This window comes from Heloderma suspectum, chromosome 1 (genome assembly GCF_057233095.1).
Source record: "Heloderma suspectum isolate Gila_16-S chromosome 1, 16-S_ref, whole genome shotgun sequence".
NCBI classification, from domain to species: Eukaryota; Metazoa; Chordata; class Lepidosauria; order Squamata; family Helodermatidae; genus Heloderma; species Heloderma suspectum.
The window spans coordinates 136,181,335-136,239,924 of NC_139458.1; the positions used below are offsets into that span (position 1 = coordinate 136,181,335).

General features: G+C 46.8%; 1 protein-coding gene and 1 pseudogene across 2 annotated transcripts; both read right to left on the reverse strand.

The window, feature by feature from the left end:
- Nucleotides 1-15,044: 15,044 nt before the first annotated feature.
- Nucleotides 15,045-16,001, reverse strand: LOC146357968 (olfactory receptor 9G4-like; annotated as a pseudogene).
- An 8,244-nt stretch (nucleotides 16,002-24,245) lies between these two features.
- LOC146357969 (membrane-spanning 4-domains subfamily A member 15-like) lies at nucleotides 24,246-49,700 on the reverse strand. 2 transcript variants are annotated; one of them, XM_084859517.1, is made up of 7 exons: nucleotides 49,435-49,686; nucleotides 41,717-41,964; nucleotides 38,330-38,452; nucleotides 35,195-35,251; nucleotides 32,070-32,195; nucleotides 28,449-28,565; nucleotides 24,246-25,724 (listed from the first exon to the last, which is right to left on the reverse strand). In XM_084859517.1, exons 2-7 carry the CDS (start codon nucleotides 41,951-41,953, stop codon nucleotides 25,620-25,622), a joined length of 765 nt encoding a protein of 254 aa, XP_084715643.1. In that variant the 5' UTR covers nucleotides 41,954-41,964; nucleotides 49,435-49,686; the 3' UTR covers nucleotides 24,246-25,619. The 2 variants fall into 2 exon arrangements, with proteins under 2 accessions (XP_084715643.1, XP_084715652.1); XM_084859526.1 differs by lacking the exon at nucleotides 32,070-32,195 and having other exon boundaries at nucleotides 49,435-49,700.
- Between the last annotated feature and the right edge of the window lie 8,890 nt (nucleotides 49,701-58,590).

Consider the following 58,590-nt stretch of genomic DNA (forward strand, 5'->3'; position numbering starts at 1 on the left):
CAGGATCTCTTCTCCATCATCCAAGAGTGCAGGACCCGGAATAATGGGCTCAAGTTACAGGAAGCCAGATTCCGGCTGAACATCAGGAGAAACTTCCTGACTGTTAGAGCAATACGACAATGGAGCCAATTACCTGGGGAGGTGGTGGGCTCTCCCACACTGGAGGCCTTCAAGATGAGGCTGGACAGCCATCCGTCAGGGATGCTCTGACTTGGATTCCTGCATTGAGCAGGGGGTTGGACTCGATGGCCTTGTAGGCCCCTTCCAACCCTACTGTTCTATGATCCTATGATTCTATGGAGGGCACCGGGCTGGGGGAAGGCTGCTCTATGCTGTTCCCATTTTCCTGACATGAATCTGAAATTGGGGCGTGTGTGTGAAACTATGCCAGCTGGTGCTGACATAGCTTATTTTACTGCCATTGGGAGCAATGGGAGGGAAAAGTTCAAAAAGGGGGGGGGAAGCTTTAAAAAGGTCACAGAGGGAAATGCCCCTTCCTCACATCCTCTGCTACGAGCCTGGCAGGGCACAGGAAAGGGTTCCTCTGCCATGGATTCTCTGCCCCAACCTTCACTGGATTGTTCTGCCCACGTGGGCAACATCCTAAATATTTACAAATGACTATGTGTAACTGATCTGCCAGGGTGAGATGAGTACGTTCTTCTCATCTCATCGGAACTACCTTGTTTCCCAAACTTGAAGGGGTGTATCTGAGATGCACCAGCTCGAGAGAGAATGCAAGGGCTTCAAGCACAGACCCCACTCAGGGATAGATCTGCAGATCTTTCCCAAGGGCTTTGGGAATTAATGTATGGGGAGCGCACCCTGAAACCTCTCTCAAGCCAGACAACACAAATACAGCATTAAGGAATAGATATTTGTTGCTCAAACAGTCTAAGAGCATAACAAGCTTTGGCTAAGATGAGGCAGATTACAAACATCCATCAAGTGATAATCACTACAAGTATACTGAAAATGGTAGCGAACATGCTGTTAACACAGCAGAACCTAGGTTCCTCTCAGTCTAACAGTCAATATCAAAGTTTCATATTTACCTAAATGGAAGGCAAGGTGGGCGAAGCCAGCCTTAGCACGTATGGCAGGTTTCTCATTCTTCCAGGAGCTCTCTCCCAAACAAATCAAACCCTGGTGTTTTATACTCCCGATGAAGTCAATGATCTGCCATTTCTCACCATCACCAGTACAATGATTTCTCGTGGTAAAGGGCGCAACGTAGGGCACTCTATTTCATCACAAGAGATCCCGGGGCGCCTCCTGGATCAAGCACAGCTGCATTGCCACCCATAAAGTATTGCCCAGTAAAGCAACTGCTGACCATAGAATTATGCCTATATAATATTTATGCTGAGAAGACAGAAGTGATAAAAAAAGCAAAGATCAGCAGTAACAAACATATGTATTTGAAGAGTGATGAAAACTGATTTACAGCAAATTCCCCTAACTGGATACAATTCGCAGATTCTTCTTTAAAAAGCTCCTGTGGCGAATTAAAGACCAAGGCTGAAGTCCTATGCACACTCACCTGGGAGTAAGTCCCTCTGTATTTGGAGGAACATCTGAGGAGACATGCGTGGGGCTGCACCTTAAGACAGGAGCATCAATGGCCAATGTCTCAAATGAGCGGAGAATCCGGTTCCTGTTCTAAAAGAAGTCGGCAGATTATGATTCCGTTCTAATGGAAACGTCTGAGGGCAAGCGCGGCAGCCTCTTTGGTCATGCGATTATGCCATTGTACGCCAACCTCCTCCAGTGTGGGTCTAATGATTCCAGACGGCATGATCTCAGTGCCCCTTCACACACGAGGCCACGTAAATCCCTGTAAGCCACCGTATGTACAATAGTCAAGAGCTGCAGCCAATCCGGTTTACCCAGCGGAGGCCGGTGGCTCCGATTTCGGCAGGGCCATGGATCCTTTCTGGGTTTTAGTCAAAACCAGCCAGAACTCTAAAGGAGCCATCCCTTGGCTGCTTCTGGCTGCTTCTGACTAAAGCCCAGAATGGATACACGGCCCTGCCAAAATCGGAGCCACCAGCCTCCGCTGGGCCTACGTGTAAACTGCACCTGTATAACGTACACATTGGCAAATGTGTTGCTCATGGCATTCAGATCTTTGATTTTTACATGTGTCAGCAAAGTAATGTTATTGCTGTGCCTCAAGTATGTCATGTGAGAAGCGGCCCTCCGAAACATGAGTTAAGAAGAAATGATGGGTGACCTTAGTTGCACAAATGCACTAAGGGGCAGGACATCGTGATGTGCAGTACTGAACTCTGAAAAAGCAGTTTGAACAGAGCCATTATAAGTTCTTGCACTCAAGCAAACAAGCAAATGATCTGTACCCATTTTTTAAAAAGTGAGATCGATGTGGGAGCTCACAGCTGCTCCGAAGAGCTAACTGCGTTGGGCTCATTTTGAGATAGGGTTGTTTAAATGGTAAACCTTGGTTCTGAATTATGAAAGAAGACAATACCGTGGGAGTCTGTGTGATGGCTTTTTCCAAACCTCAGATCAGGAGGGTTTTTGCTCTCTTTCATTTGCAGCTGATTCCCTGGCAATCCTGGATGGCAGCTACAGGAAAACTTCGTACCTTAGACTTTGTATACATGGTGATGATACTGTGGAGGAGCTGACTCGCTGTTTGGTGTATTGTTCTCTTCATAAAAGAGCCAAATTCATATATCATCTGTTCTATGGAAAGGACTCCTGGTCCAACCAAGAGCAAAAAATCAATTGTGACAGAAAGATGGCAGTGGCAAGGATGCATCAAAATATTTTAATCATCCCCGTGGCAGACTGGATTACTTTGGGGATTTAACTTGTTTCTGCAGTTTTAAAAATTTAATTATGACCTATTCACCAGCTGTTATGATGATTGTGAAATTCACTGGCGCTGGAATATTTTTGTTCTTGGAAAATATGGCACTCCAGAGGAGACATGAACACCATTTGTTGTTGTTGTCGTCGTTGCAGATTAGTTGGTCATCCAACAGCAGCTTCTGTTAGGGGAAGGATGGGAAAGGGTGTGTGTTAAGGGAGGGCTTTACTACACTGAGGTGGCAATCCTGTTTACTTACTTAGTGGTAACCCCATTGAATACAGTGGGATTTGCTTCTGAGTAAATGCAGCTAGGAACATAGGATTGTGCTGTAGGAGAAGTGCCTTATATCAAAAGTGTCCGGTCAAAGTGTGTATGGACTTCTCTGCCATTGGGTTCAGATGGAGGATGTAAGGCACCATCTACTGGAAGTCATTTCCGAGAACGAGAGTTACTCCAAAGCTGCACTCCATGCATTTCACAAAATCCCAGAAATGGCAGCTGCCATCCTTGGTGCCTGCCTTGAGGCAGGAGACCTTAGCACTACTGCATTCCTGAGATTTATTTGGCCTGCGTGCTCTTCTAAGTCTACAGCTTACCTGCATAATGCATTCAGACACCTAACTGTACTTGTAGCTAGGAAGGTGCCCCATCCCTAAAATCTCCCTCCCATCCCTAAAACCTTCTGATCTCCAGAACAGAGAATGTTTGAAAAGAGAATGCTCCTCTTTGTCAATCAGCTAATAAAACATACATGATATAATATATCGCATATGAGTCATAATATAGACAACAGGAGAATTGAAACCCTTGTCCACATAGTAGGACCATCTGGGCATTTCTCAAATCCTCATCATGGTTTTCTCTCGCGCTGTGTCTGCGGGCTGGGTTGCTGATGTGTGTGGCTTGGCCAATTCCTAGGATGAGAAGCTTAAGATGACAAAGCAGTAGTATTATAGATCCATGGAGACATCTCCATAGCCTTTGCCCAGACCAACCAGTCTTACCTGTAAGAATCCTAGTCATGTTTTCCTGCTGTTTGGACGAGTCTATAAGGTGGCTTATACTGGAAGTTGTTGTTTTTTCTGAGTGAAGGTGACCACAATTCTCCTTCAAGGGTCTCTAGAATCAAGATGCCTGAATCAGTTCCCTGTGCAAGCAATTAGAATGATTCCTCCCTCTTGCTGATTTGAGGTGTGAATATTAATATTGGGCTGCAGACCTTTCTCTCTCCTTCTCTGCAGGGTATTTCACATTTGAGAGGAAGAAAACATCACCATCCCTTGGGCTGTGAGTTCTGCAGGTAAACAATCACCTCCCCCCCCCTCCTTCCATCTTGAGGGCACCTAAAAGCCCAGTTGTCATCATCCCTGGTCATGTCTGTAAAGAACTGGAAGGATAGGTTTAAAAATAATCAATAGGGATGTACGAAAGTGACTTACCTGTTCACAGGTTATGTTTAAGGGGGGGGGGAGGTGTTCCGTCCCTCCCCCCAGAATCCTCGCTGGGGGGGGAGGCGCTCTGTTCCTCCCCCCGGAATACTCGAAGGCCAGCTGTGCTCTGCGGCAGCTCCGCGGAGCGGCTAGCCGGACCCAGCCAGGCCAGAGCCGTCTGCAGCTGGATTTCCAGCCGCGGAGGGCTCTGGGTAAAAAAAACCAAACAAAAACAAAAACCGCATACGCAAATGGCCGCCGCTATGGCCGCCGCCATTTGTGTTCCTTCTTTTTGGCCGTCTTAATCTACGTAAATATTTACATAGACTATGACGGTGAAAATAAAGGGGAACGCAAATAGCATAGCGGGCGCTATTTGCGTCCCTTTTTCATTCACCGTTTTAGCCTGCGTAAATATTTACGTAGGCTAAAATGGCAAATCAAAAGGGGACGCAAATAGCGCCCGCTACGCTATTTGTGTTCCCCTTTATTTTCGCTGTCATAGTCTACATAAATATTTACGTAGATTAAGACAGTAAAAAGAAGGAACGCAAATGGCGGCTGTAGCCACCGCCATTTGCGTACACGTTTTTTTTTTAAACCCACCCAACCATGATAGGCTACGTAAAGATTTACGTAGCCTATCACATGGTAGTTTTTTTTTTAAACCTAGCCATGATAGGCTACGTAAATCTTTACGTAGCCTATCACGTCTTTTTTTTTTTTACACAAGCCTGGAAATGGTGGCGGCGGCGGCTGGTCAGAAGACCAGTCGCCGCAGGCGCCACCACAGCTGCCGCTGCAGCCGCCGCAGCCGCCACAGCCCGGAAGATCCGCCACAGGTAAATCTCGTCCCAGGGGGGATCCGCGGGGGGGCGGGGGGGGCGGCAGGCCGTTCCGCCACGGAGTTCGGGGGGCTGAATGCACTGGCATTCGGCCTCACCGAGATCCGTGGTGGAATTCTCTGACATCCCTATTTCTGAAATGGAACATGAAGTGGAAAGTGTATATGCGGTGTGACACTAATTATGGCTGCCAAATTGATGTGCTTTTCCTATGGACTTTCTGTAACCTTTGTATTTTGCCCTGACCTGTGTAGCATTTATGTTTGATGCATAATGGCATTTAATGTTTCTTCTATTTTCTTATAATCCTGAAGCATGTTCTGTCAGAAATTACTTCTGTTTAACAGTTTATTCATTTTGGCTCTTGATTATTTAGGGCACAGTCCTATGCTCCCTTGGAGGGTATCACAGGGGCCCTATAATGCAGACTTTCCTCTCTGTGGGTGGAAAGGGAGGTCCACAGTCAAAGTAGAAGGTCTGCCTCTGGAGGCCATCTTGTTCTGGCAGCAGATAACAGGGGCATATAAGGGGAGGGCCCCTTCATGGATCACTGCCTTGTTGTGGCGAAGGGGCTTGCGTAACTCACTGAAGCCATAAGCTATGCCGTGCAGGGCCACCCAAGACGGACAGGTCATGGCGGAGAGTTCTGACAAAATGTGGTCCACTGGAGAAGGAAATGGCAACCCACTCCAGTATTCTTGCCAAGAAAACCCCATGGAACATATCACAAGGCTAAAAGATATGATGCCAAAAGATGAGCCCCTCAGGTTGGAAGGTGACCAATATACTACTGGGGAAGAGCAGAGGGAATTTCCAAGTAGCGCCAGAAAGAGTGAAGCGGCTGGGCCAAAGCCGAAAGGTCACTCAGCTGTGTCTGTGTCTGTGGTGAAAAGTAAGTCCGATGCTGTAAAGAACAATATTGTTTAGGAACCTGGAATGTAAGATCAATGAATCAAGGTAAGCTGGAGGTGGTCAAACATGAGATGGCAAGATTGAACATCGACATCTTGGGAATCAGCGAACTAAAATGGACAGGCATGGGCAAATTTAATTCAGGTGACCATTATATCTACTACTGTGGGCAAGAATCCCTTAGAAGAAATGGAGTAGCACTCATAGTCAACAAAAGGGTGGGAAAAGCAGTACTGGGGTACAATCTCAAAAACGACAGAATGATTTCAGTACGAATCCAAGGCAAACCATTTAACATCACAGTAATTCAAGTCTATGCCCCAACCACTGATGCCGAAGAAGCTGAGGTTGATCGGTGCTATGAAGACCTACAACACCTTCTAGAACTAACACCCCAAAAAGATGTCCTCTTCATCCTTGGGGATTGGAATGCTAAAGTAGGAAGTCAAGAAATCACCGGGATAACAGGCAAGCATGGCCTTGGAGTACAAAATGAAGCAGGACAAAGGCTAATAGAGTTTTGCCAAGAGAACACGCTGATCATAGCAAACACTCTTTTCCAAAAGCACAAGAGGAGACTCTACACATGGCCATCACCAGATGGTCAATATCGAAATCAGATTGATTATGTCCTTTGCAGCCAAAGATGGAGAAGCTCTATACAGTCAGTAAAAACAAGACCTAGAGCTGACTGTGGTTCAGATCATGAGCTTCTTGTTGCAAAATTTCGGCTGAAATTGAAGAACGTAGAGAAAACCACTAAACCATTCAGGTATGACCTAAATCATATCCCTTATGAATATACAATGGAGGTGAGGAATAGATTTAAGGGATTAGACCTGATAGACAGTGTGCCTGAGGAACTATGGACAGAGGTCCGTAACGTTGTTCAGGAGGCAGCAACTCAATCCATCCCAAAGAAAAAGAAAAGCAAGAAGGCCAAGTGGCTGTCTGATGAGGCTTTACAAGCAGCTGAGGAAAGAAGGGAAGCGAAAAGCAAGGGAGAAAGGGGAAGATATATCCAACTGAATGCAGAGTTCCAGAGAATAGCAAGGAGAGACAAGAAGGCCTTCTTAAATGAACAATGCAAAGAAATCGAGGAAAACAATAGAATGGGAAAGACTAGAGATCTCTTCAAGAAAATCGGAGATCTCAAGGGAATGTTTTGTGCAAGGACGGGCATGATAAAGGACAAAGAAGGCAGGGACCTAACAGAAGCAGATGAGATTAAGAAGAGGTGGCAAGAATACACAGAAGAACTATACAGGAAAGATCTGAATGTCCCTGATAGCCATGATAGTGCAGTCACTGAACTTGAGCCAGACATCCTCGAGAGTGAAGTCAAGTGGGCCTTAGGAAGCATTACTAACAACAAAGCTAGCGGAGATGACAGTATTCCAGCCGAGCTATTTAAAATCCTAAAAGATGATGCTGTTAAAGTGCTGCACTCAATATGCCAACAAATCTGGAACACTCAGCAGTGGCCACAAGACTGGAAAAGGTCAGTTTACATTCCAATTCCAAAGAAGGGCAGTGCCAAAGAGTGTTCAAACTACTGTACAATTGCGCTCATTTCACATGCCAGCAAGGTGATGCTCAAAATCCTACAAGCTAGGCTTCAGCAGTATGTGAACCAAGAACTACCGGAAGTACAAGCTGGGTTTCGAAGAGGCAGAGGAACTAGGAATCAAATCGCCAACATTCGCTGGATCATGGAGAAAGCAAGAGAATTCCAGAAAAACGTCTATTTCTGCTTCATTGACTACGCTAAAGCCTTTGATAGTGTGGATCACAACAAACTGTGGCAAATTCTGAAAGAGATGGGAGTACCCGACCACCTTACCTGTCTCCTGAGAAACCTGTACGAGGGTCAAGAAGCAACAGTAAGAACCAGACATGGAACAACTGACTGGTTCAAAATTGGGAAAGGAGTACGACAAGGCTGTATATTGTCACCCTGCTTATTTAATTTATATGCAGGGTACATCATGAGAAACGCCGGGTTGGATGAATCACAGGTCGGAATTAAGATTGCCGGGAGAATTATCAGCAACCTCAGATACACAGATGATACCACCCTAATGGCAGAAAGCGAAGAGGATCTCAAGAGCCTCTTGTTGAGGGTGAAAGTGGAGAGTGCAAAAGCTGGTTTGAAACTCAGCATTAAAAAAATGAAGATCATGTCATCTGGCCCCATCACTTCCTGGCATATAGAAGGGGAAGAAATGGAAGCAGTGACAGATGTTATTTTCTTGGGCTCCAAGATCACTGCAGACGGTGACTGTAGCCATGAAATTAAAAGACGCTTGCTCCTTGGGAGGAAAGCTATGGCAAACCTAGACAGCATAGTAAGAAGCAGAGACATCACCTTGCCAAAAAAGGTCCGTCTAATCAAAGCTATGGTTTTCCCAGTAGCAACATATGGCTGTGAGAGCTGGACTATAAGGAAGGCTGAGTGCCGAAGAATGGATGCTTTCGAACTGTGGTGCTGGAGAAGACTCTTACGAGTCTCCTGGACTGCAAGGAGGTCCAATCAGTCAATCCTAAAGGAAATGAACGCTGAGTGCTCATTGGAAGGACAGATACTGAAGCTGAAGCTCAAATATTGTTGCCACCTAATGTGAAGAGAAAACTCCCTGGAAAAGACCCTGATGCTGGGAAAGATTGAAGGCAAAAGGAGAAGGGGATGGCAGAGGATGAGATGGCTAGATAGCATCACTGATGCAATGAATATGAACTTGAGCACACTCTGGGAGAGAGCGCAGGACAGGAAAGCCTGGTGTGCTATGGTCCATGGGGTCACCAAGAGTTGGACACGACTGAATTACTGAACAACAAATAAGGGGAGGGATAACACGCTGAGAGAGGCCTTGGATTTGCAGATCTCTACCATCCCCCCAGGATGCCTCCAAAACTGGGGAAAAAATCTATGCAAGCCCCACACCCCTGCCACTTTTGCCTTGTTTGGCATGAGTCCGGTAGAGCATGGCTGTGGCGGTTCCTCCACCATGGACTCTGAGGATCTGATCTCGGTAGGACTGCACTGTCTGATGTTCTTGCATCCACCAAAGGCCTCCTCTCTCTTGGAAATGGGTTAGATAAACAAGACAATTGGAAAGCCACTTGAGTTAAAAAAAGAAAAGTGTGCACAGAGGCTTTATATAAAATCTACTTTATGTAAAATAATTGTTATTAGAATTTTTTTTTTAGAAAATTAACAGAATAAAAAGTTAATTTTCTGCTGAAGCCTAGCTCATACTGCTGAAGCCTAGCTTGTAGGATTTTGAGCATTACTTTGCTGGCATGTGAAATGAGCGCAAGTGTATGGTAGTTTTGAACACTCTTTGGCATTGCCCTTCTTTGGAATTGGAATGTAAACTGACCTTTTCCGGTCTTGTGGCCACTGTTGAGTGTTCCAGATTTGTTGGCATATTGAGTTAGGGATGGCCGAGAATTTCTCTCCGAAACTTTGGGGGGCCGAGTGCCAACGCATTCGGCCCCCCGAAATTGGTGGGGAAATTCTCCGACGCCCCCCCCGGGATGGGACTTACCGTGGCCGAATGTCCCTCTCGGCGGCGGGTCCCGGCGGCGTTTCGTCGGGGGTGGGGGCGGTGGCCGGTCTCCCGACCGGCTGCCGCCGCTGCCATTGCAAAAAAAAAAAAGTAATGTAAAAACAAAACAAAACACCTCTGTGATAGGCTACGTAACAATTTACGTAGCCTATTACGGCTAGATTTCCAAAGTCAGCTGTGATAGGGTATGTAAATCGTCACGTAGCCTATCATGGGTGACTTTGGGAAAAAAAAAGCACGTACGCAAATGGCGGCGGCCCATGGGCGCCGCCATTTGCGTTCCTTATTTTGGCACGTCTAGTCTACGTAAAAATTTACATAGACTACAGCGAAAATAAGGGGAACGCAAATAGCGTAGTGGATGCTATTTGCGTTGCCCTTATTTTTGCCGTAGTCTACGTAAATCTTTACGTAGACTAGATGTGTCAAAATAAGGAACGCAAATGGCGGCGCCCATGGGCCGCCGCCATTTGCGTACGCGCTTTTTTTTCCCCCCAAAGTCACCCGTGATAGGCTACGTGACGATTTACGTAGCCTATCATGGCTGACTTTGGAAATCTAGCCGTGATAGGCTACATAAATCGTTACGTAGCCTATCACGGGTGTGTGTGTGTGTTTTACTTTTTTTTTCGCGGCCGGGTAGACGGGGCGCTTCTACCCGGCCTGAATTTCACCCGTGAGGGATGGGGCACCTCCCCCCCCACCTGAACTTCGGGGGGAGAACCGAAGCGCCTCCCCCCCACCGTGAAGCAAGCTTCGAGAACAGGTAAGGGACTTTCGTCCATCCCTACGATTTTCTTGAAGAGATCTCTAGTCTTTCCCATTCTGTTGTTTTCTTCGATTTCTTTGCATTGTTCATTTAAGAAGGCCTTCTTGTCTCTCCTTGGTATTCTCTGGAAATCTGCATTCAGTTGGATATATCTTCCCCTTTCTCCCTTGCTTTTCGCTTCCCTTCTTTCCTCAGCTACTTGTAAAGCCTCATCAGACAGCCACTTGGCTTTCTTGCTTTTCTTTTTCTTTGGGATGGATTGAGTTGCTGCCTCCTGAACAATGTTACGGACCTCTGTCCATAGTTCCTCAGGCACACTGTCTATCAGGTCTAATCCCTTAAATCTATTCCTCACCTTCACTGTATATCCATAAGGGATATGATTTAGGTCATAGCTGAATGGTTTAGTGGTTTTCCCTACGTTCTTCAATTTAAGCCGAAATTTTGCAATAAGAAGCTCATGATCTGAGCCACAGTCAGCTCCAGGTCTTGTTTTTACTGACTGTATAGAGCTTCTCCATCTTTGGCTGCAAAGGATATAATCAATCTGATTTTGATATTGACCATCTGGTGATGCCCATGTGTAGAGTTGCCTGTTGTGCTGTTGAAAAAGAGTGTTTGCTATGATCAGCATGTAATCATATATATACCAATACTGATTTCTGTCTTTTTGTGCTCATAGAGCCAAAACATGCCCTTCCCACATACAAGAGAGTAGTATTAGAGTCAGGGTAACCTTGAGGGTTGTAGATATTCAAAAAAATATTTAGGGAAAAAACCCACAATGGAGAAAAACAAGCAAACCCAAACAGCACCATAATAACTCAGTTTCATGGAAAGCTGAGTGAGGGCCAAACTAAACATTCTTCTAATCTGGAAAATGTTTTTTTTTTTAATAAAGGGGGGGGTAAATAAAGTAAAAAATGCCTCCTCTCCTTGTTTTTACCCCCCCCCCAGGTGGTGGTGGTGGGATCTCTGGATAAAAACAGGTGGGGGAAGTGTAAATCCCCCCCCCCCGCAGTGCTACAGTCCCACTCCAAATCAGGGCCCGTGTGCTTACTCTGAAGTAAAGAAACCAAATCATGCATGATTGGAAGAACGTTTAGTTTGGCCCTCAGAGGGGAAAAATGAAGCTCTGACAATTGAGTGGGAGGGGGGAAGAGAATGGAGTGACTGGAACAGGAGGACAGAGACACCCAGCTATCTATAAGGGATGGTTACCAGTTGTTTTCCAGGCCAAATTCAACATGTTGGTTTTGACCTTTAAAACCCTATATGGTTCTGGCTAGAGATGGCAGAGAATTCCGCCACAGATCTCTGGGAGGCTGAATGCCAGTGCATTTGGCCCCCTGAAATCTGTGGTGGAACGGCCTGCCACCCCCTGCCGCCCCCACGGATCCCCCCGGGACGAGACTTACCTGGGGCGGATCTTCTGGGCGGCAGTGGCTCCGGCAGCGGCTGCGGCTGTGGCGGCTGGTCTTCCGACCGGCTGCCACCGCCACCATTTGCAGTTTTTTTGTTGTTTTTTTACCCAGACGTTTTAGGCTATATAGAAACTGCCGCCATTTGCGTACGCGGGTTGTTGTTTTTTTTTACCCAGAGCCCTCTGCGGCCGGAAATCTGGCTGTGGACGGCTCTGGCCTGGCTGGGCCTGGCCGGCTACTCCGCGGAGCTGCCGCGGAGCACAGCTGGCCAGGGAGGATTCCGGGGGGGAGGAATGGAGCGCCTCCCCCCCCGGCCAGGATTCCGGGGGGAGGGACGGAACACCTCCCCCCCATCAGCATAATCCGCGAAAGGTAAGTGATTTTCGTACATCTAGTTCTTAAGGAGTGCCTCCAGCAACACCGGATAGGCCGCTCAACAAGATCAGCCTTGGATGGCCTTCTCTCTGTCCCTTCAGCCAGGACAGCTAGACTGGTGGGGACGAGGAAGAGAGCCTTCTCTGTGGTGGCCCCCACTCTGTGGAACTCCCTCCCTAGGGAACTCCGCCATGCCCCCTCTTTAATGAGCTTCCGCCGCGCATTAAAAACGTGGTTATTCATGCAGGCATTTGGGATGGGTTAGGGTATTTTAGAAAATGTTTTTCCTGTGGAATTTTATTGTTCTAAACGGTTTTATTATATACTTTGTACATTGTCCAGAGTGGCTGGGTGACCAGCCAGATGGGTGATTAATACATTTAATAAAATAAATAGAATGAGCCAACTTATTTTGGATAGGTCTCTTCCTGGTTCATGGTGAGAAGCTATTTTTAAATGTCCCCAGATATGGACAAGAGAGCTGCCCACAGACATCAGTGGAGCTGGAGTTGGAACAAATGTGTCCACCACCACCACCAGCACTCTACCAACTCCCCCTCCAACAGTTAGAAACAAAGAGAAGAGTGTCTGCTCTCATTTAGAGCTTTTCTATGTGAGGCTGTTAATCCAGAATCTACTCTTGGTTTTGTTGCAGAATTGAGATCCAAGCTCTCCACAAAGAGCTTTTCCTTCCCTGCTTTTCCACTACATAACCTGTAGGTGGTGCTGTGCTATAGCGGAATAGCACAAATACACCAGTAGAAACAGACGTTTCAGAAATAATACCCCATTTTTCCCGTTCTAAAAAAATCCTGGGAAAGTGCTCTGAAAAAAGACTTTTGACTTCCAAAAGCCTTTTGACAAAGTCCCTCACCAAAGACTCCTGAGCAAACCTAGCAGTCATGGAAAAAGAGGACAGGGCCTCTTATGGAGAGTAAGAACAGAACTTTAACTACTTAAAGAACAGAAAACGGAGAGTAGGAATAAATGGCGAATTCTCCCAATGGAGGGCAATAAATAGTATGGTCCCACCGGGATCTGTACTGGGACCAACGCTTATCAAGCTGTTCATAAATGATCTGGAATTAGGAGTGAGCAGTGAAGTGGCCAAGTTTGCGGATGACACCAAATTATTTAGGGTGGTGAAAACAAAAAGGGATTGTGAAGAGCTCCAACAGGATCTCTCCAAACTGGGAGAATGGGCATCTAAATGGCAACTGAGGTTCAATGTAAGCAATTGTAAGCAAACTCCCCAGATCAAATCTCCCCTCTGCGTAAACTCATGAGGTAGCTTTAGGCACACCATCGTGCCTCAACCTTGCCTCTGCTATACTGGGGAAAGGATGATATTGGCCTGCCCTACTGGAGTATTGTAAGGAATACCAAGATAATGTAAACGAAATTCTTTGAAACCTCAAGCCAAAGTTACATGTTACACGCAAATGAAAATCTGCTTCCATTGGGGGGTGATCTGGAGCAGAGAGGTGGTAAGAAGAGTATTACAATGAAATGCACATATGTACTTCGGGCCCATGAAGTGCTTCAGAAAAGCTCAATCATTCGTGATCCTGACCAACGTCACAGACACAGGCTTCTTCATCATTAACATTACACACCACGTGGGTCTACGCATCAAATTCATGGCTTAGCGAATGAATGCACTCACCAAACAGAGCAGGGACCCTCTTTCAACATTGACATAGGAGACTGGAGAGACGTTTTGGATAGGCACATATTAGGGCCCTCACCCTATTGAAGTATTCTGTACCGATACACTGTGCATGATATGCTGACAAACACTCATCCATTTTAACAGAGTACAAGTCTTTAATAGAGTACAGTCAAAACCATAAATAATATAAAACTTTTCAAAGTTTAAAACTACAGTACAAGACCAAAGAAAAAAAGCAGCAGCAGCGTAAAGACCTAAAAGTACAACAACGGATTTAAAACAATGAAACGGAAGAACTAAAATGTCTGAGAAAAGATAAAGGTCTTCACCTGGAGTTGAAAAGCTCCCCGGTGAGCTTCGCTGGGGAGGGCATCCCACAAATGGGGTGCCACAACAGAAAAGACCCTCTCCTTAGTAGCCATTTGCCTCACTCCAGTTGATGTGGGCACCCAGAGGAAGGCCTCTGAAGATGATGTTAGGGTCCGGGCAGGTATATATGGTAAAATAGTCAGAAGGCATTGTGCAGCTATTCCATCTTTTCTTTTTAACGGATTGTCCAGAGCAAGAAAAAGGATGGAAGAAGCAATGGGAAAACACAGGCGGATTATGGGTGAAAGATGTCATTGTCTGGACCCCCTGTAAAATTCCGTGAATGAGGCAAGAGAATGGGGTGATAAAAGCCTTGTTTGGAAGCAGCCTTGGAGCTTTCCTACATGAGGCATTGATTGTGCCCTCATGATTCCTCACACATGGTACTTTGCGGGTGCTTTACATGACATCCTCCTCCCCCAGGGCCTCTCCTGTTCTTTGCAACCATTTTAGCATCTGGACCGCCCCCCCCCCACCCTTAATGAGGAATGCCTGGTATATCTGTCAATGGTGGCATGAAACTCTTGTGTATTTTCACCATTCCACTATACCACAATGCCACCTAGTGATTGTGTAATGGAACATATAGAAAGGCAGAGAAAGAAAAGCCCTGGAAAAAATTGTGTAAAGCAGCCAATCTTAATCCCCCAAATAATCCGGAAGCAGAAGCCTCGGTAAAGTGGTGGGTTAAAAGCCTCACATAAAAAGGCCATTGGTTTCCCAGGACTCTCTACCATCTCTTGTGCTGGAATAATAATGGAGGACACTCGAGGTCACGCTACATTGCCATATCTGTAATCTGTAGCAAGTGGACAAGGACAACAACATCACTGCCATTCATTTGGGTGCTATGAATCTCCCCAGGACTTTCTTGAAGGCTGACTTCACGTCTTTGTTGCGTAGGCTGTAAATCACAGGGTTGACCAGGGAGTTGACAACCGTGTAGAACAAAGCATTTGCCTTGTCCCAGTTTAGAGTGTACTGGGAGCTGGGTTGGGAATACATGAAGAGAATGGAGCCATAGAACAGGGAGACAGAGGTGAGGTGGGCGGAGCAAGTGGAGAAGGCCTTGTGGCGCCCTGCCGCTGAGCGGATTCACACGATGGCTGCCACGATGCCTGTGTAGGAGCCAAGGATGAGAGCTGTGGTTGCCAACACATTGCAACCAAGGACAACGGCCATGATGAGTTCATAGACCCGGGTATCATCACAGGCCATCTTCAAAAGTGGTGGTACATCACAAAAGTAGTGGTTGATAAAGTTGTTCCCACAGAAGCGTAGGCGGAAGGTGTTACCTGTGTGTACAATGGCATTGGCAAAGCCAGCCACGCAAGACCCAATGACCAGTTGGATGCAGAGCTTCCTGGGCATGGTGGTGGCGTAGAGGAGTGGGTTGCAGATGGCCACATAGCGGTCGTATGCCATGACAGCCAGCAGGAAGCATTCGCTGTAGGCCAAGCCAGCGGAGAAGAAGAACTGGGCCGCACAACTAGTGAGGGGCATGGCCTTGTTCTTGGACACGCAGTCGGCCAGGATGCGGGGAGTGTAGACTGTGGAGTACCAGACGTCCAGGAAGGAAAGGCTACCCACAAAGAAGTACATGGGTGTGTGCAGGCAGGAGTCTAGGTAGATCAGCGTCATAAGACCCAGGTTTCCAGTCAGCGTTAGACTGTACGAGACCAGGAACAGCACTAAGAAGATTATCCGCAGGAGCGGATCGGTGGTGAAGCCCACCAAGACAAAATCGGTAAGCAGCGTGCGGTTGCTTTCTGATTCCTTTGTCTCCCTAGGCATCACCCGCTGATACAGAGAAGAGGAATGGGGAGAGTTGTGTTTACCACAATGGAAAACCATTCTGGAAGTGACGGACTCGACCTTGGGGGAGTTGGGGGTGGTGACGGCTGACAGGAAGCTCTGGCGTGGGCTGGTCCATGAAGTCACGAAGAGTCGGAAGCGACTGACTGAATAAACAACAACATATAGAATACGTCTGTCATGTTGAGGGATGTATTGAAAATGCCCCTTATCCATTTGGTACGATTTTGCCCCCTTCCAATATTGCTCTTGTTCATGTTTTTGAAATGTTTGGCACAGATTCACGGTGTGCTGCTTTGGCACGAGGAGGCCATTCTGAGCAGCACCACTGTGCATCTTGCCATTCTGTCATCGCATAATGTGCACTGACTGTGTCTGGCCAATGCTGTCCAAAGGTGTTCTGCTCCCTCAAAAGGCTGCACCTTTTCTCCCTTGCTGCTCTGTATACTTGGAATTGCCTTCCAGGACACCTGGGTGATGCTACCATAAATGGCTGCATTTAGGCTCATCTATCAGCTTTACGGCAGCAAATAGGGTCCACTATGCCATTTGCATCTGGAGACTCACTTACCCTACCCCAGTGATACGAGACAGCAATGGCGGCCGGCCGTATCACCAGTGGAGTGGAGCCGGCGGCCGGTTCCGCAGGATCAACACATAGAGGGAGCCGACCCGCATGGATTCTGGAGGGGCATGGAGGTGAGTGTTTTGTTCCGCCACGGGCCCCAATGGGGCTGGATTCTTGGAATCCGGCCCCATTGGGGTCCGTCCGTGGCGGAATTCTCCCCCATCCCTAGTACTGTTAGCAATTCAAGACTTTCTCAAACTGCTTGTTGTTGTCTGCGCACATTGGTAAGTAACTGGACCAAGACACCACTTGTGCTTGAAGTCAAATAAGATATGATGGTGGCAGACACCTATTACTATTTACATATTACCTTATCTACATATGAAGAATGGGGTGGGGCCTTTCTTTACTAATAAGAGAGGCATGGAACCTTTCTCCCGCCAGTAGCTTACCTCAAGGAGGTTGCTCCAAGCATTGATCCTTTTCCTGACTGAGGCAAGGTAAGATGCTGGAGGGGGAAGGTTCAGCATCCCTCTCTCATGTGCTCTTTTTACTTTAAGAGGTTTTTTGAGGCTGTTGATTGCTGTATCTACTTTTGGTTTCATCGCAGCATTGAGATCCATGCTCTACACAAAGAGCTTTTCTTTTCCTGCTTTTCTGCTACATAACCTCTAGGTGGAGCTGTGCTATAGTGGAATAGCTCAAATACACAAGGAGAAACAGCGCTTTCCGAAATAATACCCAATTTTCCCATTCTAAAAGAATTCTGGAAAGTGCTCTGACAAAAACAGAAGCAAAAGGGGAGGATCATGATGTCATCGAAATAGCCTATAAACAACTGTAAGGAATCATGAAGGCACAATAAATGCCTCATGTAGAAAAGCTCAAAAAGTAAGACCCCCCCCCCCCCGATCCCTCACTTTATACATGAATGGGTCATCCACTTAAATTATGCCTCCGCCTCCATGCCTGGCTTGACCCTCAGCTTCTAGCTTACTTTTGCATCACAAGGGCTGACTATTCTGCTACTCCCCTGGTGAGAACATCTTCTCTTGTCTAGAGGAGAGATAACTGACAGATATTGAGCAGAAATCATTATGTGACTGCCACCCTCACCTCCCTGAGATCTTGATCCTCAATAACCCCTTTCTTATCCCTGTGGGGTCTACTCTGTGACTTGGTCCATCCATGCAGCAAATTAGATGGCAGCATGGTGAACAAAAAACTGAGCAGCTGCATGATATAGTTCCCAACACGTCATGGGGGAACTCGTTATCAAGGGAAATGTTTAATGCCTCTGTTATAATTCTCAACATTTCAAGGAAATTCTTTATCAAGAGCGGATCAGGTAAAGGGGTGGGGTGGGGTCACTCACTGTTGGGAAGGGCTAGCCATCACCTCCCAGAGCACCGCAAGCCCCCTTGAAAAATTGCCCCCCAATGAATCATGTTTTTAAAAACCTTCCATTGGTGCCAATGCTGCACATTGTGTACATTATACATGTATAATTTAGGGATTTTATTATATTAAGCAGTACTAACATATATTTAGTATATACCTACATAGCAATTTAGGTTGGAGGAGATGGCTATCAATGGCTACTAGTCTTGATGGCTACATGCTACCTCCAGTACCAGTGGCAGTAAGCCTATGTACACCAGTTGCTGGGGAATATGGGTGGGAAGGTGCTGTTGCGCTCGTGTCCTGCTTGTGGGTTCCCGGTTGACAGGTGGTTGGCCGCTGTGTGAACAGAATGCTGGCCTAGATGGACCCTTGGTCTGATCCAGCAGGGCTCTTATTATGCTGTTATGTTCTTAAATTACTTATTATGTAATAATACTTTATTATACAAATGGAACATGTATACATGCATACATAGTGCTAATTGCTGCATGGGGGGCATATTCAGGGGGGTCATTGCTGGGGAGGGAAAGGCTGACCTTCCCACACTGCAGCACTATGACCCGCCCCAATTGCCCTCAGCCCCATGTGTGTGTGCTTTGTTATAAGTGTGTGTCAGGAGCTCCCTGGCGGCCTCTTTCAGTAGACTGCAATAGCCAACTCAAGACACAGACAAAAGGATTATTTTCAAAGCTTTAATCCTTTTACAACTTAATGACTCTTTCAGATGCTAATCACCAGCGACTAAAGCAAGGAACAGCAGAGTGACCTAAGCTTCAAATAGGCAGCTGATCCCCGTTTGAAAGAGAGTCACTTGAAGACCCAGAACTTATGGGCTAGGGAGAGATCCTCCCTCTTTCCCTTGGGTCCATGGGAGGTGGCCATTGCTTGCGCACCAAACGGGCGCTACGCCTCCTTTCCGTGCCCTCCATTGCTCGTCGCTCTCTGTGTCTGTGTCGAGCATCTAGCAAGCCTCGTTCCCACACTTTCTCACTGCTAGGATCACTATCTAACTCAGGAGGAATCTCTGCCAGGTGCTGAGCCTGTGAGGGATGAGCTGGCTCCTCTCCCATGGATTGCTGTTCCTCCTCAGGATCAGAACTGCTCTGGGGCTCTATGGGCTCAGTTTCCACCCTGACAGTGTGTGTTTATGAGATGGGTCTGTATGAGTGTGTTATGTGTGAATAAATGGGTGTGTGTTGTGTGTGTATTATGTGTTAGAAGGCATGTGTGTTATGAAAGAGAGAGAGTGGGATGCCCCACCCCCGCTGTTTGCGAGGCTCTCTGACCACCTCTGGCATGCAGCCCCCGGAAGGTTCCTGAAAGGGAAGTGGCCCTCAGGTCGAAAAAGGCCCCCCACCCCTGCTTTAAGCCTCTGTTTACTTTCCACATGAATCCCACTTTATAATAAAATTACTAAGGGAGCAATCCTATGGCCACTAGACATTGTCTAGAGGGCCACAGGATATGCTGTTTTCCGGGAACCGACCTCAGAGCTTGTGCTCCGAGGTCGGTTCTGAGAGAACTGACCTCCCCCCATGTCTGCGCTGCCTCAGAGGCAGCGCGGAGAAGCCCCATCCTCCGTGCTCGGAAGAGGAATGCGGAGTGACTGAAAAGGGTTGCTTCTGGGGGGTTCAGGGGTGGGGAGAGTGGAACTGCTTGTACGGCACATCCAATGTGTCCTACACACAGTCTCCTCTCCTGGTCGGCCTCCTGGAGCTAGACAGCTGAAAACGGCTGTCTAGCGGAAAATAGCAGGGCAGGAGAGGCTTGGGGGGGGGGGAATGATTCCCCCCCCCATGGCTCTACTGACTTGCTTTGGATAGGCGGTCGCCTCGCCTCTGAGTTCAGAGGTGGCCGCTTATCTTGATAGGATTGTGCCCTAACTGACTGACAGTGGTAGCTGAGTTGTATGATTGAGTACCAAGTGGCTGGTTGCTGGGTTAAGTTTACTGTGCTGCTTGGGAACTCTGACTCTAGTGCAGAGTAATGGTTTGTGAGACTGAACTATGAATCTCAAAATCCCCAGTTCGAATCTCCCCTCTGCCGTGAACTCATGAGGTAGCCTCAGGCACACCACCGTGCCTCAACCTTGCCTCTGCTTTATGGGGGTAAGGATGATATTGGCTCGCCTTACTGGAGTATTGTGAGGAATACCAAGATGATGTAAACGAAATTCTTTGAACCCTCAAGCCGAAGTTACATCTTACACACAAATGAAAATCTACTTTCTGGAGCAGAGAAGCGGTAAGAAGAGTATTACGTGGAAATGCACACATGTACTTCGGGCCCATGAAGTGCTTCAGAAAAGCTCAATCATTCGTGATCCTGACCAACGTCACAGACAAAAGCTTCTTCATCATTAACATTACACACCACGTGGGTCTACGCATCAAATTCATGGCTCAGCGAATGAATACACGCACCAAGCAGAGCAGGGACCCTCTTTCAACATTGTATTGATATAGCTGACTGGAGAGACGTTTTGGATAGGCACATAGTAGGGCCTTCACTCCATTGAAGTATTCTGTACCATCGACAAACTAATATCTGTTAGCAGCTCAAAGAAGTGTGCATGATATGCTCACAACCACTCATCCATTTTAACAGAGTACAAGTCTCTTCCACTGCAGTTGTTGGGGCATCTTTGGTTTCGCTCTCATTAGTTCCATTTTACACCATGACACATATGGATGTCAACGACACACGTGTATTCTCTCACATACTTGCTAGGGCTAATCACCTGTAAAAAATTAATTATAACTTTAAAACTGCCAAGCTAGCCTAATTGGCATCCATTCACTGAAATAACAAATGAATGAACCTTTATTGTTCAAAGCCATGGGCCATTACAATTTCAAAAATACAGAAGTACTAAAATACAATAAAAATACAAACCAATTTAAAAACACTGCACAAGTGATAATTAAAATAACACATTTAAACCTCACTTTTCCACCAGGGAAACAACAGCCACAAGGTCCTTCCCTCTAGATTAATGTGAGGATACAGAATGATGCCTAGGTCTTAGGCATCCTAATTTTCTGGCAGCCAGGCCAAATTTTGCAACCTGCGTCACAATATATACATCATTGCCTGCAAGCAGTGTACAGATCTGATCCAAGGGAGGTCTACTTGACAAAAAATAAAAAAAAGGATATGATAGAAAAATTTATATGGAGAGCCAGTGTAGTGTAGTGGTGAGAGTGACGGACTGGGAGCTGGGAGATCCGGGTTCTAGTCCCCACTTGGCCATGGAAGCTCACTGGGTGACTTTGGGCCAGTCACAGACTCTCAGCCCAACCTACCTCACAGGGTTGTTGTTGTGAGGATACAACGGTGAGGAGTATAATGTAAGCCGCCTTGAGTTCCTTGCGAGAGGGAGAAAGGCGGGGTATAAATGAAATAAATAAATAAATAAATTATACCTTGGGGATTTGTACAGATGGCAGTGAAGTAAACAGTGTTCAATATCCTCAACTTCGCCAGACTCACAAATGCAGAGTCATAAATGAGGTGGGGTATTATTAAATCTCCCCTCCAGATAAGCAGAGGGCATGAACTGGAATCATAAAGCTGTGAATGATTTAGGGATGTATGAATCCCTTACCTGGTTCCGTTCCGGGGTGTCCTCAGTGGGGGGGAGGCGATCCGTCCCTCCCCCTGGAATCCTCCCCAGCCGGCTCCGCTCCGCAGCAAGTCCGCAGAGCCACCGACTGGGGCCGCCCACAGCCAGACCTCTGTTCACTGCCGGGCTGTGGCCGCAAATGGCGGCCGCCATAGCAGCCGCCATTTGCATCCCTGCGTTAGCTGTGATAGGCTACGTATACATTACGTAGCCTACCACGAAAAGAGCAGGGATGCAAATGGCATAGCGGACGCTATTTGTGTCCTTGCTCTTTCCTGTGATAGGCTACGTAAATACTTATGTAGCCTATCATGGCTAAAGTAGCGAGGGAAATGGCAGCCGCAGACTGGGGCCACCATTCGCAGCCGCAGACGAGGGCAGAGTACGACCTACAGCAGGTAGGATCAGTCCCAGGGAAGGTTCACAGGGGGGATTGGTCTGTTCTGCCACAGACTCCAGGGGGCCGGATTCTTTAGGAGTCCATGGCGGAATTCTCTAACATTCCTAGAATGATTTTCTTAAAGGATCCACAGTAAGAGTGGATGGAAAGTATTGTTCCAGACCAAATGTCATTTTATATAATGGATACCAAATTGACTACGACATTTGTGCGATAGAATGTTTAAGTCCCACCACTGAGAATATAGATGTATTCTTTCTTTGAACAACTTTTTCACTCTGATGGAAGAGAAGGTAGGTAACACTTCTGTTCTAATCCCATAAATATGTAGGACATGTCTTACAGAATTTACTCAAGGGCTTTGTGTTTGAGTCTGCAGTTGTTTCAAGAAGCATTTTTTTGGCAGGTGGAAATCCTTCATAGAAGACAGCATTAGCCAGTACAGGGCAAGCGCAAAATGAGTACATGTTTCTATAGAAAGTATTCCTGTTTCTGCCCTTAGAAGGGGAGCAGGTGTACCTTGAGGGCCAGCTAACAGGAATCTCGTAAAAGAATTCTGTACCACCTCTAAAGTGGAAACACTGGTATATCCCCATATCTCTGCACCATATGACAGTTGTGGAAGTATCTTCTTCACAAATACCTCAACTGCTGGAGCAGCCAGGCTCCCTCCTTGAAATGTAAGAAAACGAATCAGGGACTGTATGGGGTGGGAAGATTTCAATTTAACTGCTTTCAAATGAGGCTTCCATAAAAGCTGAGCATTAAACTCAAGTCCCAAGTATCTAAAATTACGCTGCTGTTCAATGGGTTTATTATCCAATTTTCACATATGATTTCTTCTTCTTCCTGCCAAACACTACCACTTTTGTTTTTGAACAATTTATTAATAGGTGCTCTTTTCTGCAGAACTTACTAAATTCTGTCAATGACCTCCACATCCCAATTTATGTGGTAGGAATTATAACAATATCATCAGCATACAAAAGAACTGAGAGCTTGCCATCCAAAACTGAGCCCGGGAAATATTCCAAACTACACAGTTCCTGTACAATGTCATTGATATAAAAACTGAAAAGGAAGCAGGCCAAAAGACATCCCTGTCGCACACCTCTGTCAGGTGGTATATTTTCTGAGATCAAATCCTGGGAAGTACTAGTTCTCCTCTACTCAGCACTGGTTAGGCCTCATCTGGAGTACTCTGTCCAGTTCTGGGCACTGCACTTTAAGAAGGATGCAGACAAGCTGGAGAGGGTTCAGAGGAGGGCAACAAAGATGATCAGGGGACTGGAAACAAAGCCCACTGAAGAGAGACTGAAAGAACTGGGCATGTTTAGCCTTGAGAAGAGAAGACTGAGGGGAGATATGTACTTGAAGTACTTGAAAGGTTGTCACTGAGAGGAAGGCCAGGATCTCTTCTGGATCATCCCAGAGTGCAGGACCCGGAATAATGGGCTCAAGTTACAGGAAGCCAGATTCCGGCTGAACATCAGGAGAAACTTCCTGACTGTCAGACCAATATGACAATGGAACCAATTACCCAGGGAGGTAGTGGGCTCTCCCTCACTGGAGGCATTCAAGATCAGGCTGGACAGCCTCTTGTCAGGGATGCTCTGACTTGGATTCCTGCATTGAGCAGGGGGTTGGACTCGATGGTCTGATAGGCCCCTTCCAACCCTACTGTTCTATGATTGTATGAACCCATTTGCCCCTAGTCTAACCCTAAGAGAGGTATTAGAGTGGAGCATTTGTATTAAGTACAGGAGCCATCTGTCAATATTTGTGGCAGATGACTTTTGCCATAGATGGCTTCTGTCTATAAGATCAAAGGCGGAACTAAAACCCACAAAGGCAGCAAACAACTCTCTTCTACCATCTTGAGGATATTTTTGAATCAAGTGATGGAGTACAAAGGATTGACCTATCGTAGACTTTCCCTTTATAAACCCAGCAATAATTGAATTTTCAGCAGCCCAGGACTCTAGTCTACATAATAAATATTCGGAATACAGTTTAGAAATAACAGTGAGCAAGCAAATTGGTTTAAAATTATTTGGATTGGCCTTAGAACCTTTTTTATGGATTGGGACCACTATACTTACTCCTCAGCCCCGAGGAATTCTCCCATGATGGTTTATATAAGTAAATGTTGTAGTAAGAACTGGATACCACCAGTCAGAATTTGCACTAAACAATTCTCCTGGGAGCATATGCTCTCCAGGGGCCTTTTTTTTTTTTTTTTTACAGGTAAAGATTTAATTAAAACATTTATTTCATCTGGAGTGACAGGATCCCATTCATAGCAAGAGGAGAGGACCAAATATTTTGTATTGTAAGGGGGGTCTGCAATGATCCTGAGGGGGAAGTGGCTTAAAAATGAAGAAAAATGAGCATGCCACTGCGATTATGTAATTTGGTTATCAATAGGGCCATTATAACCTCTTGTCCCTTTTACTACCAGGGCCCAGAATCTGGATGAGTCCCTTTCTAAGGTTTCCAGAGCTAACTCCATCCATGATTGTCACATGCACTCATCCTTTTTTGACTGTAATAAATTTTTATACTCTCTTCGGAGATATATGTAAAAACCAGGGATGTCAGATAATTTCGCCACGAATCTCGGGGAGGCCAAATGCCAGCGCATTCGGCCCCCCGAAATCGGTGGCGAAATGGTCTGCCACCCCCCGCCACCCCCTGGGACGGGACTTACCTTGGGCGAATCTCCCTGGTGGCGGCGGCTCCGGTTCGGCGGCTGCGGCGGCCAGTCTTCCAACCAGCTGCCGCTGCCGCCATTTCCAAGTTAAAAAAAAAACAACGTGATAGGTTACGTAAAGATTTACGTAGCCTATCACGGCTAGATTTTTAAAAAATACCGTGATAGGCTACATAAATGTTTACATAGCCTATCACGGCTGAGTTAAAAAACCACAAAAAAAGTGCGTATGCAAATGGCGGCGCCCATGGGCGCTGCCATGTGAGTACGTGCGTTTTTTTTTTTTAAACTCAGCCGTGATAGGCTATGTAAACATTTACGTAGCCTATCATGGCTGACTGCAGGGACGCAAACGGCGGCTACAGCCACTGCCATTTGCAGTCCCGGCCGGCCAGGATTTGCGGCGGGAGGGATGGGGCGCCTCCCACGCGGCCAGAATTTCGGGGGGGAGGGATGGGGCACCTCCCCCCCCACGAATCAAATTTCGTCACAGGTAAGTGACTTTCGTACATCCCTAGTAAAAACTGAAATTTTCTGAAGTGTCCTCATGTCTCAACTTCCTTTTGGCTTTTGCTAGGGCGTGCTTCTGAGCGGTGCACTGTGCATCAAACCAACCCTGATTTGGGTGTTTGGCTGGCTGGGTGGGTTTAGAACTGACAACAAAGGGCTGAATCTTTTGAGCTATTTATCAAAAATGTCCAGGGGGTCTGGGGAGGTAAAAAGTTGATTCCCTTAGGGCTAATATCCTTAGGGCTAATATCTTAACATCCATTCACTGCTACGAATAAACCTATGGGATGGAACGTTTTCCCTGGAAAAAACTGAGCACGGGAAAAGTTTCTATTTTGGGGTTTTTTCTGCCTACATCACTGCTTCTCTCAGGTTCTTTATGAAGTTTCACTCTGATGAGAAAGTGTCACAGGATCAGAGCTTGGAGGAGCAGTGGGAGTCACACTATCTCCAATGACAGTGCAGGGCACATAGACTATGGTCTGAAACACAGAAAAAATAATTCAGTATTAGACATTTTCATTGTCATAATTATCCAACGGTCACTCTGATTTTTAAAAGGAAGCAAAACCCCATACAAAACAGGGTGAATCCCTAAGCCAGGATGCTTTCCTCCTGACCAGAGGAACATCAAGCACATATATCTTATCTGGATTGAGCTTTAATGTACCAGCTCTCATTCAGCCCATTACTACAGGATGTTTCAAAAAGATGGACCCGATTTGAAATCACTATATCTCTGCAACCACGAACCGCCCATGAATGAAACTCTTACCACTTGAAAGGGTGGGGCATAGGGTTTCAAATGATTGCTGCTAGATGCCTCTCTCAGTGCACAAACAGCCCCTAGCCTCATTCGCAAGATGGCGACCCTGCAACACAAGGCGTTTTGCGTTCTGCAGTTCAGCAAGACTGAATCCGCAATCACAGTGCAGTGTGTGTTTCAACAGTGTTTTGGCACGGATCCGCCAATGCCAAAGAGCATTTGTCATTTGTACCGACAATTTGAGGAAACAGGCTGTTTATGTAAGGGGACAAGCACAGGGCGACCACGCACTTCAGAGGAAATGTGAGAATTCAAGAGAGTCTTCACCGTAGCCCATGCAAGTCCACTCGTCGTGCCAGCCAAGAACTTGCGATCTCTCATACGACTGTCCGGCGTGTGTTAAGGTGACATTTAATCATGAGGCCATACCGGTTGCAATTGGTAGTGGCTCTTCGTGCAGGTGTCAAAGGAAAGCATGTAGAATTTAGTGATGCAATGTTACAGAACATGGAGGATGACAGCTTCTTACTGCACTTGATTTTTAGTGATGAAGCAACGTTTCATCTAAGTGGTAAAGTTAACCGTCACAATGTGCGCATTTGGGGATTACGGAATCCATATGAAACGTAGAGAATGAGCGTAATTCCCCGAAAGTGAACGTGTTTTGTGCCATTTCTCAAAAGAAGGTTTATGGCCCTTTCTTTTTCGAGGGAAACACAGTTACGGGGCAAACGTATCTCAAAATGCTGCAGAATTGGCTCTTTCCACAACTTAATGAAGATTCCGATGACTTCATTTTTCAGCAAGACAGAGCATCGCCAGATTGGCACCTGCAGGTTCGACATTTTCTAAATGACACACTGCCTCAACATTGGATAGCCTGCATGGGACCCCCAAGACTTGGCACTACACTCTTGGCCCCCAAGATCTCCAGACATTACACCCTGCGACTTTTTCTTGTGGGGATACATCAAATAACATGTTTTTGTGCCACTATTAGTGACTAATCTGGATGACCTCAAAAAGAGAATCACGGCAGTGGTGACTTCAGTGGAAGAAGACACTTTGAGAGGCGTTTGGGACGAATTCAACTATCGTCTCGATATTGTCCGTACAGCAGGTGGAGGGCACATAGAGCATTTATAAAATGGTTAGTAAAACTTGATGACTCATTAAACCATTTGTAACTTTTGGTGTAATTGTAACATGTTGCCATCATGAAATATACTGCTTTGAAATTGGGTCCATCATTTTGAAACAGCCTGTACCTTCAGGCACCAGCTTACAACCTCAATAGCTTTCTTGGCATTGGATGAAAGAGAGAAATCCACATATTGGTGACAACACATTCCAAATCCTCAGACAACCTTTCCTAGCAGTTCCACTTCCATGTAACTGTTAGACTCAATTGCTGAGGGATACCATACACCAACAGCCCAGATGCTGAACAGGAGTTCCCAATCATCCCCTTCTAGAACTGACCTCTAAGGAAGGACTGGAACCAAGGGAAAATTATGCCTCTGGAACTGATTACCAAGAGGTGCTCCAGAAGGATACCATGGCTGATGGTATTAAACAATGCTGATAGGTCCAGTGGAACTAACAGGGATATGCTCACCCTATCCAGTTCCTGGTGCAGATCATTCACCAAGTTGATCAAAGCTGAAAACAATCTGGAGGGACCCTCTTCCCCTTTTAAAAAACACACACCCCTTTATGTGGAAATGGTGTGTATCAGGTGGAGGAGATGTGTCCCTAGTAACTGATCACATCACAGATATCCAACTGGGGTACAAACAGAAGCCAGAATTGTACTGAATGCATTATCTGGAGCAAAAACCCAATTTCTTGGAAGCTGGGAAATTTTGTAGCCTTGTGACAGAGGGGGGATCTTTGTGGCAAAGTGCTGCAACTGATTTTCAAGAAAAGAGATAAAAACTAACATTCTCTGCGCAGTAAGCTAATTATCTGGACAAGCCTCAGAGAAAGCAGAGGGGAACCTGCGTTCCTCAAATGGTGAGTGGCTGCCCCTGTGTTTTGTACTCAGCAGCACAAATACCTTTGATCGTATTGCCAGGGCACATCGCTTAATGCCAAAGGACGGCTATCATGCAGATATTAGTTATATGATGGGGACAGCTAAAGTGGGAGTAATCACTTCTTATCACTACAGGCTGTAGATGCTGGATGTATATCTAAGCAACAGAGGACTTCTACAGTGGGTCAGACTTCAAATCTGGACCCAGCATCCTGTCTTTCTCAGTGGATACTACCGGAAGATTTAGAGAGAGCTGCAAGAAGTCCACAGTAGCCGGAAGGAAGACATTATTTACTCATGTTTATTCATGTACTCAAGTGAAACCTTCCCTCCCATACCATTTTCATCTTTGGCTTTTCAACACGATCTGCTTACACTCTGAGCAAAATACCAAATGCTTACCGTGTCGTTGGTACAGCAGTTTGCTTGGCACCCAAAATGTGCTACCAAAGCGGTGATGCAGAACTCCAGTGAGCTGAACAAGAGGAGCAGGGCACTGAGACCAGTAGCTGCAGACATCTGAGCAGAGAGGCACACACAATACGTATCATCATCTCCCTCAAACCGGCAAATTAATTCAGTTGCAACACTGCAACTTTAAGAAGTGTCCTAACACCTATATTCTCATTACTGAGAATAATGTATGTTATTGGTCAGCCTATATAAATACAGTTAACAACAACATTAATAATACTGCATTGAAAACACCAGTAAAAAATTCACCTAGGGAAGAGCTGGAGGCTGTGGTGAAAATGTTGCTTCATTTATTCAAATGACAGGAATTATTCTTTGAATGTGAAATTGTAAAACCCATGATGGTAATGAAAGCCTTGGACGAGCTCTTCTTAGAACGTCTGTGTTTTGCGATACCGGGTCCATCTACATGGAAGCGGTTTCTGAGGCGATTCCTTTTAAATCCGAGTGTTCATGAAATTGGGTTTGCTCCTCCCGTGGCAAGCAAAGCCCGCAGAGTGGTGTTTACAGTCGTCCCCCCGCCCCCCGCTTTCACAGGGCAAGCGGCACCTGAAGCGGTGTGAGCCGGGGGTTGGGTGGGCGGAGTCCAGCGGGTAGAACTGAACCGCAGCGCAGCGAATGAGCAGAGGCTTGCTCCCACCCCCGCGCAGTGGAGTGCAATCGAGGACAAGTTACTTCCGAGTATACATGTTTTAGCTGGCACCTCTCCTCTGTGTCCACCCTGTCTCGGCAGGATTAGGGGTCATTTGGGGGCGATTAGCTTTTACAATCAGGCTCTGCGTACCTTCGCACTTCCATAAGAGCGGAGTTTTCAAGGACAGGCTTTGCGCGCTCAGTGACGTGCAATGGAAGGCACTGAGTTACTTCGAGTAGACATGTTTATCCAACCCCCGCTCCTCACGTCCACCCTTTCTTAGCGGCAGGTGTGAAGATCTCTTCTTAAGGAAAGGAGGAAACACGTGCCGTCAACCTCTTCCGGCACTCACGCCACCTCCCCCCCCCCAGCTAGTAGTTCCCCTCACTAAAGGAGACTGCCAAGGGGCAGTCTGAGGCCAAGGGGCAATGACGAGGAGGACGAGGAGGAGGAGAGCTCGCCCCCCCTCACCACCCAGCCGACTCCATGGAATTATTAGCTGCCTGTTGGGGACGAGGGGGGCAATGCTCCTAGGGGAATCCTGGCTGTGCTCTTCCCAAGCTGCCTCCATTGCTGCAGAGAAGCAAGCAGCTGAGGGGAGGCGGAGGCCGACGCCGACTTCTGCGCACGTACCTTGGTCCGACCCCTCTCTGCTCCCGTACTCAGCGAAGTGCAACCGAAGGCAATGAGATACTTCTGAGTAGCCATGCTTAGGCTCATGTCCACCCTTTCATGAAGCAGGTTTCCCTTCCGACAATCAGTGTCGCTCCCCCCGCACCTGTGCTGCAGCCCTTCATACTTTTGCTCTTATGAAAGAGTGAAGGATTTAAAACAACGGGCTCCCCCCCCCCCCCGTCCTGCTCGTGCGCTGAATGGAGTGCAATGGAGGATAATGCGCTACTTCCAGGTAGACATCTTTGGCCAGATCCCCCCTTCTGCCCAGCCATTCTCATCAGGAAGAAGGTTCCTTTTGGGGTGAACACCTTTTAAACTCGTTACGCTTATGCGCGCATTCGCTGGTCCGGACATTGCAAAGAGAGCAGGCAAAGGGATTCTCCCGCCCCCTCCGCTTGTACTTGGTAAAGTGCATTGCAGGGAATGAGTTCCTGTCACGTAGACATGTTTTGGGCAATCCTCTGCTCGTATCCACCCTTCTGTGATGCCATGTTCCCATCCACCAATCAGCACTGGTCCTCCCCAGCCTGCACTGAAGGCAGTTTAGGGCACACAGACTCCCAAATTGCACTGAAGTTGCTATGATGGGAACATCTGCCACAACATGAGTTTGCAATAAAGCACTTCTTAAGGCATGAAAAACCACGCTTGCTATGGAGGGTGTGTGTGTTATCTCCCACAATGGTTTTGGGGGTGCGGTAGTCCTGGAGTAAATGCCCCATATAGATAGGCCCACTGCAAAGCACAGCTTCAGGCAGACATTTGAAACTGTTTGACGGGCAATGATAAGGCTAAAATATATATGTTATTTGAGCCTCATTCATGCTTGGAAATGCCATGTGAATCGGCAGGCTTTTGCTGCATTCCTTTCATTTTTCAAAAACACATCATCCCATGAGTATGAGAAAGAGACAGAGGAGCTGTGTGCGTGCTTTTCACATGCCGTGATGTCACAGGCACTATGCCATAATAGTCCATGCCATCTGCTAAACAACCTTCCAGACAGCACTCATGATTGCAACGGACATGCTAGTTTTTGAGGAAAAATGGCATTTTCCCAGTGACAAGATCTTGCAGTGCGAGTACTGAGGAAAAGCAATTCGCCTGTAACAGAAGTGCTGTTTTGAGAAAAGACATTTGTATTCTGCACTGCTGAATAATAACTGCACAATTATCCATGCTAAAAATGACCAGGGAAGACCCCCCCACCAAGCCCTTCCCTATGCTATGATTATGCTGTTTTTAAACGAGTACGGAGTCAGCATAGTTTTTGACAGTTGGAGTTGTGCACAATGAAGGAGAAATTAAAACCGAAGACTTGGTGGTAGAAGGGGATCTGTCAAGGGCTCCTTGGAGGCTTCTCTCAGTCTAATCCAGTAGCCAAAACCCGACACAGACAAAGGGATTCCTTTCAAAGCTTTATTCTTCTTTTACAACTTAACACCTCTACAGGTAGCAACTAGATCTGAGTAGCAGAGTACCTATGCCCTAAGTTGGAACAGTTGGTCCCCATTTGAAAGGGAATCACTGGCAGACCCCTGAACTTAAGGACTAGGGAGAGTCCCTCCCCTTTTCCCTTGGATCCTCTGGGCGCAGCTGTTGTTTGCGCGCCAACCGGGCACTGCGCCTCCTTTCCGCGCCCTCCATCTGGCGCCGCTCTCTGCGTCTGCGTCGCACATCCACCAAGTCTGCTATTTGTGCTCGGTCACTCCCTGGACTGCTTTCTAATCTAGGAATGCTGGTGGGAGGAATCTCCGTCAGCTGCGGGCCCTGGGAAAGAGGAGCGCGCTCCTCTCCCAGGAGCGACTGCTGTTCCTCAGAATCAGAAGTACTCTGGGATTCTATGGGCTCAGTGTCCACCCTGACAGGATCATCCGTGCCATTTATCGAAAGAAGGCCAATAGGGGGTGGGTAGGGAGGGTAGGGAGGGAAATTTTCCCCAGACTGCGGAGTTTACCAGAACTCGAGGATTCTAAGCCTTTAACCAAAACACAGAGAAGGCACATGCATGCGCAGGCACAAGAACTGGATGCGCAGCTTGAGTTTTGCTTGCTCTTTTCTCTACAGCAGTTCCCACGGTCAAAGAGACAATCCATGTCTTACACAGTGCTTCTTGTGGTAGTGTGAACTGCTGCACTAAAAGCAGCTAGCAAAACTCAATGTATCTACAGGTTTCTCTCCCATGCAAATCCCATCCATGGATCTTGCTCACATAGTCAAAGTTCTTAATGTTCACTTACATGTGCTGGATTATCTTTGGTATAAAAACCAACTATTGGATTTAAAGCCAGCTCCACTATATATAGAATGGTACCAATTAATGCCAATACAGCACTTGTGATGTTCATTCCCACACTGCAATACACCTGAAAGAGAGACAGTGATGTGTCTCTTTAATGTCACACATTCCATTAAAAAGAAGAGTAACATCCAGTCAATGTGAAGAAAAACACTTGCTCATTAAGACAACTAAGGGCGTGTTTCCACGCTATCAGCTTCACCTGGCTAGCAACTCTGTTGCGATGTTTCCCCAATCCTATCTCCTCTTTTTCCAGTTTCCACAGTGCTTAAAGTCCTGACTTATCACTGTAGCCTGGGGCTCTGTGCTGTTTCCTCTGTGCTCTAATCAAATTATTTTCTTGATGGCTGGGTGACGTCTGGGTTGGGTCTGATTGCTTCATCTGTGTTCCTGCCTCCTCCTCTTGCTGAGTCCCCCCTCCCTCTCCCCCTTCGCTGACAGAAACATACTTCTGGGTTCAGTGTGAGGATTGGAGGTGAATGTCATCAGACTGGCAGGGGCTGCTGAACCAATCAGAGAGGCTCCCCCCTCCAGGCAATACTCCCCTTAAAGGAAATATCGGGAACAAGCCTCATTGACCACAGTGGGAGTTACTTCCGAGTAGACATCCCAGACGTATGCCTGATTCCGCCCATTTTTTCTCTTTCCCTCTAAATAGCAGGCTACCGCATTAGGAGGCACCCCTAAGGTTGCCACACTAGCAGGCACACGCTAAGTTACTATCTCATTATCACGCTATTGTGCAAGTCTTCCATCAATACACATATCCTCCTCGTCAGTATGCTGCTATGGCTCTCTCACTCTATCAATCACGAAATAGCACTATCACGCATTTGCACTATCACGCAATAGCACATTAGTCCGGGGTGCCCTGCTGACTCCAGTTGAGGTCAAGGGGGCTTTGTTCCGGAAAAGGTGCTATTGTGCGATAGCGCAAATGTGTGTTAGTGCTATTTTGCGATTGAGTGATAGAGTCATAGGAAGATACTGACATAGAGGGTGTGCATATTGATCGAAGACCTGCACAACAGTGTGATAATGAGATAGTGACTTAGTGTGTAATATGAAAACTAGACTATGATGCTTGCGGCATTATTTCCCTGGTCCAAACGACACAAAGGAATATTAGCCGTAGATCCTCCCCACGTGTAGTTCTGGGAAATGTCCTGAGATAGACCTGATTTTCAGGCTGTAGAGGGAGTACTTGCTTGCCTGTGATAGTAGGCTTATACACGCTAGTGTCCTAGTTCTTATTTTCAATGTTTTAAAGATTGGTCCCTTGGCATCCTGCTCCAAAACAGTGATGAAACTTCTGGAAAACGGGGAGGGAAAAGTTTGGGTCACTGAGGTCACAAGCGACACACCCACAAAGGCCAGGTTACACGCCCCATGGGCAGGACGATGATACTGAACCCAGTGTGGTTGTGGAAACAGGTCAGTAATGGGAAAAGTAAGTGGGAAAAGTCGAACTATAACTAGTCTCAGAAGAAGCGGTTTTTCAGCGATAAAATGTGGGGCTGGTGCTGAATGGCCATGATGTCATGGAAACACAGAGACCTCACTGCGCAGCCAGGTTGGAGTAAATAGCTGATGGAGACACAGCCTAAGTTTCAAGCTGTACTGAGGTTGCCCTCAGGGGAAATTTAAATCTAAAGACAAAGCTAAAGCAGCCCAGGGCACTGCAGAGGGATTTGTAAACATGAAACTGTGTGGCATCCTTTGTCTTTTGATCTCAGTTTCCCCTGAGGAAAAACTGAATACATCTTGAAGGCCAAGAGTTTAAAAATGAAAGGAAAACCGATGAGATTTATTCACACCTTAAAACACCTCTTACCTTCTTCATCCCAAGCAGCTATGGAATATAAAAACCTCAACTAGAACGATAACAAGCAGAAAGCCAATAAAATGCTTAAGAAAGTAAAAAGGAATGGTTGGGATATTGGAATTGACTGAACAAAGGACCACAGTATGCCTGATTTTACATTTCTACTCCCCCCATGCATTCATCCTGTTTCTAAATTCCAACAGGGGTGGAAATAAGGCATTTTTCCATTTCTCCCAGCAAAATGATGAATCTTTCTCCTGTATCTGACCTCCCTTCCCGCTACTGTATGCAGCACACATTTTGCTCCTTTTACTGGTGAAAATGCTACTGCAATGCTATATTAACAGCACAACCAATTTGGGTTTGAGGAGAGGGGGGACCAAAGCTATCTCCAAGTGGATCTCCACTTGCCCTAAGACTTGTCCATCATTCCTCAGCCTTATAGAAGTGGAAGAATGGGCCTCTTTTGACATTGCTTTCAGAGCGTGTAAATTAGTGCAATGTGGCTCCTTCCTACACCACAGAGGTGATGCAAGAAGTCCCATGTCACATAGAAGGAGTCTACCATGTGGCTTCTCATTACTAGAGGGGTGCTGCCTGTCTAGTAAACTGGGGCAGTGCTGATGTGAAAAGAGACAGATTGTGGACTCCTCCCATGTGACCAACAGCTTCTGATATTTCCTTCATGATTCAGGAAAGAGCTGCAGAGCAGTGTTTCCCACACCATGAGGATAACATCAGAAGGGGGCCAGTGAGTGCCTGCCTGAGCCTTGGAAGATGCCTACTGGATCAAGGTTGGAGTGGCAAACAAAAGGCTGCCTCACCCCCTCAGCATTTTCCATTGCTCAAGGAAGGTCTTCATTTGAGACAAAGCCTGCTGTTCATGTCTTGAGCACACTCCTGGAGAGAGTGGAGGACAGGAAGGCCTGGCGTGCTACGGTCCATGGGGTCACGAAGAGTTGGACATGACTTAAAGACTGAACAACAACAACTGCTCTGTTCAGGGGTGCATATGGATGGCAGCACTGCATGGGACTTGATTAGGACATGGCTGCCCTCTGCTCTACATTGGCTGCAGAGGTTTTCAGAGCTCAGACATACAAAGATCTTTGACTTAGATCAAATGCACATCTCCATAACATTGATGATACACATGGCCCTGGAGCTGTAATACGAAGGCAGGTTACTTGTTGACATTTCTAGCATTATAAAAGTGGAACAAAAGTCATATACTGTCTCACCAAGCAGGTTTCCAGATGGTTCTCAGCTGACACGGACAGAGATCCAGAAGCAATGAACTGTCCACAAGAAAGAAGAAGAAAATACATTTGACTGCAGTTCACATAAATTTTACCCTCCCCACAAATTACTTCATTCATTCATTCATTCATTCATTCATTATATTTCTATACCACCCCAAAACTGTTCACAAAAAAGGTTAAAAAAAATTTTCAACACCATTAATCTTGCTTTCCTTTTAAATAAGTGCAGCAAATTGGCTTTCACACTATGGAAGTTCAGGGAGATACTTCGAATGCTGCCTGGTAATGATACCATGTTTTTTCCTGACTCTGGTTCTCTGCTTTTAATAGTGGCATGGCAGGCAAAAATTCAATAGGTGATGTTTTCCCCATTATTTAATCTCCGACAGCTGAATTTCTGCATGTCGTAGAACTAGTACAAACACAGCTCCCCCCCCCCCCCCAGTATCCTTGACTGGTGGCAGTAGGCAAGTTCTGGTGCTATACAAGTCTTTCCACAAGAGCAGTGAAATTGATCAGTGGTGGCCCAAAGCAAGCAGATCCATGAACATATATAAATAAGTGGATTGTTTAACAGGACAGCCCCCCACCCCCATGTTCTCAATCAGCTCTCCAGTTGGAGGAGCTATACCTTGAGATGCTCTATTTTACTTTACCTACAAAAGTAGGTTTGTAGGAAGAACTGTTCACCAGTTCTTTCATCATGGGGCAAGGAAATACAGGGAAATATTCTGTAGTTCAAGTGCAAGGTATATTAGGACTTAGGCAGTTTATGAAATGTGCTATGATTACATGGAAATGGATGCTATAATATACTTAACTGATCTTAAAAGCCTCACTGCTGTGTGCCACACCTAAGTGTATGCCCCTTACAACTACTAAATCAGCTTTCCGTAGTTCTAAGAGCTACTGCAGGAATCCATGAGTAAGTGGATCTGGAGATTTGGTATGAGTTGTATGGCTAAAGTTAGGCCAAATTTGTTACACTAAAGTGGCTTCTAATTCCAGTTCTCTACACAAAGTTACATCACTGAAGTCAGCTGAGGTTTTTTTTTTTTTAAATTAAGTAAAAAATAATATAAGATGTCACAAACAAAATAAAGAATCCAACCATCTAATTCAGTTTACCAGTTATAATTCAAAAACTTCATAACAGCTTCCAAAATACAGCTGTTTCCAGAAGCTAGGTTCTTTGCCCCAACCCACTTCCAAAGATATATTCTAAAAAATCATTTCCTTTTAAAAATGAACATATTTGTTAAAGAGGTGGTGTTGCTTTTCAATTTGCATAGGGCTTGACTCCATGATGAGTATTAAGTGTGATTTCAAGTACAAATTATATGGGCCTCTCTCCCACCCTCACTGAGATGAGGTTTCATGAATATGTAGAGATGGACAGCAGTCATATGGCACACTGAGGTAAAACACAGAGTCTGTGTACAGGCAAATCCATTAAAGAAATCCAACAACATATGGTTGTGTTTTCCCACCTATCCATAAGGAAGCTAGGAAGTGCTTCTTATTAAAAAGCAAGACTTCTATCCCTTAGAAAACCACACTGACGAAAAGAAATTAGCCAGTGTCGTCTGCCCCACTGCACTTGCAATCAAGCCTTTTAAATCCCAAGCCTTTAAGGTCCCAAGACATGGTCTGAAGGCTCATGAGGCAGCCACCTTGCTGAAGCTAAGCAGGTCTGGGTCTAGTTGGTGCTTGGAGGGGAGACCACCTAGGAACCACATGTAGCTACCTTGAGTTCCTCAATGGAAGAAAGGTGGGATATAAGTGTAATAATAAATAAAATAATAAGAAGCTATAACTGAGGTTTTGCTAAGACATGCAAAGGCTTATGATGGGAGTTCTGTTCTGTGCTGTGGTCATTTCAGCCAGCTTCTCAGCAGCAACTTTGACATCAAACCACCTTCCTGCCTACCAAAGAGTCCCCCTAGCAGTGAGAATCAACAAGTGGGGCTTGGTTAAACCTACCACCAGAACTAGCATCACCTTTGAAGGAGAAACATTGACCACCTGACTATGATTTCTTCCTCTCACCCTTCAACAGAGATGCATTCAGAAGAGACTGCATTGTTTCAGTTAGCAATCTATGCTATGTTTGAACTTGTGAGTGTAACTCTTATATGAGAAGCAGCCTTTTCAACCATGAATGTTAAACCATATGTACCTGGGCAATTGATTCAGGAGAAATTTGCACTGCAAGATCTTGGGATGTAATGAGCCCTTGCTGCTTCAAGAAGAAAGATGTATGCATGACCTGAGTGGGAAAACATCTGGGCAGCCGCTTGACCCAACATCTGGTATGTGCCCCAGATGTAGCCAGTGTGCTATTAAATCACTAACTAGCTACCTACCAAGCACCACTGCTGCAATGGGATCTCCCTCAAAGAATAGCATCATCATTGGAAAGAGCAGTGAAATTCAAAATACTGATTTCTACATTCCTTAGGAAAGCCTGCCAGGGCAAGTATGATTCAGTCTGGCCCCATCAACATACCCAAGGGGCTTCCATCTAGTCCACATGCTTACTTAGAACTAGGAACATACTTGTCATTATTATGGATGGTGTGTGTGTGTGCTTGTACACTGCAGGGACCCCATATGTATTGTTTGTGTGAGTGCTGCTTTGCACACAGAGGCACATGGCACTCTTCTGTGGGCTCTCTGTCAGTGGGGCCAGGGCATCTAATATCAAGGATGAACAGCAAGTTTTGCAGCTAATGGAATATTATCCCCAAGTGTAGCATTTCTCCCCAGTAGATGTCTAAACCTGTTTCTTGCTCCTGGTGACCCCAGCCACTGAGAACCAAATCATTACAGAGCTTTGGTCTGGGATCTGTTTCTTGGCAGATCCCAGAACGTTGAGAACCAACATTTTTATATAGGAGATGCCCAGTTCTTTGCACTCATTGCCAACAATGTTTCCTTATGTTATTTATCTTCATCATAATCTCATTCCCATTTCATTTTCCAGGAATTAAACAGCAGGTGATAGAGACAGCGGTTTGTTTATTAGCCATTAGCTCTCTGTATCCAAAGAGTTAGCAGCTGAACAGGAATGTGAATATCCATGGTCTAAATTCAAACCTACACACTACTTACAATTAATCCTCCCCAAAAGGGATAACCTCCAGCACTGGCAAAAGGCATGTACCATCCAGTGAGAAGAAGAAGTGGGAGTGCCCCAAAGCCAAAGTGTATCAATCTAATTATGATCTGGATAGCCTGTGGGAAGGAAATGCACACACACAATAAAACAATACCCTGCCACCTGAAAACATGTGCATTTGACACCTTAGAATCTCGAACATCACTGTAAAAGTAGGAAAAAAATCCAACCAGATCATTGAAGATGCAATCCTATACACACTTATCTGGGAGTAAGCTCCGTTACAGACAATGGGGCTTACTTCTTAGTAGACATTTATAGGATTGCACTGCTTTTATTTATTCATTCATTTATTTGTTTGTTTGTTTATTTCATTTATATCTCACCTTTTATTCCTCTTGCAAGGAATCCTAGGTGGCTTACATGATCCTCCTCCTCTCCATTTTATCATCACAACAACCCTGTGAGGTTGGTTAGGCTGAAAGTCAGTGACTGGCCCAAAGTCACCCAGTGAGATTCATGGCTGAGGGGGGACTAGAACCCAGATCTCTTAAGTCTTAGTCCCACACTCTAACCACAAGTCCTAAACAGTAATTCTTCTTTACCCAGAATTCACCAATATAATGTGTACAACCTATTTTGAAGATTTTTTTTATCCTAATACTGATGAAATATAAGAAGATGAAAAAAGACTTTAACCTACCACCAGAGGGAAACAGAACAAAATGTTTCAGGGTGTTTCTACATTAAGCAACCCCCCCACAAAAATCCACATCCTTTGTGGAGCTTCCTGCTTTCGGTTTCTTTATGGGATTAGGAAGGGCTCCTTTACACAGCAGACATGTGGTTTGAACTGAGGGAGTGACTTTCTCCCTCCCTGGCATGTTTGCAAAGGAGTGGGGTGTGTGTGTTTCCATAGCTTAACTTCTGCTGTACTCTTTTCTCACAGCCCCCAGGAAACCTCTGACTTACTTCTGAGTAGACATGAAGTGTAAGATTGTGCCGCAAGACTGCCACCCTTGGTGCTTACATGGGAGTAAGCCCCATTGAACTCAATGGGACTTACTTCTGGGTAGACATAAGATTGCCCTGTACGTCTGCAACCCTCGGCACACTTACTTGGGAGTAAGCCCTATTAAACTTAACGGGGTGCTCTGAATCAACAGAGGACATTGCTTCTGAGCTTGCTGGGGTGGGGGATCAGATGTGTCTCCCTTCATTGCAGGGAGGCATTTTACCCTCTTCTCCCTCTGACTGAGAAATGTGCTCAAGCATTTACATGGCAGACACCTAGGGATGTACAAAAGTCACTTACCTTTTCGTGGATTCTGTTTGTGGTGGTGGGGGAGGCGCTCTGTCCCTCCCCCCGGAATCCTCGACGGGGGGGTAGGTGATCTGGTCCTCCCTCCCGGAATCCTCGATGGCTGGCTCCAGGCCGTCTGCAGCCGGATTTCCGGCCGCGGACGGGCTGCTGCGGACGCAAATGGTGGCCGCCATAGCGGCCGCCATTTGCGTCCACCCAGGCAGCCGTGATAGGCTACGTAAGAATTTACGTAGCCTATCATGGCTAACCAAAAAAACCACACCCCAGCATACGCAAATGGCGGCGGCTACGGCGGCCGCCATTTGCGTTCCCTATTTTTGGCTGATTTATCTTACGTAAATATTTACGTAAGATAAAACGGTGAAAAAAAGGGGAATGCAAATAGTGTAGTGGGCGCTATTTGCGTTCCTTTATTTTTCACCGTTCTAGCCTACGTAAATATTTACATAGGCTAGAACGGCGAAAAATAAAGGAATGTTATTAAATAAAGGATTCCTCACTGGAATCCATGTCGGAATTCTCCGCCATCCCTACAGGGACCTGGGAATCAAGGAAAGTCCTTCCTCAGCAAGACTTGAGCGGAGGCAGGCATTGCAATCAAGAGGCGATTCTTGCCCTCGCGCCTGTCAAATCTGTTTCTGCACACCCCGCTTCCATCCTCAATGCCTTTGTCATCCTGACCACGTGCGTCCCCAGCAACTGAAAACAAACGCCCACAGCAGGTAGACAGACTGGTTTCTTTTGCTATTGGAGAATGAATTTCACAGGAAGGTCATGCCGCTCCTGTTCCGTGGGATGGAAAAAATACCACATTTATTGCATATGGGGAAACACGGGATAGGCTGGGGGAAATTGCCAGAGACACCATGGAGGGTAATGGCATCACCTAAAAAGCCTGCAAACTTCCGTGAGAGAGCCATCTCAGTAGCAGGATAAAATCTCTGTGTGATGAACCCCTCAGTCTCCCTAGCTTATGTAAGAACCCAATATTCCCTCTGGCTGCCAACTGCCAAGTAACTGTATATTTTCACACAAACACATGATTGCCCACACGCACCTTAATCCCCTGAGTATCAAACTCTAAACCATGCCCCATTTTCGAAGGTGACAGTTGCACCGCCCCCCATTGAGACAGGAAGTCCAGCCCTAGCCAGAAGCCCCACGTATGCGATCAGCTGACCCGGTCATATGACCTTCAGGGGGAATTAGACACCACCATGGGAAGGTCCAAACTGGCTTTTAATAAACTGAGCTACTTTCTGAGTACTGTGGAAAATAGTTCAGTTTTCCAACCCCCAATTACAAGCCTATCAAGGAAAGGGGGTTCCACCTCACCCCTACTAATCAAGGTGTCTTGGGGCATCTCTACACCAGCCTAAAATCCTGCATTTAAAACGGGGCTTTCTGCTTCCGTTTTAAATGCAGGATCACAACTCCTCCCTTTTTCACCCTCTTCCTTTCCCGCTCCTTCTCCCTGTATCTGAGTCTTCCATTATCTTTCATTGATCTCGCTCCTCTTCTTGCCACTTTTCCTCTTTTCAGGAGGGAACTCAAGCAGAACACAATGGGGTAATTTGATAGCTCATTATCTGTGATCTATTTAAAAATGGAACAAAGGGCATTTAGTGCAGGAGACGCCCTGGGGGGTCACGGCGTCAAGTAAAGAGCTCACAAACTTTCGTGAAGGAGCAATCTCAACTGCAGGATAAAAGCTCCATGTGAAGAAGCCCTTGGACTGTGCGTGCAGCAAATTTCAGCTGCCTAGCTATCGTGGGTTCCCAGCCCAGGGTCCCCATACGTTGTTGGATGACAGCTCCCATATTCCATGCCCACTGTCCATACTGGTTCAGAATGATGGGAATCGTAGTCCAACAACAGCTGGGGAGCCTTGGTTGGGAAAGGCTGACAGAGGCTTCCTTTTGTGGTATTACTGTTTGGATTCAGCCCCCGTTGGTCAGACTAGCCTTTCCCGCACTGCCAGTCTGCCACCAGGCCTGCAGGGGAACCACTGAAATGGCCATGAACCAGAATGGGAGCGGATATCAAATGACCTTACCCCCAGCATCTTGGCTTCTGCTCTGAGCCACTTCTCCAAAGCCCTCGTCTGCGGACTCGGCTCAGGTGGGTTGCTGGGCCTTCCAAGCTGCTGCCCTCCACATTGCACATATTGTACCATCACTGGTGGTTGGATAACAGTAGGAGGGACCCCCTGTCCTGCCTGCATTATGTTGGCACCATTTAGGGGAACAAACATCATCATTCTATTAGCCACTCTCATGGGATCTGTTGCCATAGCCAAGCTGTCTGCAAAACAAAGAAACCAAACAAAACCAGAAGCGATGTTGCCGGTAAGGTACAATACTTGCCCCAGAAAGTAAACCGTTGTGGGGATTTTGAATGCCCAACTTATTTTAAACTGCTCCCCAATTTCTTTATTTTTTCTTCAGTAGCTCTGAGTTTAACATCTTGAGCAAATTCCCATGGTTATTATCATAAATGTAATTTATCATTTATATGCCTCCCTTCTTGAACCCAGAGCAGCTAATAGCAGAAAGCTAAAAATAGCACAATATAATAAGAATACAAAGATGACAGATTGTGAAAACATATAATACAAAACTAAGAAAAACAAACAGTGCTGAGACTGGGGGTGCTTCCAGATGAGGCTTTTATGGTGCCATCGTCCTGCCTCATCCACGGACTTTTACTGTGTGTGCATGTATGCACAGACATAATCATCTTCAACTTGTTACCTTGCCAAGTTTCCCCACCGCTTTTTCTGACTTTTCTCCTACCGCAGAAAATCCGTTAAAAAATAAAATAAAAGGTAGAATAGCTGCACAGTGCCTTCTCTTTGGTGGCTCTAGGAGCCCTCCTTCTGGATGCAACCAAAAAGATGTTATATATTAAAGACTATGTGTAACCAACATTATACAGTGGTCCCCAACCTTTTGGGTCCTGTGGGTACATTTGGTTTTTAGAGAAAATGTTATGGATACTGTCACAAAATGACTGCCATGGGGGGATGGGGGTGGGAGTCACAAAATTAGTCCATGGGCCACACCAAAAATCGGTATCAAGTAAGGTGGCAAAATATCATTATGAGTTTTTGAAAGCTGTGTCTCTGGATCGTATTTTCATGTGATCACACGTTCCGACTGCTTGCTTAAGCTTTTTATGATGTCATCAAGATGGCTGAAGCCATCTCTTCTAACTTTTCTAATTTAAGCTGCAACTTGTGAACAAAGTGTCTGATTTAAAACATTAAAACTGCGTTGTTAGGCTAATGAATTCTCTTACAAACAACTAATTGTAATAATGACCTTATCTGTTACAATTGTGTGGTACAAGCCATATATCAAGACAAAAGTTAAATTTTCCCTCATTTTTATACAGTGTACTGCATATGACACATTACCTGATTGAGATATGCACCTAAAGGATATTAGACAATTGTAGGGTACACTTTTACCTTTCCAACAAGCCATAGCTTGAGTACATTAATTTTGATATGCCATAGTTAGACATATGTGAGCATATCCACATTTCATGTAATTTTACCCAGTGTATGCATAACAGGTAACTTTGTGTTATTGGAAAGAAACATCCAGTAGTTTTGGGAGTTCAGCAACTTTCAGTATGCATATATGTTTTATTTACAAACATTACAGTGTTATCATTTCACAATTGCTAACATTTAATCTTTAATTTAATTTAATGTTTGTCACCACTGCAGTCATCTTCTGAGTCCTCAACTTCAACTGCAAAGTCTACATCTGTTTTCTTCTGGTAATGTAGAGCTTATCAAGATTCCCAACCGACTTGGTCACAGCATTTCATACTCCCAACTTCTAGAGATTAATACAGCTCTCTACATGCAAAAGCTTGCAATATCAGATGAACATGTTGCACTTCCATCTAATATTTGCCTTGGAATCCCAACTACCTTGCCTGGGACAGTTTTGACTGGTTAGAGGGCACATGCAGTGGCAAGGGGACCTCATATAGAGTCAACGGAATTGCCATGCAGCCAAAGTTCATTGGGTCTCAGTTGCCTAAATCATAGAGTTCATAGAATCATAGGGCTGGAAGGGGCCTACAAGACCATCGAGTCCAACCCCCTGCTCAGTGCAGGAAGCCTGATTCCCAGGCGGTCTCCCATCCAAGTGCTAACCGGGGCTGACCCTGCTTAGCTTCCGAGATCAGACGAGATCAGGCTCAGTTCACCTCTGTACCGCCTCAAGTAGTAAAAACAAAGAAGAGAAGCATTTCTAGCTGGACATTTATGTTACCAATATACAATGCTGGCAAGAGGGAAGGTCCACCAATAACTTATACTGCAGAGGTGAACACAAACATATTTTTTTGCCCTGCTTTGCATGGCTCGCATGTCGAACCATGACAAGCAGCAGGACAGGCTTCAACCTACATGTCCGTGATGCCACCAATAGTGCAAGACAATATTGGCTATTTGCCAATAACACATGCTCCAGCAACTGAAAGGTCAACTGCATATGAGGTGCTAAACCAGTCTATCAACATCATGCAATGTCTGCAATTGTCCAAGATCGTGTGTGCGCTTTTTCAGGCACTTTATGCCAAAGCTGTCAAAATCACATGGAAGCATCTAGACAAATTCAAATATACCATTGTAATTAGAACAGGTGTATTTCAAACCATATGCACATTTTTGGCCATCATTGGCAAGCAGTTTCAGGATGCAGGATTGTGTGATTTGTGCGTTGAGTCAGGCACAATTTCAGAAGGTTCAGTAGCAGGGGTAATGGAAAGTCACAAGTGCCATAAGACTTCACAAGCTGGTTTATGAAACAGTTATGTGGCTAGCATGGCATGGTTTCCAGTCATGGTTAAAAGACATGCATGCAGAAGACATTGCATATTTGGATGACATACTGAACAGCATAAACAACCTCTGCCAAGATAAATGCACAGCTTCACTGCAGAAAATCCTTGGTCAGCAATCCTGTTCAAGGATTATGGAACTATTGGCTTGTTGGTAAAGCCCCGGAGACATCCTCTGCAGCCCCATGAGCTGGGAATGTATAAACAATTATCGCTTGTCGGTTTGTTTGGGTTATAAGATCTGGGCAGTATGCCAGAGATTATTGTTTATCCGTTTCCCCCCCCTTCCATTTCCTTTTAACTCCTTTTTTTAAAAAAATAATAGACATGATATACTGTATATAAAATTCTGGTTTGTGGGTGTATAGAAATGTACACACTCATATATATACAGTATTTAGAAATGATACTATCTAAAATATACTTGTGTATATTTTAGTATAAAATATACTAGTGATTGTTGTTGCTTTTTTTTCTTTTATCCATAATAATTTCCTTCTTTTTCTTTTAATTATTATGAGTATTGTTATTATTTTGAGACTATGTTTAGTAATATTCCTGGTTGGTTGGTGGATTTTAGCTTTACCATTATATGTTAGTTGAAAAGCATTTTATGGCTAGGGGAAAAGAATTGTATGCCTGTTTCCTTGCTATAAATCTGAGGATATGTTACTGAAATAAGATGGATTACCTAGGCTGTACTGAATTGTAATACTGGCAATGGTATAATGTTTTATCCCTTTGTTTTCCTGTTCTTTCACCGTTATCCTTCTCTTTCCTTTTTATATTTCCTTTTTTTGTTTTTCTGGTTGTTGCTGTGTCCTCAAGAATACTGTAATGTTGGAAACTGTAGATCATGATTATGTTGTTGGCATGGTTTATTTCATTTATAAAGATAAAAAGCAGAATAAAAATTAAGTAAAAAAAAAGGATTATGGAACTCTTTGAGGACTACTTTACTTACCTCAGATGTGAAAATGGAAGTCTCTCCGCATTTTGGGTATCCTATCTCAACATGGTGGAAATTCTGCTGGGCTTAATTAGAGCATCACGTGAAGGTGACTGGATGCTGACATGCAATGTTCCATGGTGCTTGGCTTATGACAGACTGAATTATGCATGCTACCTTCCATACTATTATGCCTAGGTGACCAGGCTGCCCAATGAGCACCCAGACATACTTGAACATTCATACAAGGTGGATTTTCCACCTTGCATGTCCTCAATGTGCTCTCGCTCAGCACTAAATAGGCCTGTAGATTGGGCCCAGGAGGAACAAAGAGATTTAGTCTCAATCAAGGAGCTGTCAGTAAGTACGGTCTGACATCAGAATACAGGAGCATGTTTCTGAAGCAGTTGAAACCGCAGTAGGATGACACATCCAGATTTCCATCTGAACAGAATAAAAAAAAGATAAGGCAGACATCCAAGCTTTAGTTGGCTAAATGATGAACAGTTGGCTGAGTCCAATGAGCCATGGTCAGGCAGATTTGACTAGTTTGCCCACTAGCGTAGCAGCACCCCCTGATGTGGCCAATGATCTTCTCACAGCTCATGAAATTGGAGAAGCAGTGTATTTGGATTTCAAGAAGATGTGTTTGGAAGAAAGTTCTGCAACTACCAACTTCCATGGAAAGATGTCCAAAAAGAACCTTAAAACATATTCCAGTGCTAACAGGAAGATAGTATTCATTTATGGTAAAGCTAAAGAAGTTGAATTCAAGGCTGACAGAAACCTCTTTGGGCTTATGGTCCTTGTTGCCCAAGGTAGACAGTTGCATATGAGAGATGTCTTAGGTCACCCTCTGGGACCTTTGCCTCATGCTTTAGCAAATAGAGGTGGATCACTCTGGAAGACTAAAAGGCTGCACTTGCTAGAGTGTTGGGGAAAAAAATGTATTTCAAGCAGAAAACATACAGAGTTCTATCAAAGATGCTGAGAGATAAAAGCAAACCACAAATGCTAGTCTGCAGCTGAAGAACATTGCACCAGCTTACAAAATCCAGCAGTTAAGATGGTATCTGTGCAACTCATCTAACAAGTCTGAGCTCATCAAGTTCTCGGTGCAACAGTGGAGGATGTCTAAGTACATGAAGAGGTTGGAAGACGAAACAGGGGAGGAGGCCTGTTTCAAAATCATCAAAGACTACTGGGAAGAAGTCTGTGAGTTGAGGTCTACCCAAGAAGAAGCTGATACTTGAAGCTGACACCAAGAAGAAGCTGACAGAATGCTGCTGTATACAGTTCATGCAGCAATGCCAGGTACAAAATCTATTGTCGTTTCAGAAGACACCAACATACTGGCACTATGCGTTGGCTTTGTGAGTGGAATGCCCCATGGTTTTGTTCCATGTTTCACAGAGCCGCACAAGATTTTTTGATATGAACAAACTCACAAGTGCAATTGGACAGGATGTGTCGGATGCCCTGACTACACGCCTTCACTGGCTGTGACACTGTGAGTGCTTTTGCAGGTCAGAGGAAGGTGACTTCCTTGAAGCTAACGAGAAAGGACAAGAACTACCAGGAGATGTTCAGTCAACTAGGGAGGTCATGGGAAATCTCTAGAGAGATGTTTGAGAAATTACAGCTATTCACCTGTGAAATGTATGTTCCAACTATTTGCACTACTTCTGTAAATGACCTATGATCTGAACTTTTTTGTGCCACGCAAGGAGAGATGGAGCCCAGTCAGCTTTGAGCATGCAACGATTGCCTATTCATGAACACTCTAAGGGCCAATTTCCAGGTGGGAATTTGGAGATGCAGTTTAAAAAACCCAGCCACTAGGGATGTTGCGGGCATCTGGTTGAGGCTCAAGGCCCAGTGAGAAATTGCTGGCTCAGCCCCCCAGATGTCAGTCTGCAGAGCCCCATGCTTGCCCGACTCGGTGCGTACCAAGTCAAGCAAGCACGGAGACCCTTGATCTCTCGTGGAGCTGCAAAATGGGGGCTCGGCCTTTTTTGTAAAGGCTGATTTTATGCAAATGGTGGCTGTAAAGTGACCATTTATGCAAGATTACAGGTGTAAATGGCCATGTACACCGGTAATCTTATGTAAATGGCCGCTTTAAGGCCACCATTTGCGTAAAATTGGCCTTTATGAAAAAGGTTGAGCTGCCATTTTTATGTAAAATGGTGGCTTGGTGAGGGATTGGGTGGCTGTGCACCGCTTGCTGAGCATGGTGAGCAGGGCTGGCTGGCTGGCCAGTGTTGGTCGAGCAGTGTGTGTCCCGGACCACAGTAAGCTTGTCCATTCCTACCAGCCACATGTACTTAGCCCAAAAGATTATGGTTGGATGACAGAGATGGCAATTTTGTCATTGCCTGGATACATGAACCACCAGCACCAACTGCAGTTTTGGAGATGTTGCCATACAAGTGTGTGCATTCCTGTCAACTGCCAAACTTCTCATGCCTGTCCAATGGACTTGCTTGCATTGCTATGTGCAAACTGCAGTCATGTAGCAACCAGAAAAAAACACACAGATGTAGACTTTCCAGTTGAACCTGAGGACTCAGAAGATGACTGCAGTGGTGATAAACATTAACATTAAATTAAATTAAAGATTAGATGTTAGCAGTTGTGAATGATAACACTGTAACATTTGTAAATAAAAACATATGCATATTGGAAGCTGCTGAACTCACAAAACTACTAGATGTTTCTTTGCAATAACACTAAGTTGTCCGTTATCCGTACACTGGGTAAAATGTAACTTTTTTCTTGATATATGGCTTATACCATGAAAATGGTAACAGATAAGGTCATTATTACAATTGTTTGTAAGAGAATTCATTAGCTTTCCAACACAGTTTTAAACTTTCAAATCAGTCACTTTGTTCACATGTTAGAGCTTAAATGAGTAAAGTTAGAAAAGAATGGCTTTGGCTATCTTGATGACATCATAAAAAGCTTAAGCTACCAGTTCGAACGTGTGATCACATGAAAATATAATCTAGAGACAGACACCTTTAAAAAAATCATGAAGTTTTGCCACTTTACATGATACCAATATCTGTCAATTTTGACCTCTTGTCCCATAGCCACAGGCAAGCCAATTTCCCAAGATGAGCTCTAAATGAATTCTTCTAAAACTAATTCTCCCCCAATTTATTTTCCCAAAATAGAAAGATGACTCCCCAAACACACAAAGACCCCACACAAGACATTGACAATGCACAAAGATCCCACACAGCAAACACATAAAACCTACATACACTCTCTTTCATCTGGATCACCTCCCCAACACTCACACTCCCCCTCAGGAGCAACCCTAAAGTCTTTCTTTTTCACACACACACATGTATCCCCATCCATTCACACACAACCATTCATCTACCACACTACCCTCCCTTGGTCCTGCCAGGCCCCCAAAGTTATTCGCCACTGGCTTCCCCAACTCAGCCCCGTTTCCCTAGCCCTCCCCATACAAGTTTCCCTCACACTGCCTTTCTTTTTGTGTGTCTTGGGGGTGCTGCCTCTCCAAACTGAGCTGCTTGAGAACGATCATCCTCACCCAGTAAAGACTCAAGGCTTCCACACACTCTGACAGGGACAAGTGCCTCCTCTTCTTTAGAAGGGCTCTGGTGATTCATCAGTGAGGGGAAAGCCCTCTGCACATGTTCAGAAGCACTCTGTTTCTCCTTCAAATCTTTCAGAGCTGAGCCTTGGTTCAAACTAAGCACACTTTCCAAATTCATTTAGGGACAAACCTATACATATTTAGAAAGAAAAAAGTCCTAAAACGCCCAGCATTCCGTGCTGGGTGGGGAACGCTGGGAGTTGTAGGGCATTTTTCTGTCTAAACGTGCATTGGTTTGCACCCTTAGTACATTTGCAAAGTCTTTGCATTACTATAGTGACAATTGGGCACAGGTGCTATAAGGTGTGCATGTGTGTGAGCTTACCTGCCCAACTTGTAGTCCACCCCTCAACTGTCCTCTCTCCAGGCAACACACTAGAGACTCTGGTAAGTTTAGCAACAGGTGCCTTACTGCCAAACAAAAATACACTAACTTCTTCAGAACTCCATTGCGCTCTGAGAGGGGAAGTGCTCTGACTCAGCTCGTAGGGCTACACTGAGAGAGAGGCCCCACCGAGACAGAAGGAACAGCAACTAACACTTGCAGGCTCACTTAAAGCTATGCACCCACATAATTACACTGCTCAGTGTGCTTGTCCCCTACCAGACGCACCAGGAAATAGTGAGAAGTGAAAGCCATACTCCCAAGTAGGGGTAAAAAGGAAGTGGGATGACTTCGATTCTAACTAGACCAGAAAAATTATAGGCAAGGAGGCAGACCCCATTGCAAAATGGGTCAGCTCCCTTGTCACGCCCTATGGTGTGAGAAGACATACACTGCAGTACCCTTGCCGTACTAGTGCAAATTCACATCTGAACTGGGTCAGGGATTAAACATCAAACACTAAGAATATATGTATGCCAAAGGTACACAAAAAACTGGTTACAGGCAACCAATTAATATTACCATTTTACAGGTGAGGAACACTATGGCTGGGGAATAAAAGGGACTAACCTACTAAATCCATGGCACCAAATTTACCATTTTAAAACAGCAGCTATTTGTAGCAGCATTCTTATTTCTGTATTTCCTAAACAGAGACGTTATTGCTGCCTGAACTTTAGCATTTTATAATCTGACCTGTAAATGGGCCCGTTCAAATATGCTTAGCAATGTTGAATGTTTCCTTCTAAAAAACAGCACCAACAAGAAGTATTTTTTTCAGTATGGAAAGGTCATAGCAATGCACTCACGACTGCTTATAGTGGGTTTGGCAGCAAAACAAGCTGAGTATATACAGTGAAACTGTCTTCTAAAGGGCAAGGGTGCTTTTGCTTATCTGAAATTAAAGCAGCCCCAAATTCTGGAGCCTGAACTGTTGCTGAACTGTTTACTTGAAGCGCAGCCCTGTGATGCAAAGTCCCACTAATTTTTAGCCTCACGAGAGAAAATAATTGTTCTCAGGAGTCTGTCAGAGAGGCTTGGGCTTTAGAAACTGCACAGTACACCAATAAACTGATTGGCCTCAATTACACTTCTGGGTGTTTTGTGTATTGGAAACACCAGCATATAGCAGATGTTTCCAAAGTCAACAAGTTATCCACAGTAACTTAATTAGCGATGTACGAAAGTCACTTACCTTTTTGAAGGGTGACATTCGCGGTAGGGGGGGAGGTGCTCCGTCCCCCCCTCCAAATTCTGTCCGGCCAGCTCCGCTCCGTGGAGATTCCACAGAGCCACCGGCTGGGGCCGCCCATAGCCAGACATCCGGCTGCTGGGCAGCCTGCAGGGACGCAAATAGCAGCTGCTGTAGCCACCGCCATTTGCATCCCTGTATTTTGCCATGATAGGCTACGTAAATATTTACGTAGCCTATCACAGCAAAAGGAAAAAAAAGGGACGCAAATGGCGTAGTGGCCGCCATTCGTGTCCCCCCCCCTTTTTTTGGCCATTTTAGCCTACATAAATACATAGGCTATTGCGAGCGGAGATGGGTTAAAGAAGACGCAGACAACAAGCTTGGGTTGAAAATTGGGCCACATTTATTGAAATAGCTGCAAAGGGGTAACTAGGACGGGCATCTAACTGTGTCAGCGGCTAGCTGGCACTTCTTGGGCGAAAACATACCCAGCCTGAGGGGTGGCGGTGATCTCGCCATCCCTCCAGACTGCCCCTTCTGAGGGAGGTAGACCTTCCGGTGTCACCCCCAACCCGGTGCCGCGAAACACCTGGGTGAGTGAGTAGGGTTGGTCTCCCAGGAAACCCTTATCCCCCCGCCGAGCCGCACAACCCGTTCGGGGGACCCTCAGGCGTCACCTGTCACCATAAGGTGCCTCTGCATGCACACCATCCCAACTTTCCTGTTTTGCCTGTCCTAGCCGCCAACTGGAATGTGACCGATGATAAAGACCATATTCCCTTACAGGACACACTCGACCCGCAAAACAGTGTGACGTAGGCAAAAAAGACGCACAGTAATAGGCCAATCGAACTGTGAGCCAAAAAATTCCTACATGATTCCCAAAGGGCAACCGGTAATAAACCCACACTGCTTAGGGGAGGGTGGGAGGGAGCTGCGTTGAGCCAGAGAGCTGAGTTTGAGAAGGGGGCTGAGTTTAAGGCAACTCAGCCTGCCCCTCCTTGCATGGTGGTGCCACTGGGGTGCACCAATCAAAGGCCCCTGCGTCATGTCACCCCACCCGCCCGCAATGCGCCCCCCTTTTAGCCAGACAAGCTGGCGCCGGGTGAGGGCATTTGCGAGCGGAGATGGGTTAAAGAAGACGCAGACAACAAGCTTGGGCCACATTTACTGAAATAGCTGCAAAGGGGTAACTAGGACGGGCATCTAACTGTGTCAGCGGCTAGCTGGCACTTCTTGGGCGAAAACATACCCAGCCTGAGGGGTGGCGATGATCTTGCCATCCCTCCGGACTGCCCCTTCTGGGGGAGGTAGACCTTCCGGTGTCACCCCCAACCCGGTGCCGTGAAACACCTGGGTGAGTGAGTAGGGTTGGTCTCCCAGGCAACCCTTATCCCCCCGCCGAGCCGCACAACCCGTTCGGGGGCCCTCAGGCGTCACCTGTCACCATAAGGTGCCTCTGCATGCACACCATCCCTACTTTCCTGTTTTGCCCGTCCTAGCTGCCACAGGAGTCACAAGCCTAGAGCTTGTGAAACTCCCCCCACCTGCGCAGAAGAACTTCCCGCAGGCCCCTTTGCAGATCAGACAGACATATGTTATTCACTAAATGAGACAGGTGGACACCATCCTACCTGTAACGCTCCCTCCATGTCCACAGAATTCCCTGGCGGGTGGTGCATCCATCACCTCATTCACCTGGCAATAAGCCATTTCTCTGTGCACTTTCCAACGTGCCCTGCCACTGGCAACGTCATTCCATTCCTTCCCATTGATCTATGGGAGCAGTGAGGGCTGCAATAGGCTACTTCCGGCCAGGTATGCCGGACCACCTGTATCTTAGCCAAGGCCTGTTCCATCAGGTCCTCGCCTGGCTTACAGCCAAAGTCATTCCCTCCAATGTGCAGCACCTGGACCTGCGGAGGAAGACTGACAAACTTGGTGGGACAGAGTGAGGAGGGGACTCCCACCGTATGCCACGTCTATGGAGCCACTGGATCTTAATGTGACAGGGTGACAGAAGCTGAATTCTGAAGAAGACATACAAGCTCTTCATGCAGCTCCAGACATCAAAACGTGCCCATGTAAGAGCACCCGTACCGGCGTACAATGAGTCTGCTGGTCTAAGGAAGAAGCACATTAAGGGAAACTACACAATTGCCCTTAAGTCAACAGCAAACCGTTGAAGTGATAAAAACAGAGGCCCCTCCTCAGACCCGTGGCATGCCATAAAACCCATAAGGTGCCGCCAGAGCATAATCCGTTGACTTGCGTTTGGCCGTGGGCCACTGCCGTGCCCTTGCCATGCCGATCAATTTGATCACCAAATATGTAAATGGATTACTTTGGGCCAGACCTGTACCTTGCAGCAAATCAAGGCCCTCTGGGACAAGTCGGCCTTGTGAGCCCAGACCAACCCTGCATTCCGTTAGGGCTGCTACGTGGAACAGGGAAATGTCTTATTGGAAAGCTCAAATGGAGGGCCATTACCCCCGGAGCCCGAAAGGGGTATCCGGAGAGAGAGGGTGGTTAATTTACTAATGCAGGCAAACATCTGTGCCCAACACTATCTTGCACGCCGAAACCTAAATTCTGACATGGAGTCAGTGAAACCCACCTTTGTGGGCTGGAAGGCTAAATGGCCAGCTTGCGACTTATGGTCCCAAATAGTCTGTTGTTCCTTACGGAGGCGTGAAATTGTGGCCAATGATCTATAGATATGGGCCATGAATCCTATCGCTGAGGTTTTGCCTAATGCACGGCACACACACCCTGCTCTGTCGCAGGCGGCTCCTGTACAGAGAGCCATGGAATGCAGGCTGGCATGCCTGGCTTCAGTATCCTGATCTCCCATAGTACTGCAAGGATGGGATCTGGGAATGGAGCACCCACGGGGCTAAGGCCCGGAAGATGTTGACCTAATTTCATGACAAGGCATCGACAATTGGGTTTGCCTAACGCAGCACATGGTGGACCCAGAACCAGATGCTGTAATACTGACTCTGGAGCACGAACACACTGACACATGACATGACCCTCCAATTTCGGGAGGACGGAGAATGAATAACATGGTCATGTTGTCATAGCGAGGGGGGGGGGGTTACTGACTTGGCTATAAGGTTATCCCTCAATGTGCTTGGCGGGGGCGGCAGCCTCCACTCTACAGGCCTTTACCCACTGCACGATTGGACCTGCCCTAAGAATCTGAAACCCCTTGGGGTAGGGGCGGAACCATGTGAGTCCGCAGTCCAGCTTTGAGGAGAGGCTCATGCTTCCGAAAGGAGGTGCCATTAAAGCCCTACTAAGTTGAAGCCATGCCTGATGTATAACTAATTGGAACTGTGCCTAACGGACCTGAAAATTGTCCTGAGGGAGGTGAGAATAACACCTAAGGGTATCGGATTGGCTTCACCGAATGTTGCTGTGGGAGACAGGCCCTCAGCCTTTGTGAGCTAAGGGGCACCGAAGTAACAGAAAAGGGGAAGCAATACTTGCGTTAGGTCAGAACAATGACCACCATCTTTGGACTCCATGTAGCACATGCCCATCAGGGACCCGTGGCCGGGATCCCAGACAAAGACAGCTGCCTCATCGAAGAGGTGTGACACACTGAGCAGAGATGATCAGGGATCTCGTGATAATTGACTGGCCCTCAGGAAAGAGAGGTTACGAATCAGGATAAACTCCCTAGAGGATTTCCTGGGCACCATTTCGAGAAGGGAGATCCCTAGAATAGCTAACGGGGTGTGGAAAAAAAGGGGGGGGGCTAAAACCCTTCTGCCAGTACTGCATTGTTAACCTCTCCTGAACCTGTCGACACCTAGCGAGGAGCAATGTTGCTTACGAGGTAGGGATGGTCTATGTTGACCTAAAGAAAAAATGCTAGGGGGCCCTAGAACCTAGCATAAACCGTGTTCCAAGTTAAGACGCGTTCCCCCAGTTGGGTAGTGTTTTAAAGCCGGAGTATCAGTGCCAACCTTACTAGGCATTGGCCATCCAGAGCTTCCTACTGCCTCGGCTTTTCCAAGGGGACCCTACCCTCCCTGAGCATTGGACAAGAGATGCAAGAGTGCTGACTGCTACAAGGGAGCATTCACGATGAAAACTGCACGTGTCCTGGGAGCATGTGCCCATTGGGGCTTTACTCCCAACACAGATAGCAGTGCTGAAGCAGCGGACCTGCCATAGGCCGAGGGCCAGTGCGGGAGACCACCTGGTGAATGTGGCCACTGCCAGATCTGTTGCCGACCCCATCTGGGAAGGAGTCAAAATTGGAGTGAAAGGTCCTGGTCAAACAGGTCCTTACGCAGAGAAGGGCAATGGCGGCCCTCCTGCGAGAGGCCTAAACAAGCCATTCGCACACCTCCTCAGGCGAAAGACATTACGAGAAGGAGTAGCCCTGGTGACAATACAACTCGCCTGATTAGCGTAGAGATCTGATATGCCCCTTACATAGATGTCCAAAACGGGCGGGGGCAGGCGAGGGATCCTAATTAATCCAGGAAAAAACCCTGTAAGATGATGCATTAAGCGGCTGGGGTTACTGGGGTGTGACTGACGGAGCTGCAGGCGGCCCAAGCGTCATATAGGGAGATGACATTGGGCGGGACAGCCGCCCCCAGGTAGGTAAGCTAAGGCAGCAACCCCACAGCCCTAAGAGTCACCCGTCTGAACAACTGGGGTGAGGTGCAGTCATCTCACCCATATCCAGGGCAGCCGTGTCTGGGTCCCCGGGAGCAAGGGAGGTGATACCACTTGCATTGCTCCTGATGGAGATGCCTCATGAGGGCGGACCGCCTTCAGGTGTGCTGTGTCGCCTGGGCGAAACCCCAAGGAGGAGGATGTTGCTTGGATCACTGCTGACGGAGATGCCGCAGGAAGGTGGACTGCCTACAGTGGTGGGGTGCTGCCACGGTGAACCTGCGAAGGCGAGATGGAGGCCTCAATGGCATCCGGGTGCCCTGAACCCAGAGACGAGCTGTACCAATCGTGGGCACACTCTGATCCCCAGCTGGAAAAAACCGAGGTTGTTGCTTGTGTGCCCAGGGAAGATGAGGCAGCAGAAGGGAGGAGCTCCGCTGAAGGCGGTGAGCCTTCTGGAAGAGCCGATGAAGAGGAGGTGGATGCCTCAATAGCGTCCAGGCGATCTGAAATAGAAAGGAGCAACGAGTGTTGGGTCTGCTGTCGTGTTCGCTTGTGCTGGACCACTGAGGATTTTTTGTGCCTGGCCAGGGGAGGAGGAGGGATCCCCGAGGAATGCTCAGCAACTTCCAAACGAGAAAAAATTGATGCCAGTACCAGGTCTGCGTCCACATCAGAGTCAGAATCGGGCCTTGGCAGCGGACTTTGGGGAGGGGGGGCGGGGCCCTTCCATTCCCTTTCTTACCACCCTGGCCCTTCTTAGGAGGCATGATGCAGGAGGTGAATTAAGCAAGCTATCTGTCAGGGTGGACACTGAGCCCATAGAATTCCAGAGTAGTTCTAATGCTGAGGAAGAGCAGTCGCTCCTGGGAGAGGAGCGCGCTCCTCTTTCCCAGGACCAACAGCTGATGGAGTTTCCTCCCCCCCACATTCCTAGTTTTAGTTAGCAGTCAAGACCAAGCACAGATAGCAGACTTAGTGAAGGCGCGCACTCAACGGCTGCGCCCTGAGGATCCAAGGGAAAAGGGAAGGGATTTTCCCTAGTCCTTATATTCAGGGGTCTGCCAGTAATTGCTTTTCAAACAGGGACCAACTGTTCCAACTTAGGGCATAGGGATGCTGCTGCTCAGATCTAGTTGATACCTGTATAGTTGTTAAGTTGCAAAGGAAGAATAAATCTTTGAAAAGAATCCGTTTGTCTATGTCTGGACTTGGCTACTGTATTAGACTGAGAGAGCCCTCTAAGGAGCCCTTGACACCATCAAAGAGTTAATAAAGCCGCTGGGCACCCCAGACAATAGGCAGCCACCCCACAGTCTTAAGATCTGTGGGTATGAGTACCAGACCGAGACAGAGAGGCCTGGGGATGAAGATGGGAGCGCTGCACTATCGTTTAGATAGAAAATCAGATTTTCAAGAGGCACAGCCAGGGGCCAAAGGTGATGGAGCTGCGTTTGAGCGTGGGCGCCCACAGCCGAGGGCACCCTGTCACGGGAGGCGCCAAACAGGCAGTCGCCGCTGTTACGCAATTTTATTAATTAAATATTTAATAATCGTAATTTAATTACTTTTTATTATTTTTATTATGATTAATATTAATATTATTATTTATTTAATTAAAGCTTTCTTTTCATACAAACATAGGAAGCTGCCTTATACTGAGTCAGACCCTGGGTCCATCTAGCACAGAATTGTTGACACTGACTGGCAGCAGATCTCCAAGGTTTCAGGCAGGATTCTTTCGTAGCCCTACCTGGAGACACTGGGGATTAAACCTGGGGCCTTCCGCATGCCCCGCATGCCAAGCATGTGCTCTACCACTGAGCCGCAGCTCTTGATTGATTGATTGATTGGGTGGGAGGGGGAGATGTCCCAAGCCCATGGGAGGCGACCTATCGGGCTGTGATATACACACCCCGACTCGGCTCAGCAGCCAGGCGCCCCTCCAACAGGCAGGCTCGGCTGACCGGGGGGGGGGGGCAGTCAGATCGTCTCTTGGAGCGCTGCCGCCGGCAAACACCGGCGCCACGCTCACCTGCCCGCCGACGCCTCCCGCCAGGAGCAACACCTCAGGGAGGCTGGCAAGGCGAGAAGGAAGAGGCCAGCAAGGCCAGCGGCCGGGTAGACAGGCTGGCAGGCGGGCCGTGAGCCGGTCTGGCGGCCGGCGGGCCCGTCAGGCAAGCAGGCGTGCGTGCGGGCAGGGTGAGCGAGCGAGCGAGCGAGTGGGCGGGCGGGTTGAGCGAGCACGCGGGCGGGCAGGCGATCGAGCGGGCGGGCGGGTTGAGCGAGCGGGCGGGCAATCGAGCAGGCGGGCGGGTTGAGCGGGCGGGCGGACGAGCGGGCAGGAGAGCGACTACACGAGGAGACCGAGTGGATGGGCGGGCGAGAGGAAAGGAGCCGGCGAAGGAGGGAGGGAGGCGAACAATATCACCAAGCGAAGATTTTGGCGTGCAGAAGCATGCTGGGTCCAGGCGGCTGGAACGAGGACGAAGCCGTTCTCCAGCAGGCCAAAGTCCCTCGTCGTGACCGAGGAGAAAGGAGGGGGTGGGTGCACTGCAGCCTCAAGAGCCGGGGCCCTCAGCGTGCGCGACGACACCGGTCTCCAGCAGGCCGGTGTCCTTCATCGTTTCTGGCGGAGCTGTAGTTCTCTCTAGCTGCGTTGAGCCAGAGAGCTGAGTTTGAGAAGGGGGCTGAGTTTAAGGCAACTCAGCCTGCCCCTCCTTGCATGGTGGTGCCACTGGGGTGCACCAATCAAAGGCCCCTGCGTCATGTCACCCCACCCACCCGCAATGGCCCCCCCTTTTAGCCAGACAAGCTGGCGCGGGGTGAGGGCATTCACGGCAAAGAAAAAGGGAACGCAAATGGCGGCCGCTGTAGCTGCCACCATTTGCGTCCGGTTTGTTTGTTTTTTTGCCGTGATAGGCTACGTAAGTATTTATGTAGCCTATCACGGCCTCTGCAGAGACACAAATGGCGTCCCTGCGTTAGCCATGATAGGCTACGTAATTATTTATGTAGCCTATCACGGCTATAATGAAGAAGCAAATGGCGACTGCCATTTGCAATTCAGCACCGACGGCAGCAGGTAAGTGCTCCGTTTCGCACACCTTTCGTGGGGTGCGGGGGCGGGGGGCTTCATTCCACCATGGATTTCAGGGGGCCGAATGCACTGGCATTCGGCCTCACCGAGATCCGTGGCGGAATTCTCTGACATCCCTAAACTTAATATATGTTACAGGAATACAGAGCAAGCACCTTTG

Bases quoted from the DNA above. Each gene is read 5' to 3' on its own strand.
- LOC146357969 (XM_084859517.1), bottom strand. From the start codon at position 41,953: ATGGCAACAGATCCCATGAGAGTGGCTAATAGAATGATGATGTTTGTT. The intron at 35,252-38,329 runs GTAAGTAGTGTG...TCTTGTGGACAG, and splicing joins CCTTTTGGGGAGGATTAATT to TTCATTGCTTCTGGATCTCT. The intron at 32,196-35,194 runs GTGAGACAGTAT...TCTCTCTTTCAG, and splicing joins ACCATCTGGAAACCTGCTTG to GTGTATTGCAGTGTGGGAAT.